At 33.5% G+C, this 72,089-nt stretch overlaps 3 protein-coding genes and 1 long non-coding RNA gene across 9 annotated transcripts in view; 3 read left to right on the top strand and 1 right to left on the bottom strand.

Moving 5' to 3' along the window:
• Window positions 1-2,318, top strand: part of LOC112281508 (uncharacterized) — a 5,239-nt gene extending 2,921 nt beyond the window's left edge. For all 3 annotated transcript variants that reach the window (XM_090250025.1, XM_024518113.3, XM_024518111.3), the window contains 6 exons: window positions 33-196; window positions 352-500; window positions 777-926; window positions 1,158-1,372; window positions 1,591-1,663; window positions 1,902-2,318. In XM_090250025.1, the coding sequence (XP_090106151.1) occupies window positions 33-196; window positions 352-500; window positions 777-926; window positions 1,158-1,372; window positions 1,591-1,600 (688 nt within the window). In that variant the 3' untranslated portion in view covers window positions 1,601-1,663; window positions 1,902-2,318. The remainder of the gene's footprint in view (window positions 1-32; window positions 197-351; window positions 501-776; window positions 927-1,157; window positions 1,373-1,590; window positions 1,664-1,901) is intronic.
• Window positions 2,319-26,853: 24,535 nt separating this feature from the next.
• LOC112281198 (cytochrome c oxidase subunit 6b-2) lies at window positions 26,854-28,377 on the top strand. 2 transcript variants are annotated; one of them, XM_024517451.3, is made up of 5 exons: window positions 26,854-26,987; window positions 27,104-27,139; window positions 27,336-27,427; window positions 27,605-27,686; window positions 28,188-28,377. In XM_024517451.3, the coding sequence occupies exons 1-5, from the start codon at window positions 26,982-26,984 to the stop codon at window positions 28,239-28,241; spliced, it is 270 nt and encodes an 89-aa protein (XP_024373219.1). In that variant the 5' UTR covers window positions 26,854-26,981; the 3' UTR covers window positions 28,242-28,377. The 2 variants fall into 2 exon arrangements, with proteins under 2 accessions (XP_024373219.1, XP_024373220.1); XM_024517452.3 differs by having other exon boundaries at window positions 26,905-26,987; window positions 27,104-27,162.
• A 1,902-nt stretch (window positions 28,378-30,279) lies between these two features.
• On the top strand, window positions 30,280-31,118 carry LOC141045360 (uncharacterized). The gene is made up of 2 exons (XR_012217429.2): window positions 30,280-30,440; window positions 30,914-31,118. It is a non-coding gene; the product is annotated as an uncharacterized LOC141045360 (long non-coding RNA).
• Window positions 31,119-31,148: 30 nt separating this feature from the next.
• Window positions 31,149-35,740, bottom strand: LOC112281937 (uncharacterized). Of its 3 annotated transcripts, none has more exons than XM_024518996.3 (12): window positions 35,620-35,740; window positions 35,184-35,271; window positions 34,867-34,965; window positions 34,420-34,537; window positions 34,173-34,277; window positions 33,753-33,831; window positions 33,412-33,495; window positions 33,081-33,176; window positions 32,873-32,935; window positions 32,576-32,650; window positions 32,372-32,452; window positions 31,149-32,045 (listed from the first exon to the last, which is right to left on the bottom strand). In XM_024518996.3, exons 2-12 carry the CDS (start codon window positions 35,236-35,238, stop codon window positions 31,587-31,589), a joined length of 1,314 nt encoding a protein of 437 aa, XP_024374764.1. In that variant the 5' UTR covers window positions 35,239-35,271; window positions 35,620-35,740; the 3' UTR covers window positions 31,149-31,586. The 3 variants fall into 3 exon arrangements, with proteins under 3 accessions (XP_024374764.1, XP_024374765.1, XP_024374763.1); XM_024518997.3 differs by lacking the exon at window positions 35,620-35,740 and adding an exon at window positions 35,450-35,605; XM_024518995.3 differs by lacking the exon at window positions 35,620-35,740 and adding an exon at window positions 35,442-35,589.
• Between the last annotated feature and the right edge of the window lie 36,349 nt (window positions 35,741-72,089).

Genomic DNA, 72,089 nt, shown 5'->3' on the forward strand with positions numbered 1-72,089 from the left:
TCAGTTTATCAAGAGCTTGGGTTTGTTGCCAGGGTATCAGGAGAGAAACAGGGTAGCTTGGTGAGTGCGATTATAGACAAAGTGATGCCAGCTAGTGTTACGAAAATTTCGAATTTGGCTAAACGATTTTGGCAGAAGGACGAATCGTCTGAATCGAATAGACCACTGGAAGTTAGTCCGCAAACTTTTTCAAGAGGTGAGTCCTTTGGTTTCAGGGTTTTCAGCCTCTACTTGAACCAAGGCATCTTTAACTTCTGCATGATTTTGTTGTTTGTTGTGTACCAAGTATGCTATGTTTCAGAATCTGAAGATATTGCTTTCCTGGATACTGATTGAAATATGAGTGTGCAGCTTCTGTTATTACAAGCCTGAAGGACAACATGAGGAAAGGCGAGAGGCTTGCAGTGGCGCCTGGTGGCTCTTTAGCTGCCATTGCAGACTCACTGGGTCGTGTGCTTCTCGTCGATGTGAATGCTGTTGTAGTTGTTCGCTTATGGAAGGTAAATGCGACAGGAAGTTCTGTTGTCTTCATCTATATATGTGACCAGCACATCGTTAGTCACTCAATTCTAACGGATCTTTGGGTCTACACTTATTGTGTTCATCGAGAATGCTCCCTCAGAATCACAGTTCTATCCTGTTACTATCCTATAATAACACCTGTACGATAAGGCATGTGACGAGGCATATTAAGTAGTTTTGCTAATATGTACACATCACATTTTGACTTTTGAGGGTGAAATTGAACTAAAAGTAGATGATCATTAACCTTGCAGGGCTATCGTGATGCTCATTGTCTCTTCCTGGAGGCGCCTGTGGATGGAAGTGCGGACTATGCAGATCCACAAAAGAAACATCTTTCTCTGAGACGGCAACAATATCGGTTATGCTTAGCCATCCATGCTCCACGGCGAGGTGTAATTGAGGTTGTTGCTCTACTCCAAGTAGTTAAGCTGGTGGCTGTTGAGACTGCTTGTGTTTGTGACAGATGTAACATCATGTCACCATTGAATTTCAGTTGTTATATCATATCTCTATTTACGATGAGTTCCTCCGCACTAGCATGTTGATCATGTGACAAGGAAGTGTTGTATTGATGACAAGGAGTGTTATATTGATCAGTTGGTCATTTTGTATTATTTTTCTCTGATCTTCAGATCTGGCAAATGCGACATGGAGGAAGAGTGGCTGTAATTAGAGATGGTGAGAGCTGTCGATTGTTACAACCAGCTTGTCAGCTTCGATCTGTCGCTTTGGAACTGGACACTAAGGACGATGAGGATGAGACATTTGAGCCAGCACGAGTATATTTTCTACATGGTGATTCTGGAAGTCTTTCTTTGATCAATCCCTTCATGCCTATCAAAAAGAGGTGAGCAATGGGACCATCTTGAAATAATGCAAGTGATTCTTGTGGTTTTTAAGAATTGAGTTTGGATATGTTTGTAAGAAACTGGAGTGTCAATCACATTGGCTGGCCCGAGGTTTTTCGGCACGAGACTTGTATGCGGATTGTAGGTTGTTGGAAGAGCCGATTTCGATATTTTTGTGATGGGCTCGACAATGATTCTTCAATATTGCATACTGCAGGATGAGTTGAACTGAAACTTCAAAGTTTGCTACTGTTTTATTGCACTACACCAGGTTCCTGCGCTTCGACCAGGTTGATTATCATGACGTTTCCAGCAATGTGTTTTTCTGGTTTTAAGACTAAAACATGTATTCATGTGTATACATTTAGAACACATTTTCAATTCTATTATAGTAGCTATCAATAGCTGTAAGATTGGCCTATTTGACCATCGCGTCGAGGATAGGACACATGTAGTTGCGTTTCTGAAGTCTGAAGTTTGAGCTGTCTTATCCTGGCTAGTGACTAATTACTGCCTCAAATTCCGCAGGTGGAAGTCACTTCAACGTGTAATTTATTGAGCATTCATTAGAACTTTTTGCACCATCAGCAAGTCGCATGTTCTGAGTCTGATCCGGTTTCTCTTCGGAATACCACGCTCAATGTGTACCGTCTGTTGGCTTTTTGAAATCTAACCATTAGCATGCATTAGCTCCAATCCACAAGTAAACCTGAGGATTGTGAGACAGCAAAAGTAATATGATGACTGCTCTTTACTTCATATTAGCAGTGTTGTAAAAGATGGTTATCAGGATATCCTATAATTTGACAAGAAACTCTTTCTCCATTTGCACAGTCTAGAACAGTTTAGGAAATACCAGGATTGGGTGATTGAACATTTTACATTTCCACTTCTGTCATTATATTCCTGACTGCCATTACCAATCCAACCAAATGGCTTACTCTACATTTTCTATCTCTGTATTTTACCATACTTCACCTATTTCAAGTCTTTAGAAGACTCTCAACATTACCCATGTGATGTCTACATGTTCTAAATCATTCTGGAAATGATTTGTCTTCAACTTCAATTTTTCATTTTAGAAGATTAACCTAGTAAATGTGTGCATCATATTTTTTTTCATGATTTCATTGTTTTCATTGTTCCTAAACATTTGGACGTATCTTTTTCATTGTGATTAAGATGGAGTTACTTCTGTTTATCAATCAAGATGGGTTTCAATTTGGAAATATTTAAAATTAATAACTAATCAATTTTGCTTTATTACAATTGCAATGTATTATTTTATTGAAATCCATATTGAATAATGATATTTTTCACATTAAAGGTGTTGGACATTACTTGATGTGATTGCATAAATTGATAAAATCACAATTTGATGTTAAGTGAGATTGTACCTAAAATAGCTAATAAAATATACAAGTAACATTCATTTGATCAGAAATAAAACAAACCATCAAGTTGCAATTGCAAACATATTACTATTTTAAAAGAAAATACTCTTTTAATCAAAGTAATTACTAATATAATTAATAGTGAATATATATATATATATATATATATATATATATTTTCTATTCTTATGTACAAATAATAAAGAAGTTTTTTTTTTTTTTTTTTTTTTTGTTTTTTTTTTCTTTCAAGTCTAACAATAATGCAAAAGAAACTTATATATCTTGCAATTGTTGCTTTAAAAAAATCTCTTAGATTTTAATAAAGTCTTCAATTATTACATAATTTTTATTTATAACATCTAATCTAGACCAAGTTTTAATATATATGATTTCATTAATTTTTTATTTCTTATATTATAAAAATTTAATCAAGGTATATACAACTAATAATTATTTTAAAAAATAAAAAGTATTTATTTATTTTATTTTATTATAAACACATTCTAATCAAAGCAAAAAAAATTAAAATAAAAAGTGACAATTATCTAAAGAATAATGGTTTCTCTAAAGAATTGCACTAAAACTTTAGAAGCATATAAAAAAACATATCCTTAGTTGGTTAGTAGTGCATGGCTTTCATATGTGTAATAAAGCTCCTTGAATGTACATTGTGGCCACCTCATTTCTTCCATAGTTATTTAAAATTAATATATTAGATAGTATTTTATCTTTATCTTAAAAAATTAGATAATTTTTAATGGATTTATCATATTAATACAAACAAAATAGGCAAATTATCCAATCTAAAGCAAATATTATAGTGTGATCTTTTGTTAAAAAAGTCTAAGATTGCAAGAGTTAAACATATAAGTACTTATTGTAATCTAATTTTATTTATAATATTATTTGTTTTATTTTAAGTATACAAATGGTATAAATTATCAATAAAAAATAAAAATTTATTTGTATGATTTATAATAAACTTTATTATAAATTTATATTAAATATTAAATAGTATATAAAATTTTAATAATTACATTATAATTCTTGAATAAATATTTTTATTTGAATATGATTTATTAAATATTTTAAATTATAAAAACATTTAATGTATCAACAATATTTTAAAAAATAAATAAATATGCCAAATGAATGTATTCTATTTTGGTTTAGAAGATTATTATCTATTTAGTATTTTATGTTAATTGGCTTTATTAGTATCAACTAGAATTTAAGGATTCTAGGTGAAAAAGCTCCCTTGACTTGACATTCTTATGAAGTCAAGTCATATGAGTATTTTTAAGAGAGAAAGCTCCTTGTTGTAGGATTTTGCTTAAGTATGGTGGTTTAGCCATTGAGTAAAGTTTAGGATTTTCTCTACATACTTGCATTATTAGATTTTCTATTTTTGGCATAAGAAACAACTTGACTAAGTAGCCTTTAGATACCTTATCTTTTACTTGATAAGAATCCTATCTTCTTTAAATTTTGTGGTGTTGCAAATTGAAATGGAGTAGGTGACAAAAAACTTTGTCTTTTTTAATTTTAGTTGATTATTGTATAAAGATTTGTACACCTCTACATTATTATTTTTGTTGCTATAATGCTGTCCTAGTTTGAATTACTGCTTTTGTTGCTTCAACATGGCATTGGAAGATTGGTGTGGCATGATATTCTTGTAGCGTTGAAGGTTGATGCAATACTAGAGGCACATGTACTCAAATCATTTTGTGGCTAGGAAGCTCAGCTTGCACTAAGCTTAGCAAGAGATGAAAGTTAGTTGTTGCAGTAACAACAAAGTTTGTTAAGATTGCCCCTCGCATCCTATCATGTCTTTACACTTTTGTAAGCCATCTTTTTCTTCTTGCAATGTACAATGGCATTTTTTTAGATCCATTGTTTATTATTGCTTTGTGTAATGTAATTAATATATTTATGTATAGTGTAGCTCTTGCCATAGCCTTTATTTGGCTTTGTCAGACCTACATTGCTATTTCTCTATATAAAAATAATTTGTAATTGTAAGAAGGCATTGGATTGTAGTGTTTGTGTATTGAGTGCTTGAAGGAGAGACTTTCTAATAGATTTTATCTCTAAATTTGAGTTGTAAGTATCAATTAGGTGTAGTAAGCTTGGACATATAAAATACTATTAACATGCTTGTACTTGTATAGAAAAGTCTACCTATGGGTCTTATCAACAATCTACAATTTATATGTCGATACCTTATTCTTATGACATTTAATCTTCAATCTTTCAATATTATACATTTGCTCTGTCTCTTGTATTATATGCATTTAGGCATTTATGAATACTTGATGCCATTTATTCATTATATGACTTAAGATAGATGAATTGGTAATTATACTAATATCTTCAATTTCACAAGGTATAAGATAAGCTTTATCATTGAAAGTGTTTTGGATGAATAAGCTACCTAAAGGAAAAATCTAATCAATTTTATTATCATCTAAGCTAAACCTACAACCTTTTTTGAACAAGGTTGTGATTGATAAGAGTGTATCATATGCTCTAAGAATCTAAAGTACGTCTTCTACAACCACAAGAATGTGTTTTAGCTTAGAATTCAAAACTATGATGTATATTTTACTTGAATCTTGTAATTTATTGATTTTACTATTATAGTCTTGGAGTTGGATGGTTGTATTTTCATTGAAGTTAAAAAGCTTATTCCTACTTTTTTGGATGTATACATTTATTGCATTGTCAATACAAATATAAAAGTGTGGTTGAGACAATGATGTAATCATTGTTTATAATTTACATGACGCCTCTTAAATTGAAAAAATAATAACAATATCAATACTTATTGTACCACTGCCATATGTTCTGGGACATTCTACATCACCTTGCAAATTTTTCTTCTATTCACAAGTCCTACAATTGCTTCTATACTTATCAATCTTAGGCTTCTGCTTTTATTGTGGATGGTACTTTTTAAGGATTTTGTATCTCTTGCCTGCATTGCTAAGGTGAAAAATTAAAAAACATGTTTTTTTTTTTTTTTTTTTTTTTTTTTTGCATCTCTTTTTTAAAGAATATAAATTTCACCACTTCTTCCATAATTTCTTCTCATTTATTTGATGCAATTAATTGAATAAACAATTTGCATGACTTAGCAATGTAATAAGTATAAAAAAAAAGTCATACTTTATTTATCCATTTCACCACCCAAGTCAATTTATTGATTTCTAAAATCAAAGATTTTGCATAGAAAACTCTCTATAGGTTCTCTATTACCATACCAAATATTATAGAATTTCTTCATCAATAAGATCTTAGTAATGATCTCCAACGACTTATGCATCATATCTAAAATATCTAATATCTCTTTTTTTAATTTAAATTTGTATATGTGTATCAATTGCAAAGGCTTGATATTAAGGGCAATCAATGCTTGTGATTTTGTCTTGCTTGACTTCTATTTCAATTTTTTATTTGTATTTATAGAATATTATAATATTCTATTTATATGCATATAGAATTTATATATATACATTAAGTAATTCATGACAAATACTAATATATCATATTTTTTTATTAAACCAATTAATATAATGGTTGATTGAAAATGATGTTATTACTAAGATAACAAAAGAAATAGCAATAAATAATAAGTTTTTTTAAAAATAAAAAATCTTATAATAGGAATAGAAAAAAATCAAAAAATATTGTATAAAATAAAATAACAAAGGATGGTGATAAAAGCTATGATGAAGCAAAGAAAAAAAAAAAAAAAAAAATCTTCAAGACTAGTAGCAAACAAAATCGAAAACACCAATATTTAGTAAGAATGCAAAGTTCTAACAGCAATAGAATGACAAAACTTTGCAGCAATAATTTATCCAAGATAATTATTCATTTATATACTTTCATCTACAATTACTATTCATCTATAGCTTTTATTTTTTTACAACTTTGATATGATATTATAAAAACATCATTCATCACATATTACAAATATAAATGTATAACAACAATGGAAGAACAACTCTTTGTCAAACTTTGATTATGTGCTAGATAAGTTTCAACTTGTAATATATCTTAGAATAATATTACCTTAGAATACTATTACCTTAGAATACTATTCAATAAGATTCTTTGCAAGTAATTAGTTCTTTACAAATAATTCTTTGATAATTACCTTGGAATACTATTCAAAAAGATTCTTTGCAAGTAATTAGTTTTTGAAGGACATTGTTGCCTTACTAGAGTTGTAGAAGAATGACAATGTGTTGTAGCATATAACAAAGCAATAATTTTGGACATCCATTAAGTCATCTATTAGAAAGTTTGTCATATATCCACCATTTTTCATTGAAACAGAGTGAACTTGCCTACTATTTAGAGGTTTTTATCAAATATATATATATATATATATATATATATATATATATATATATAGATATATTTATATTCAATATTCTTAAATTTTAATATTTAGAAGTTCACTTTAAGAGCATGTGTAATTAAAAATTAATACTTTTTGAATCATTTTTATATAGAATTTATTGAGAAAAGAACACTATAAGTATAGCACAAGTAAGTAGAAATCAACAAGGTTGCACATAAGAGAAGTGTGGAATGAGATGGTTCTCTCTTCCAACTCTCGTTACTTATAGGTGGTGGTTGCTGCCCTAAAAGGACTTCTTCCACCAATTGACTTTTACACATATGCTCCTTGGATCCTTTGGCTCATACCACGAGGGTATCCAAGGATCCTAGGATCCTACGGCATCTTACATACCACGAAGGTATCCTATGCCATATACTAATTACTCTTACCTAGTTCTTTGGATATTCCCTAGGATACACTTTATCCTCTTGACTTTGACTCTTTGTTCTTGACCGCATCCTATGTCCATAGGATGCTTTTTCTATATGCCAAGAGTCAAGCCTTTGACCATTAGCAACTTATTTAAGGTAATATCCTTTACGAGGTAACTTATTCTACTTTAACTACTATCTATTCATCTTTATCTTTTACCTCAACACTCCTACTTTGCTAATTGTCAAAGCCCTTCAAACCTAATGCCTTTGTCAACATATGATGTCTATCTTTGACCAATGCCTTTGTTAACAAATCAGCAAGCATATCTTCTGTTGCACAATACTTCAAGTCAATCACTCCCATTTCAATCTTCTCTCTTATAAAATGATGTTGAATGTCAATGTGCTTGGTTCTTGAATGATGCTTTGGATTCTTTGTAAAAGCAAGGCATCTTTGATTGTCACAATTCAATGGAGTTGCTTCTAATTGCACAAGTCCAATGTCCTCAAAAACTTGCCTTAACCATGTTGCTTCCATTGCACCCTGGCTTGCTGCCATGTACTCCGCCTCCATTGTGGACCTTACAATTGTGGGTTGCCTCTTACAATTCCATGAAATTGCTCCCATTCCAACAAAGAATACATAGCTTGTTGTTGACCGCCTATCATTTGCATCTCCAGCCCAATCCGCATCACAATAACCATGCAAAGCAATACTTTCACCTCCAAGACACAATTTGAAGTCCAAAGTACCTTTCAAGTACCTCATGATCCTCTTGATGGTTGTCCAATGAATTGGTCCTGCTTTTGACATGTGTTGACTTACGACACTCACCGCATAAGTAAGATCCACCCTTGTGCCAACCATTGCATACATGACTGATCCAACTGTTGCCTTGTATAGAACAACTTGCATTTGGCCTTCAACTTGTGCAAACTCTTCATCCGTGAGCTTCATCAACTTTAAATTGGACTCCAAAGGTGTTCCAATAGGCTTGCAATTCTCCATGTTGAATCGTTTCAACACTCCTTCAATGTACTTCCATTGGCTCATTGTGATGGTCTTGTTAGCATGATCTCTTGCAAATTCTACTCCTAAGCAATAGTGAAGCTCTCCCAAATCACTTATTTCATATTCCTTTTCTAACTTTGCCTTCAAGCAATCCATCATCTTTAAAGTATTGGTTAAGATGATTAAATCATCTACATAAAGGATAACAATCATCAAGAACTCTTTTGCTTGTATCACATACATAGAATGGTCAGCCTCACTTCTTTGGAATCCCTCATTAACAAAAAATGTGTCAATTCTTTGATACCATGCCCTTGGAGATTGCTTGAGTTCATACAAGGATTTCTTCAACTTACAAACAAGATGTTGCTTGCTTTCTTCTACAAATCCTTGAGGTTGATCCATGTAGATGTCTTCTTCCAACTCTCCATTCAAAAAAGCCGTCTTCACATCCATTTGATGCATCTCCAAGTCTATTGCTGCCCCAATTGCCACAATGGTTCTAATGGTGGTAAACTTAGCCACGGGAGCAAATGTCTCATTGAAATCAATACTAGCAACTTATGAGTATCCTTTGGCAACTAGCCTTGCCTTATATCTCACAATATCACCCATTGCATCCCTCTTGGTTCTAAACACCCACTTACAACCAATTGAAGATCGATTTGGTGGAAGTTGAGTCAATTCCCATGTTCCATTGCTCATGAGAGATTTGTACTCTTCTTCCATAGCCTCCTCCCACTTCAACGCATTCGTAGACTTCATAGCATCACATATATTCAATGGATCAGCAAGGAGTGCAACATTGGCATGTTCTTTACTTACTTGAGGAAAGATGTGGTCCTTCCACCATTCACCACGTTGTTTTCTTTCTCTTGTAGGATATCTCCTATCATTTGAAGAAGATTCACCTTGATGCTCTCCAACCTTCTTTTCTTTTGAACCTTGTCTCTTCTCACTCAAAGGTTGGTATTCCTCATCATCATCATCATCTTCAACTTCTTCATTGTTTGTCATCCCAATTGTATACACTTTCTTCTTCTTCTTCTTCATCTTCTTTGGTTCTTCATGTTGATTCAAATCTCCACTATCTTCATTGTCTTCATCTTCTTCTTCTTCTTTCATTGTTAAAATTGAAGATGTATCCACAAATACACCATTACTCCCACTTGGACACATCTCCAAGTGCTCACAAGCACTTTTATGCTCCATAAATTCAACATCACGACTTTTGATGATCTTCTTGGTATCCAAACACATTAGCCTATATGCCTTGGTAGCTTCACAATATCCAAGAAACACACATTTTGTACCTTTTGCATCAAATTTGGACCGCATACAATCTGGTACCTTTGCATAAGCAATGCATCCAAAAGTCCTCATATGTGAAACACAAGGTTTCCTCCCACTCCAAGCTTCTTGTGGAGTCATTGATGTAAGTGCATTTGTAGGACACATATTCCTTGTATACACTGCATTCACCACAGCTTCCGCCCAAAATTCATGCCCAAGGTTTTGAGCATGAATCATACTCCTTGCTATCTCCATAATAGTTCGATTTGCTCTTTCAGCAACTCCATTTTGTTGTGGAGTATAGGGAGTGGAAGTTTGTCTTGCAATACCATGAATCTTCAAATACTCATCAAAATGCTTTGACAAATACTCACCTCCATTATCTATACGCAACATCTTGATCTTGCACTCACATTGCTTCTCCACAAGTGTCTTAAATTCCTTAAACTTTGAAAAGCATTCACTCTTAGATTTAAGGATGAAAATCCACACCTTCTTTGAAAAGTCATCAATAAATGTAACAAAGTACCTTGATCCTGCCATTGATGGTGTCCTCATAGGTCCACAAACATCAGAATGCACAATCTCCAATAATTTGGTTGCACGTGTTGCAACTCCACTTGGAAATGAAGCTCTTTGTTGTTTGCCTTGAATACAACCTTCACAAGTAAGATTTGTGCATGATTGACCAAGATCTAAGCCACTAACCATGGATTGGAGCTCCTTCATACTTTTGGCATTCAAATGACCAAGACGTCGATGCCAAATGCCAAACTTGTCTTGATCTTGTGGAAATTCAGCAAATGCCGCCACTTCAACTCCATTCACCTTCTTACAATTTATGAAGTAGAGATTGCCATCTCTAAAGTCTTTCAAAAGATAATCTCCATCCATTGTCTTCACAAAGCATCCATTCATATCAAATTGCACTTTACAACCATGAGAAATAAGTTTACTCACCGAAAGAAGGTTCTTCTTCATCTTTGGCACATGTAACACTTCTTTCAATCTGATCTTCTTCATTTGATTCTTCACAACAATCTCTACCACAATGGAGCTAATTCCAATAGCTTGCACCATGCCATTATCTCCTAACCATACTTTTGTTGTTAGAATAGTCTCATAAGTGTCAAATGAATATTTGTATAGAGTCATGTGCTTGGTAGCACCCGAATCAATGATCCATTTGGACATGGCAGCCATAGACGTGCCTTCACTTGCCATGAATGCATAATCATCTCCACCAACTTCATCACATGCATTGGTAGCATTTTTTCTATCTCCTTTCTTGGCCCGTGTAGCAATTTCGTGCAAAATGACCCGGTTTTCCACAAATGAAGCAAGTTCTTGCATTTCTTTTCACATTGTCACGTTGGTTGGAATAGGTACCTTTGCCTTGTCTTGAGAAGAGAGCTGAATCTTCACTTTGATGCTCCTTCTCTTTCCTTTTAGTTACTTCATGTGCAAGTCTTGATGTCACATAATCCATTGTAAGCTCCTTCAACCTCAAAGACTCCAATGCCACAATGAGGTAGTTGTAGGACTCGGGAAGACTCATGAGTAGAGTCATGACAATGTCACCATTCTCTAAAGGCTTGTCAACAATTGCTAGTTGATTTGCAAGGGCCTTTACCTTATTAACATGTGCCATGAGGTCTTCACCTTCTTCCATCTTACAAGTGAAGAATTTCCTTCTTATGAAGAGGATGTTGGACAAGTTCTTGCTCTCATATATGTTGCAAAGTGTCTTCCATGCTTCCGCTGGTCCTTTGCAATGGATAATGTGAGAAAAGTTGGCTTCATCCAAATTGGTGGCAATCATACCAAAAGCCTTCTTTTCACGTCTTTTGAAGTCCTTGTGGTCCTTAGGGCTTGCATCTATGCTTGGAAGATCTTCACTCTCATCTACAATATCCCAAAGGTCCAAAGATGCCAACAAAAGCTCCATTTTGACCTTCCAATGGTAGAAATTGTTGCCTCTAAACTTGTCAATCACTCACAAACCTTCACCCTTACTAGAAGCCGTATCTAAGGAGGAGTGTATCAAGAAATATTGAGAAAAGGAGTCTCTAAAAGCTTAAAATCACCAAACGAAGTTTGTACTAGCAGAATCTCAGAATGCCCTGTTATGAACAAAAGAGTGGTATCTCACTGAAAATACTTTCAACTCAACTTGTGAAGCTTTCTACAAATAATTGCACCGTCATGGAACTCACAATCACTCGTCTTAATCACTTTCTCATCAAAAATACTCAAGAATAATGAAGAAACTTCACCAACTCAAAAGACACTATCAAGGTCTTTCTACAAAGTCTTAACTTCACAAAGCAAGGAGATAAGAACCCACAAAGCAATGTTAGAGATGTACAAGCTTAATACCAATAGCCTCCTTATACCAACAAACTTAATATCAACAAATACCATAAGATCTAATCCACACAAAAGCAACAAAGAGAAAATGACTTCAACTTACTTGAATAGCACAACAAAGAGTGTGTGGGCCCATAATCTATTGAGAAAAGAATACTTTAAGCATAGCACAAGTAAGTAGAAATCAGCAAGGTTGCACATAAGAGAAGTGTGGAATGAGATGGTTCTCTCTTCCAACTCTCGTTACTTACAGGTGGTGGTTACTGCCCTAAAAGGACTTCTTCCACCAATTGACTTTTACACATATGCTCCTTGGATCCTTTGGCTCATACCACGAAGGTATCCAAGGATCCTAGGATCCTATGGCATCTTACATACCACGAGGGTATCCTATGCCATATACTAATTACTCTTACCTAGTTCTTTGGATATTCTCTAGGACACACTTTATCCTCTTGACTTTGACTCTTTGTTCTTGACCACATCCTATGTCCATAGGATGCTTTTTCTATATGCCAAGAGTCAAGCCTTTGACCATTAGCAACTTATTTAAGGTAATATCCTTTACGAGGTAACTTATTCTACTTTAACTATTATCTATTCATCTTTATCTTTTACCTCAAGAAAATTAGCCAAAAAACCAATGTTGTTATTGATTTGATAATTGGAAGTCATTTAAAGCATTGAATTTGTATTTATTCAATTTTTTTTTTCTAAAGTTTTTTTTCTAAAGTTTTTTTTTTTTTTTTTTTTTTTTTTGATATTTTATAATTTGGATCTTTGTACAATCTTACTCACTCCAATTTTGTGATTTGTAACCATAAATTGTAGGCAGTTTCTAATTTCTTTGATTTACTTATAAATTTTGTTTATATGTTATTGAAATGAAGATGTAATTTGAATTTTTGACTTTTGTCTCTAATATCTTCCTGTATTTACAAGTATTATTGCCAAATATTTTTGATGTTTCTTTATTTTTTATTGTATGTGGTTTATGTTTACAGATATATTATAGAGATAGGACCAAATTGATAGTTACATAGATCTTTTTGTTTGTATCAAATAGAAGGTGTTTCAGTCACATATATACATACATATTCTAATAAATACCTATATGATTAGATAGGAGTAGATAAAAGTAAATAAAAGTATATTAATTTCATAATATATTCTAGAAAAGCTTCCTAGAAGCTTCATAGATGTTTCTTTGATTTTATATATATTTGTAGTTGATTGATAAGTCAAAAACTTGGTCAACAAGTTAACCACGAATTGGTAGCTTGTGGAATAAGCTTATTATATAGTACACATATAAAAAACTTGCTTTGTAAGTTAAGATACATTTCTTGCAAAGTCAACACATTTTCGAGATTCTATAGGATATTGCCAAGTAGCTTCTAGTTAAGAATATATATGGAGGCAAGAGTAAAGTCTTCTTGTCACGGCCATAATCATGTAAGCTAATAATTACATATAGAAATAGGTAGAAGTAAGTAAAAGTAGATAAAAATAAGTTAATTGTATAATATTTAATATAGAAGCTTCCTAGAAACTTCCTAGACGCTGCTTTGACTTCATAGGTGTCTTTAATTGACTTTTTGGATTAGAAACGTGGTCAACAAGTTGGCCATGTGCCACACATGTTGTTAGCTTGAAGATCAAGCTAACTATGTGGCCCACACCTAGAAAAACTTGCCTTGTAAGTCAAGGCATGTGTCCTACAAAGTCAACACATATTGGAGGTCCTATAGAACGTCGCCACGTAGCCTCTAGTTAGATAGTATATATAGAGACAAGAATGAAGGCTTCTTCACTCTTGTCAACTCCTTTCTTGCTTCTAGTCCAGGTTCAAGAGTCTTTAGTTTCTTGTCTTGTGGCAATAGCCATTCCAGTTTCCTTTTAATATACCTACTTGTTTATATTTTGACTTATTATATCGAGATAGCCTTTTGGTGTATATCTTTCCTCATCGAGTCTTTGTCCTTGACAGATTGACAAGAGTGCACTTACAATATCAGAGCTTTGTTTTTTCTTGAGTAAGAGTGGATTACCCCTTTCTCTTGACAAGACATAAGCGTATTAGAAGTTTGCGGATTACCCACTTCTAAACTGATATTGTTCTTAGTATCTTCTTTGTTATCAAGTCTTTCTTTTCTTTTGTCTTGAGCAATATTAAACAAATTTTTCTTCTTAGTGTCATTATGGCAAAGCTTGTTGAAATGAAGAGTGCAATGGCACAAATGCAAGAGCAAATGAGGGAGTTAATGCTTGCGATGCATCAACTCAATTCACCAACACAGGAAAGAGCAAGAATAGCAGAAAGTGGAGATATAGAGATGATCGGAGCTGCTTCAACATCTACAACAAATCACGTTCCTTCTCCAATTGTACAACATCCTATAAGCACTAGAGAACCAAGAATTGCCTTACCTGAGAAATTTGATGGTACGAGATCAAAGTTTCGAGGGTTCATCAATCAAGTACAATTGGCAATTGAACTTCAACCGCAAAGCTATCCAACTCCAGGATTACAAGTCAGGTTTATTGGCACTCTACTTTCTGGTTCTGCATTATCGTGGTTTTCGTCTTTTCTTGAACAACAAAATCCAATATTGGACAATTTGGAAGCTTTTTTGGCGGAGTTTCGATCTATGTATGGTGAACACGATGCAACTCGTGTTGCAACAAATAAGATCCGAATTCTGCGACAAGAAAATCGCTCAGTAACAGTATATGCTTCACAATTTCGACAACTTGCAATTGACATCAAGTGGGATGATGCTGCACTCATCAGTCAATTTTTTTATGGATTGCAATACGAAGTAAAGAAATTGATGCTCAACTTACCTGATCCTCAAACTTTGAGTCAAGCAATCGATTTTGCGGTAAAATGTGATAATCGACTTTTTGAATTTCGATCTGAGAATCATTCACGGGAACCTCAACGTTATTACTCAATGGCAACATCAACATCTTTGCCAAACGTACATTCGGAAGTAGAAGACATGCAAATTGACGCGGTACGTTTTAAACCTCTAACTGAGCAAAAAAAGATTCGTCGTCGTCAAGAAGGATTATGTTTATATTGCGGAGAACCTAAGCACACTGCTCAACATTGTCCAAAGAAACGACGCAACTATAAAATGAGGGGTACGACGGTCAAAGAAGACAACATGTCGAAAAACGGATCCGTCCAGCTACAATAGGGACCGTGCAGCTGGAACCTTGTACAATTCCTAATGAAGGTCCTATCCTCTCCTCAGAACCCTCTCCTTGTTTTATAATAGACTTATATTTAGGACCTAAGAATTACAAAGCCTCTGCTTTATTAGATTCGGGAGCCTCAGCATGTTTTTTAGATGAACAATTTGTTAAAAGTCGTAAAATACCCTATGTACAGAAACCTAAACCAGTACATGTAGGAGTCATAGATGGTCGTCCCTTGTCTTCTGGAGATGTCACTCATGAAACTCATCCTATAAAAGTAACAATAGATGGTCATGATAGCTACATAGCTTTTAACATAATTAAATCCCCGTCCAATCCAGTTATTTTAGGTTTATCCTGGCTAGAAAAATATAACCCTTGAATAGATTAGAATTCGCATAAACTTGACTTTTCCAAAAGCGTTATTAATAGTTCTACGAACCAAGTAAAAAATTATAAGTCTAGTACAGTAAAACCCGTACTGATAGGTGCAAAAGCATTTATACACGCAGCAAAAGAAGGATCAACTTTTGCTATTTATGCTGCACCTATTTTTGAAAACGTAAAGACTTCAAGTGGCATTCCAAATCAATATCAGGAGTATCAAGACGTTTTTGAGAAAAAGAATGCAGATATTCTTCCTGAGCATCGTCCATATGATTGTTCAATCGACCTCAAGGAAGGAACTCAGCCACCATTTGGACCAATTTACAGTTTATCGTAAGATGAGATGGCTGAACTCAAGACATATATTGACGAGAATTTAGCAAAGAATTTCATACGCCATTCAAAATCTCCAGCAGGAGCTCCAATTCTATTCGTAAAGAAAAAAGATGGATCTTTACGAATGTGTGTTGATTATCGAGGACTCAACAAGATCACAATCAAGAACAGGTATCCATTACCTTTGATATCAGGACTCCTTGACCAGTTGAATCAAGCTAAGATCTATACAAAAATAGATCTAAGAGGAGCATATAATCTAGTACGGATCAAAGAAGGAGATGAATGGAAGACTGCGTTTCGAACCAGGTATGGACATTTCGAATATAATGTCATGCCCTTTGGACTCACGAATGCACCAGCTGCTTTTCAACATCTCATGAATGATGTATTTCGTGAATTCTTAGACAATTTTGTCGTCTGCTATCTAGACGATATCCTGATCTATTCCAAGAACGTCGAAGAACATGAAATACATGTTCGTCAAGTATTACAAAAACTTAGAGATGCAGGATTGTACGCCAAGATGGAAAAGTGTGTATTTCACACTACTCAAGTTGACTTTTTAGGATACATCATTTCAAATGATGGTCTCATGATGGATTCTAAGAAAGTCCAAACAATCGTGGATTGGAAGATTCCAAGGACAGTAAGAGATGTTCAATGTTTCTTGGGATTTGCCAATTACTATCGGATCTTCATCAAAGATTTCTCACGAGTTGCAGCTCCACTTACACGCTTGACTAGTAAAGATAAATTTCAATGGAATCAAGAAGTGGAAGCAGCATTTGAAGCCTTGAAGACATAGTTTGTTTCTGCACGAGTCTTATATCGTGTTGACTTTTCCAAGGCATTTTTTATGGAAACAGATGCATCAGATTTTGCCTTGGGTGCAGTTTTATCACAAATGGGAACAGATGACAAACTCCATCCGATAGCTTTTCATTCAAGAAAATTCTCAACAGTCGAGATCAATTATGAGATCCATGATAAAGAACTTCTTGCGATCGTGGATTCCTTTCAAGAATGGCATCATTATCTAGAAGGCGCTTCTAGTCTAGTCACTGTGTATACAGATCACAAGAACCTCGAGTATTTCATGTCAGCACGCGTGTTGAATCGTCGTCAAGCTCGTTGGAGTATGTCTTTGTCAAGATTCGAGTTCATTATCACTTATCGGCCAGGAAAACAACAAGGTTTATCCGATGCCCTATCTAGACGTTCTTATTTTGCACCAAAAGAAGGAGATGCAGCTTTTGAGCAACAAAGAACGGTCCTCTTGAAACCGGAGCAATTTCATCTCCGAGCAATGAAATCAACATTGACTGTTGATTCAACTTTTCTCAAGCAAATCCAGTCCAGTATGTCCTCAGACCCTCTTGTTTATGATATCGAGAATAATTCTTCCAAGTCTTATGATCCTTCTAAGTTTGAGTTCAAGAATAATCTATTATATTTTGAAGGACGCCTATATGTTCCAGAAGGAGAAGCACGTTTACGTGTTCTTCAAGCACGTCATGACTTTCCAGCAGCAGGGCACTTTGGATATAATAAGACTTTGGAACTCATATCAAGAGATTTTTGGTGGCCACAAATGTGGAAGTCAGTCAAAGACTTTGTACAATCATGTGATATTTGTTCAAGATCAAAAATTCCTCGTCATCGACCTTACGGACTTCTTCAGCCATTACCTATACCAGAACAACCATGGTCTTCTGTTTCTATGGATTTCATCACAGATCTTCCAAGCTCAAGATCTTATGATTCTATATTTGTGATAGTAGATCGTTTCACCAAGATGACACATTTTGTGCCATGTACAAAATCTATCACAGGTGAAGAAACAGCTAAGCTTTTCATTGATAATATCTATCGCTATCATGGATTACCTAAAGATATCATATCGGATAGGGGAACTCAATTTGTGTCAAGATTTTGGAGGACCCTTTTCAAGATTTTAAAAGTGGACATAAAACTATCTTCGGCTTTCCATCCTCAAACTGATGGACAAACAGAGCGCGTAAACCAAGTCTTGGAGCAATATTTAAGGTGTACTATCAATTACCAACAAGATGATTGGACAACCCTTCTGCCATTGGCAGAGTTTGCTTATAATAATACGGTACATTCTTCCACGCAACAAACACCTTTCTTTGCCAATTATGGCTATCATCCACGACTTGATACTTTTGATTTTTCAAAAGTTGATAATCCTGCAGCAGAAGATATGGCAAATCGGTTGTCAGAGTTACATGCAATAATGAAGACACAATTGAAGGAAGCTCAAGAACGACAAAAGATAAACGCAGATCTATATCGTAAGGAGCAACCACAGATCAACGTCGGTGATAAGGTATGGCTACTTCGTCGCAATATCAAGACTACTCGACCTTGTGACAAGTTGGACTATCGTAGGCTTGGCCCCTTTTCTGTTTCTGAACAGATCAACCCAGTTGCATATCGGTTACATCTACCAGAGTCAATGAAGATCCATCCTGTATTCCACGTATCTCTTCTTGAACCATATAATACAGTGGATATACAAGGAAGAAGACAAATGCCACCGCCTCCTATAGAAGTAGATAATAATGAAGAATTTGAGGTGGAAGAGATATTAGACTCAAGGCGGCGCCGAAATAAGCTGGAATATCTTGTTCATTGGCGCGGATATGATATTAGTGAACGCACATGGGAGCCATCTAGGAATCTAGCAAATGCATCAACTAAAGTCAAAGTTTTTCATCAACGACATCCATCAAAACCAAGATGAAAATCTCTCTTATAAAAGAAACAAGATTCAGGCAAGATAACATTCAATTTCATATCCTTGTTTGTAACTTCTTTGCATTTGTGACGCTAATTAGATGGAGAGCCAACAACCAGCAGATTCAACTCAAGAACCTTCGTTTGCTGACCTGCCGGACGAGACATTACGATTGTCACAACCTTCAAGACGACGCAATCGAGATGAAGATCTTCAAGAACGACATGTTCTTCATCGAACAGATGGTGAGATACAACGCGTTTGGTATCACGATTTGGGAAGGGACTCCCGATGTTTGGTGATTTTGCTAGAGGTAGGAACAACTCCTGATGGTGTTCCGAATATTCTATTCGAAGGAAGTTATGAAGGCCTCAATAATGATCAAATAACTGGGTGGTCTTCCCGCCCTGGTATGGGACACTACCGATGGTTGAGAGGCCCTATCAATCATCTTCGAAGAGAACAGAGATCAGAGTATGTGACGAATACAATTCGTCGCATCATAGATTTCCTCAACATATGATGACCGCTCCTCGTGGAACTCGTCTCTAGAAGGGGGGGTAATGTCACGGCCATAATCATGTAAGCTAATAATTACATATAGAAATAGGTAGAAGTAAGTAAAAGTAGATAAAAGTAAGTTAATTGTATAATATTTAATATAGAAGCTTCCTAGAAACTTCCTAGACGCTGCTTTGACTTCATAGGTGTCTTTAATTGACTTTTTGGATTAGAAACGTGGTCAATAAGTTGGCCATGTGCCACACATGTTGTTAGCTTGAAGATCAAGCTAACTATGTGGCCCACACCTAGAAAAACTTGCCTTGTAAGTCAAGGCATGTGTCCTACAAAGTCAACACATATTGGAGGTCCTATAGAACGTCGCCACGTAGCCTCTAGTTAGATAGTATATATAGAGACAAGAATGAAGGCTTCTTCACTCTTGTCAACTCCTTTCTTGCTTCTAGTCCAGGTTCAAGAGTCTTTAGTTTCTTGTCTTGTGGCAATAGCCATTCCAGTTTCCCTTTAATATACCTACTTGTTTATATTTTGACTTATTATATCGAGATAGCCTTTTGGTGTATATCTTTCCTCATCGAGTCTTTGTCCTTGACACTTCTTCACTCTTGTCAATGCCTCTCTAATCCTTAGTCTTGTTTCAAGACTTTGTAATTTTTTTGTTTTTGGCAATACCCTTTCTAATTTAATACTATATCATCTTTAAGTGGCTTTTTAATTCTTTGCAATGATACAAGAGTGTATTGAAGATTCATTTCTTTAAAATTCATGTCCTTGTTAATTTGATAAGAGTACTAACTTACTATTTCTGTCTTGTTTTAGAAGTGAGTGGATTATTCCACTTCTATTGTTGTCTTTTGAAGGTTGTGGACTATCTATTTTTATACAAATAATCTTATTTTCTAACACTGTTTTTTTCCTAAAAGAGATTGGATTATCCTTCTTTTTGTAGAAATTTTTATTTGATATTAGAGGTTACAAATTATCTTCTTCTAATTTAAATTTTTAGTTTATTTGAATTTTCTATAAAAGAAAAGATTATGGATGCTACTGTCAATAGAAGAATACATTTATAACTATTATAGATCTTGATGAGTTTGTCAACACTCTAAGAATAGAAATCTCACATATTTCTAATATGAATTATGGAAGTACTATCTCTATGCCTATAGAAAAAGTTTAGACTCTACAACAAAAAGTTGTACAATTGAAAGAAGCAAGTAGATCGACCTCACAATGAAATCTAAGTTTTTTTTTTTTTTTTTTTTTTTTTTTTTAAATAAGTATGAAGGGACAAGGATTAGTATGCCTGAGAAGTTTGATGGAACAATATCAAAATTTTGAGGATTTTTGCAACAAGTTAAGTTCTATCTAAGGTTGTATTTCTTCGAATACTTTGATGGATTTATTCAAATCAGATTTATAGGCACACTTCTATCAGAAAGTACTTTCTCTTGATTTGCACTTTTAATGGAAAAGGATTCATGATTCTTTTATGATTTGAATTCATTTCCAAAAGTATTTACGACTACATTTAGAAAATGTGATCAAGAAAGAATAGTAGAGATCAAACTCTTATCTTTACGGCAAGGATCATGGTTAGCTATCATATATGTTGCTAAATTTTAAAACCTTGCTTGCAATGTCGATTAGAATGACAAAGTCCTTATCAATCAATTTTGATATGGATTGAAGGATAATATCAAAGATTTATTATTGATAATACCAAAAATAAAATCTTTAAAAAAATTGATTACTCAAGTCATTGCATGCGACAATGGATTATTTAAAAGACGTTAAGAATAAAGACTTGGCTAGAGAAGAATAAGTCAAATAATGATGACAACTCCCAAGCTTTCAAAAACTTATTTATCAAGGCTAAAATCAATGCAAATTGATACAGTACATTTTAAATTCCTTATAGAGCAAGAAAAGATTTGAAAATATCAAGAAGGCTTATGCTTATATTGTAGAAAAGCTAAACAAACTACTCAATATTTTCCAAAGAAACAACACAACCAAAAAATAAGAAGCATGGTTACTAAAGAAGAAAATGTATTAGAAAACAAGTTTCTTTAGCTACAATAGGGACCGTGCTGCTAGAATCTTACATAACTCCTAGTAAAGGTCCTATTCTCTTTTCAAACTCTTCACTTTGTTTTAGAATAGAAGTTTATTTAGGACCAAAAAATCACAAAGTCTTAATTTTGTTAGATTCTAGAGCCTCAACCTATTTTATAGATGAAGATTTTGTCAAAAAATAAGAAATATCGTTAGTCAAGCAAACTAAATTTGTATATATAAAAATAATATGATTTTATTATCTATTATTTAGATAATATTTTAATCTAATTTAAGAATATAAAAGAGCATGAAGTTCATATTCATCATATGTTACAAAAACTTAGAGATGTAAGATTATATGTCAAGTTAGAAAAGTGTGTATTCTACACTATTATTTTCAATGAAAGACTAATGATGGATCCAAAGAAGGTTTAGACTATCATAAACTAGAAGATTCTTAGAATATTAAAAAATATACAATACTTTTTGAACTTTGCCAATTACTATTGGATCTTCATCAAGTATTTTTTTCAAGTTATAAGTCTACTTATATATTTGACTTGTAAAGACAAATTTAAATGGAACAAAGAAATAGAAGTATTTTTTGATGCTTTAAAAAATGAATTTATATTTGCACCAATCTTATATTGTGTCAAATTTTTCAAGGCATTTTTCATGGAAATAGATGCATCAAACTTTGTCTTGAGTATAATATTATCACAAATAGGATTAAATGACTAACTCCATCTAGTAGCTTTCTATTCCAAAAAATTTTTAGTAGCCAAGATTAATTATGACATCGATGACAAAGAGCTCCTTGCAATAAAAGATTCATTTCAAGAATGATGTTATTATTTGGAAGAGGCCTTAAGTCTAATTACCATATATATAAATTATAAGAACCTTGAATATTTTATGTTGGCATGTGTTTTGAATCATTGCTAAGCTTATTAGAACATGTCTTTATTGAGATTTGATTTCATGATCACTTATTGACCTAAAAAATAATAAAGTTTATCAAATACTCTTTCTAAACATTCTTATCTTACACCAAAAGAAAGAGATGCATCTTTTGATCAACAAAGAATGATTTTTTTAAACTCAGAGCATTTCTACCTTCAAGCAATAAAATCAATATTGATTGTTGATTCAACTTTTGTCAAGAAAGTTCAATTAAATATGTCTTCTAATCCTCTTCTCTATGATATCAAGTATAATTCTTCTAAGTTTCATGATACTTCTAAGTTCAAGTTCAAGAACAACCTACTCTATTTTGAAAGATGATTATACATTCCATAAGGTCGGGCATGATTACATGTTCTTCAAACTTGTCATGACTTTCTAGAATTCGGACATTTTGGATACAATAAGACTTTGGAACTAATATCAAGAGATTTTTGGTGGCCTCAAATGTGAAAGGCACTCAAAGCCTTTGCACAATCATGTGATATTTGTTTAACATCCAAAATTCCTTGCTATTGATCTTATGGACTTCTTAAGCCATTACTTATTTGAGAACAACTGTGGTCTTTTGTTTCTATGGATTTTATGATAGATCTTCCAATTTTAGGTTTGTATAATTCTATATTCATGCTAGTAGATTGTTTTACCAAGTTGGCACATTTTCTACCATGTACAAAATCTATCAGAAATAAAAAATAGCTAAGTTTTTTCTTAACAACATCTATTGCTATCAAAGATTGCCTAAAATATTATATTAGATAAAGAAATACAATTTATATCAAGATTTTGAAGGACTCTTTTCAAGATTTTAAAGATGGATATAAAACTCTCTTTGGCTTTTCATCTTTAAACTGGTCTGTAAATAGAAGGGATGAATCAAGTTTTGGAGTAGTACTTAAGGTATACCATCAACTATCATCAAGATGATTGGACAACTCTTTTATCATTGGCAGAGTTTGTGTATAATAATTATATATATTTTTTCATTTAACAAATATATTTTTTTTGCCAATTATGGTATCATCTATAATTTGATACTTTTGACTTTTCAAAAGTTGATAATATTCTTGCAAGAGATTTGAAAAATCATTTACTAGAGCTATATGCAACAATAAAGGCATATTTCAAGGGAGCTCAAGAATGACAAAAGATTGATGTAGATGCCTATCACAAGGAACAACCATAATTTAATATGAATGATAAAATATGGTTACTTCATTGTAATATTAAGATTATTCATCCTTATAACAAGTTGGACTATTGTAGGCTTAGACCTTTTCTTATTAGTAATCAAGTCAATTCTATTGCTTATTGATTATATCTATTAAAGTCTATAAAGATCCACCTCATATTTCATGTATCTCTTCTTGAATTATATAAGATAGTGAATATCTCAAGAAGAAGACAAATGCCACCTACTATAGAAGTGGATAATAATCAAAAATTCAAGGTGAAAGAAGTCTTAGATTTAAGGTAGTGCTGAAATAGGTTAAAATATCTTGTTCATTGGCATAGATATGAAATTAGTAAATGTATATGGAAGCCAACAAAGAATCTTGTAAATGCAAGAAAGAGAATTGAAACTTTTCATTAATGACATCTATCAAAATCAAGATGAAGAATAGGAAATCTTTGCTATAAAAGAAACAAGATCCAAAGAAGATAATTCTCTACTTTCTATCCTTCTTTATAGCTTCTTTATATTTGTAATATTAAAGAAATGGAGAACCAATAATCAATAGATTCAACTAAAGAGCTTTTACTTGTTGACTAATTAGATAAGATATTGTGATTCTCTCAACTTTCAAGATGATGTAATTAAGATGAAGATCTTCAAAAATGATATGTCAAAAATGACAAGTTGGAAGTATTATCTTATCAAATTAGAATCTAAGATTTCAAATCTAGATAAATATAAACTAGTGAATATTTTTTTATTTTTAATGAATTATATATATTTGAACTATTGCTATAATATTTGAAGCATGATGCACTTCAAATATATGGATAATAGATTAATGGGCACTTATTTCAATTGAAAGAGATGAAATACTATTAAAATGATAAAATAGAGCTTATCTCTACTTTCAAAAAGATTGTTGTTTGTAGTTTAATTTCTATGGTGAAGTATAGAAGTTTATTAAAAGAAGGAGATGAAACATTCTTTGAAGATTTTAAAAGAAAGGTTATAGCATTAGAAGTGCTCTTAGATAGCAGTACTCCATCCATCTTATTACAAATGACTTAAGCTATAAAGACTGGTTTGTCTTCAATAAAAGGGCTACCATCTTTAAAGCCACTTCAAATATTCATTAGATATTTAGAGATCAAGTATAAAATATTTATATGTGATCAAATGCAATACATTTAATATTTTTGATGTAAAAAAGAAGAAAAATCTTATATTATATATATCCATTTGGCACAATTTATAATCAATTTAAAAAATATATTTGTTGAAAGTCAACTTATCAAGATCTTTTTATCAAAGATTGACAAGCTATTTTTAGAATTTATTAAATAAATTTTTTATTCTTAACTATGATAGCAAGATAATACTAGCACAAGCATTTGGTAAAGTTGAGAAGTGTGATATAGCTCTTTGTTAATATGATACCATTTATATGATTGTTTGAATTACATATATTTTTAGGCCCTAAAAGGTTGTTATAGCCACAAGCAAATTAATAAAAAAAATTAGCCTCATATGACTATGCTTTATTAAAAATATGGTGAATTTGGCTAAACCAAGAATAATTCTATTTTTTTTTAAAAAAAAAACTCAAAACTCAAAGAAGCCTAAGCAAAAAATAAAAGATGCTAAGATAGAGAAGAAACCTAAAAAGAAGTAATTGAAGTGTATTCATTGTAGTAAATTAAACTATAATAAGGATCATTGATTTATTTTATATTCAAATAAGTATCTTACTTTAAATAAGAAAAAAAGCTTAAAAACCAAGATTGCAAAGCTAGAGGAGAAGTTTACTAGTATGGCTTTATTAGGCCAAGTTAGTAGGTCTCATCTGACATGTTATATTGGAGAAAGTTTTTCTATAATAAATATTTATATATTTAGTACATCATGATAGATGGTAGTTACAATTGCTATATATGCCTAAATAATAGCAAAGACTATGACACTTACTACATGTGAGGTACTAGAAAGCTTACATGGTTGTTATAGTAGTCATATAAATCCTATTATTTAGCTTTGGTTGCCATTATTAATTGACCTTATAGATGTTGGTTTTGCAATATAAAAAAATATATTTGCTATTATATTGACTGCATATTAGATGATAGTTTTTGATACTTGATTTATTTATGTACGATAATTTTTATTTACACTATAACATATATTAACTAATAAAGTCTTGTAAAATCTTCTTAAGGATCACAAGGCTAGTAGCCCAAATATTAAGTTGTAGATTGCTTCTAATGCAATTTTATAAAAATAAAAAGCTTGTAAGATAAGTTTAAATATCTACATAGTGCATATATATATATATATATATATATATATATAATCTATATCTACGGACTTTTTTAAAGTTTCTTAATTTTTTTTTTATCTTCCTAAGATATTTCTACTCACTTCTATTAGCTTTTGTTTAAATAAATAATATGAAAATTTATTAGAATATCTTAATATATTTACATAATATATGTATATATTTTTTGAATATTAATATTTAATATTTTTTATATTTTATTATAATTTTTTATATTATAAATATATATTTATTAAATTTATATATTATTTATCTTATATTTCTAAATCCTCAAAGTATAAAAAATGCAAGTATATTTATATAATAGGTCAAACATGCTTAAAAAGAATAAAAATCTATTATTAATAATCAGTAAAAATTATTTAATATTTTAAATAACTATAAATAGTAATTGATATTTTAAAAGTAATTCTAAGATGTAATAAATTCTTGATTATTATAATACCTAACATTTTAAGACATTCACAATTATTTTAGTTCTTTGATTATATTTATATGTGCTATTTAAACTTTTGCATAAAACTTAATACAATTTTTTAAAAAAATCAATATCTAGTTTTAAATTTTTTATAAAATAGGTAGATTTTTTTCTTTTTCTTTTTATTTTTTTAATTTTATAAAACTCGATATCCATTATTCAATGCAAAATCTATATTTTTTAATTTTTTAATTTAATTAATTAATTAATTAATTAATTAATTAGATAATTAGTTAACCAAGCAAGCAAGCAAGCAATGCTCACCCTCTTCCCCACAAGGCAGCCATCAAGATGCCAAGGGATGGATGCTCTGGAGAGTGCTTGGGACACACTAGGCACCAAAGGATGCTATTCATTCCAGGCCCTCCTTCCAATCTTATCGCCATCCTGCTTACCCATGGCTTCCTCAATCCACCGCCAGTCCTCACAATTCCATCCTCTCCATCTCTCACTCCTTTCCAATATTTCTGCTGCTTTGCCGGGTCTCGCTTCTTCGCAAGAACTGTGTCTTCAGCAATATGAAGGTGAGGACTTTGGAATCTGGCCTAATTCCTTGTTTTTCCTTCAAAGGAGATCAAAATGGTTGAGAATGATGCATGCAGCATGAAGAGCACTAAGTATTTTGCACCGTGCGTTGCAGGATGATGACTGTGCACCGGAGAAGAAAGGCATCACGGTATGAAAACCTCAAAACGAATGGTCTCACTCTCACACAGGCTAACTCCATATTCATTTCCAAACAGATCCAATGACATTGCATTTCTTCATTTTTAAGTAATAAAGCTTCCGAAGAAACTATGAAGCATGGGGTGCAGGATAAGTCCAAACTTGACACAGCACTTGAACAAGCAATTTGCAATGCAAGTGTGCAGGCGGATGATCTAAAGACTGCTCCGATGGATTGGCGCTTCCCCGCTACCAATCAAGCCAAACACTGTTACTACAGCTACAACGAATTCCACAAGTACCCACCTCCTTTACTTCAACGGTTCATTCCCTAGACAGGATGTACGAAGAGGAAGAGCTTCATTGTGAGTTGCAGTGCTAGCGCACTGAAAAGAGCAACCTGGACAGAATGGGATTGGTGGGTGCCCCTGCAGCAACGATGCTGAATGAGGGAAGTTGAATTGATTTTGTGCAGATGTGCAGCAGAGAAGGGAGAACATGACAAGGATTGCCGGAAGTATGCCCGCTACTACCGCTCTTTGTGCCCTGGACATTGGGTACAATGACCGTCCCTCCCCATCTCTTTCTCCTGGTTTCGCAACAGATGCTTCAGAAACACAACCCCAGCGTCCATGATCTAGAATTCCACTCATGGCTCACACTCCGGTATGAGTTCCTTCCAACTCGGGACATCGCCACTGCAATTCTGACTTTCGTTGCTGCTCAGAATCAGGAGCAGTTTCATGTTGGGGGCCTCTCTCCACTCCGATTCAGATTGATTTCTTCATTTCCTCAATAGTTTCCATATTTATGGTTTGAACATTATTTGTTGTCTTTCTTATTGCTCTTTCTTTCATTCTTTCCCTTTCTAGTTATCCGTTGAGTTATCTCTCTTTCACTGTGTGTAAATTTTTCTTAAGTAGTGCATAGTTGATGAGAGGCTTAAATTCTTGATTCAAATCAAAACTCTTGCATTCTAACAAAGTTGAAAGCATTCTGTTGACACAAAACTAAAGTAGCATGCTGTTGACATTTAGACTTATCTTTTGTAATTGCAGATTGAAAAATGGAATGAAGAAAGGGCTAATGGTACATTTCCAGGACGATATTGAGATTATTTTGTGTTTGATTTTAAATTTTGTTTAATTTCAATTAAATGAGTTGTAAAAGGCCTCATTAATCATTATAATGGACATTGAAATGTATTTCTTACTTAAAAGATGTATTTCACAATTTTCATTTGACTCACATGTTCTATCAATCATTCAGTACATGGGTTAATTTTTTTTACTTTTTATTTTGAAATATTTAGTTGGATCATTCTTTTACACAAAAAAATTCAATGACTTTTTTTCTTTTTATAGCTGTGTATATACACATATATGTATGTGATATATGTATACATATATACATAAAAAAAATATCTTTTGAAAAATTTAAATATGATCGATCCTATCTTCAAAGGTTTTATGAAATTAAAATACAAAATAATTTATTACAGAATATAATTCTTCTTTCTTTTAAAGTTATAAATTTTTGTTACTTTTAGATCTGATTCTCTCATATGTAAAACACAGTAAATTAGAGTAAAAAAACGTTCTTTTTCCTTGTATTTTTATCACATTATCATTTATTAAATATGTAAATATATGCAGTCTAGGAAAAATACATTGTAAAAAATGTTAGAAAAATGATTGCTTCTTGAAATTTGATAATAAAGATCTGAATTTTTTAATTGCTTATACTCTTGCTTCTTTAACATAAAAATATTCGCACTCACTAAATATTAACTGCAAAAACATTTTATATCAAAAATTTAATTTAAAACAGAATTACAGCCATGATTTAATTATTAAAAATAATTAAATATATTTAATTTCTAAAGTTTTATCATTTTTTTGAAAGTAGAGCAATTTTGAGGACAAAGAATTATATTTTTGATTGATTGGTTTCTTCATAATTTACATTTAAAATGAAATATATTTGTCATTTGATATAGAAGTATATAAAACTAGATGTAAAGTTCTTGTTATATTAGATTTTAATAATTTTTATTATTATCTTCATCTTTACCAATAATAATTTTTAAAAATAAATTCTTTATTTTGGTGTATATATATATATTAAAATAATTTAAAAGCTACAAAAATAACAATAAACTTTAAAATATTTTGTAAATAGATTTCATAAATAGGATATTTTTAATGCCACCACATTTTTTGTTATTGCCATTACAACTTGCCATCTACCACATATTATTATAGTTTTTGCTAATGCCACCACAAGTTCTCCTAACCTTATATTGCACACCACAATGGACTGTATGAAACACTGTTAATGTACATTACAATGGATAAAGTGCAATATATATATATATATATATATATATATTTAGTGATCCATAAAATATTTTGCAATGTGCAACACAAATTTATGGCACCTTGTGGTGTCATTAGCAAAAAATGTGATAACATATGGTGAATGGCAAGTTGTGGTAATAGGAAAAACTATGGTGTTATTAACACCTTACAAATATAAAACATTGTTTGTTAGATTTTTTGAATATTAAAGTCCCTAAAACTAACACTACTATATCCACCACCACCTAAAATTTCAATATTGGCCTAGAAATAACACCACTATACCCACCACTAACTAGAATATTTACTATGCACTTCTATTTTACCTTATAGATTGTAGAAAATATGCAAAGAAAAATTCATATACAAGGGAAGACTTCATTAACAAAAGGCGCGAGTCCTGCCCCATCTCTTGATTTCTCAAACGCGGACCCGTTTCGAGACCGGTTTTCATCACTAACACACAGTGATGGGATCGACAGTGCAATCAAGTGTTATGATTAAGAATTAATACGCTTAGAGAGCTAGGGTGATAATTGCAGTGCTGTATTACTTGCAACTCTTCCACCAATTCTCTTAATTAGTATAAGTTATGTCAATGTGATCGCAGCACTGGAGTTATTTTGCCTCAGGAGATCATACAAGTGGAGACCTTTGAAGGAAGCGGCAGGTCTGCAAGTTGCTCAGGAAGCAAACACAGTTCTTTCAGCTTCATTTTTTTTTTCAAACAAGCATTGTATTGTTAGGCTAGACCTGAGATTTGGAGCTTGCCCCAGAGCCGGCCTTCTCGCAGTCGACGCAATCCGTCAACGCAATTATGTTACGAAAATTCTTCTGCAACTGTTGCTTCAAATCATCGGCATCTGGTCCTCGCCACATTTTGGCCTCATCGAAAGAGATGGGACACGCAATGGGGAGTCGCTCGCTGCCAACTAATGCTACCATCAACTTGTGAGTATGATGATCTTTGGCGTCGTTGCTGGTAGAGTACTTAGCTTCGGACAAGTATTTCTCGGCCTTCAGCAGGTCTCTCAAAACGAAGAGGTACGTGGAGTAGAGGTTCTACACACGCTCAGGATGTCGAAGCACGCGATCATGCATCAGAGAGGTATTCCTCCCCCACAAATTTGTGGATTCGTCCATCAGGTAATCCGCAGCAATGTGGGTGGAGATGGATGTGCGACGCCCTGAAATGAGCCTGTAAAACACGTCTCTCGGTGCACAAGTTCTTTTCCCCATTCTCGGAACAATTTTGAAAATAAATGGTCTCCCAAATCCGACAAGCAGACTCCCCTTTGTATCTAGTATACTTCTCTGGATTCAAGAGCAGGTTCACGTAGGTCAAGACCCCGTTCTTGGTCTCGTCATTGATAGTCCAAGGGTTGTCCATTTCAACCCACACACACAAGGGTGCCCTTGTCCAGGTGAGGGGAAAGGAAGAGAGGCGGCAGGACTTGCGTCGGGGAAAGGAGGAGAGAGAGGGGGCCGGGACCCGCATCGGAGAAATCAAGAGATGAGGCGGGACCCGCGCCGAGGCAAAGACGAGAGAGAGGAGGGGAACTGGGACCCCCGCACGGAGGGACAAGGGAAAAGAGATCTGGATGTATAGCCATAGTGGGTGTGCTTATAACAACTTGGGGTGCGCTTGTAGCCTGAGCCTTAACAAAACAGTTTAGCACAATATTAAACAGTATGTGATAAACTACATATATCTGCCAGCAGTACTTAGTATCAACGTGCACCCAAAAAATGGTGGTGTCGAAACCCTCATTTGGTGGGAGGGCTGGGCATCAATCAAAGACACTATGACATATGATCTTACATGTAAGAACAGATTACTATACACAAGGACCAGGCAAAAGCTAAATCTGTCCTTCGCTGGTCATAGCCGTGCAGGCCTTCATCACCTACCAAACAGTACACTGCAATTGCCTGCAATGTGTAACACTAACATGTGAATCCTCACTTTGAACTTGATCGCCTTTGTCTCTAATCCATCCTGTCAATATACAGCACTTCATGTACGCGCTCTCGGGCTGTGGCTGGAGGGGAAAAATCATACTATCTGGTGCTTCTTCAATTACTATATTGTATTCTTCAACGAGCATACTTGAAGAAGGAAGTAATAGTCGGGGACCCAGCATTGCCTTTTTTCTTGTTCGGCGAGGGCTTCGCTTTCTTGGGTGGAGGGAAGACTGCATCTTTCTTTGTGAACCCGTGCATTTCAGCCGGTTGTTCAAGTATGCGCTTCTGTGCATCTCCGAGATTTGCATTTGAACACCCAAAATCTGTGTTTTTATTCATTTCCAAAAGAGCTATAGGTGAAACGTCATCCGTGGGAGTAGCAGGTTGCTTGTAGAGTACAGAATCTGATGCAGTTTGCATTGCTGTCTGTGGTGACTTGAACATAGAAAGTAAGCTGCCTTTTGCAGGATTTTGCAGTTGCGCAGCTTTCCAGTTGAAAATCATGCTTTCAGGCAAGAATTGCTTCAGGTTTTGTGCATTGAGGATTGGTTGATCTTCCCAGTCCGTACCCCACATGAAGTATACGGGTCCCTATTCATGAGCATTGACCATTTGGGAAACAATTAGAGTCAAAGACCATAAAAAGACCCAGGATTCACACAGCAGACTTTTGATTTGCACAATACTATTAACATGCGAAGTGTTACACTGCACTCGCGAACTAGCATTAGATTTTCTAGCTAATTATCCTTAGAAAACAAGAAATTTAGGAACTTGGAACAGCCCTAGATACTATCGTAGGAGCTGCTCACAAAACACGACAAATACCATCACTCATGATTGTACAAAAGAAATCTGTCACTAAAAGTCCATCATCACATGAGATCTTCAGAACATAGGTTCTTCTGGAACATCACCTGCAGAGTTTCTGGGAGTTTTGATTGTAAACGAGCTACCCATGTTTGAAGCTCTGAATCTGACAGCATTCGCTTGCAACCCTGCAAAACAAGGAAACATGAACTGAACTAAGAACATCAACTTCACGCTCACGACAAGCAAATTTTCTTCACTAGTGTCAATACAGTGTAGTAATTACAAACTTTGGGTGTTCGTGCACTAACCTCCCGACGGTGCACACGAATGTAATGGAAACTGGGTTTTGTAACAGCCCAAGCAACGGGAAGAACTTCCCGACTCTGAACAGACTCAGAAGCAGAACATTTTGTGATCAGTTACAAAGACACTGATCATCTAACATAGATAGTGTGAGATAATATTTGTTAACAAAGATGAAAAGAATAATTAATTAATCGGTGCGTGCTGGTTATCATCATCAGAGTTGATCACGAAGCAAGACCCTTGGCTCATCAGAATCTACACCTCATGACTGTCTAATATGACATAGCAGGTGACTTCACCTGGCCGTAAGGAAGACCAGTCTGCTCCCGGTCTTTTTGAAATGTTTCATGAGCTAGCTCGTCCTGCGAGTTCACAAAAGACGCTTTCAGACAGAGTTAGAATCACCTGATGAACATGACAACTCTAAAATCCAGCATCACAATGCAGCTCCTTTCACATCAAATAGCACACAGGATTCTGCAAGCAATGCAATGTCAGTAAACTTACAGCTGCAACCAAGGCCATATTGTTAGCCTTCAACCACTCACACGTTGCTTGAAATTGCTCACCGACAAACCAATCTCTGTTTCGGAATTCAACTGCCTGGGTCATAAGCCACGTAAAAATTTGAGTCTTCAAATTCCATGGACCAACGGTACTCAAATCTTAAGGTATACAGGTAGGTCACTGCAAGAGGATAATTGCTTTCCTACCACGGTTTGTATGATGATAAAATAGCTCAAACTTAACAGCTACAACAACTTCAAAATCTTACGCTCCCACCCCTGCCTGAGATTTCTGAGTTCAAATCAATCAATTCTTGAAAACTACGAGTCACCATTTCAAATCGAGGATCCAACTGGCGGCGACACCACAACACATGCGTTCGATTCTCCAAGCTTGGCTTGAATGATAGATGAAACTGCATTGTTACATCTTAGTTAAATAATCGTGCTCCAGTGTCAAAGGAATACTACATCGTAATGCAACATCAAGTAGCGTAACTCTTAATAAGAAAACATGACATATCTGTTGGTAATATTTTCTAATTGCAGTAACAAGTCAATTAATAAAACCAATACAAATGCTAAAAAAACATAAAAGAAAGAATAGAAAGAAAGAAAAACAGCAGTTACTGACACACCTACAAATGCAAAGTTATATTGAAACACAATGCACCTGAAATAGAACCACTCCAAGGGAGCCAGCTGTGAAGACTGGCTCCAAAGTACTATTGAATGATGACCATATTTCATCCCTAGTGTCAACAACATCAGGCCAAACACTCAATACTCCTCTACGAGCGCTAGGTCTTACGTGCACAACTTAGAACAAGGTTAAAACACCTGTTAAGGTCAAACACAATCTACTTCGAGCTTAATATAAGAAGAAGCGATCAAACACACAGAGGCTCAAGCACTCACAATAGATAATTCAAAGCTTCCGGACAAATCTGTGCCTGCTGAAACAAGAATGCTCTCATGTGTTCCTAGATGACAGCATCTTTTGATCTCATGCCGCTATCGTTAAAACACCTTGCCCAATTTCCTCATCATAAACAGCAAGAACAAAATGAAGCAGGCGGGTTGGGGTAAATACTGAATGTCTGTAGATAAGCTCGAGAGTTTTACGTAATCATCACTCCCAGCAAACGACAACTTGGTCCGAATTTCTCCAGGAATTGCTGTAATAGGACAGGATTTGCTACAAGGAAATCACAAAATGTGAGAACTTGAAAACTGCTACCTGCCTTGCTTGTAGATGGTAATCTAACTAATAATGGTGAATCTCATCTCAGGTTGTTTGATGAAAACAAAAGTCCTTTTCTGAAGAGCTTAGCACAAACCTACAAAATAGACCGAAGGCTTTGAAGTGGAAGATAAAGCCAGAAGGTACTGCTTGTAACCACCGCCGAACCGAAACTTTCGATGGAATTGCATAGGTAGAAGTGTCCACCTCAACACCTGCCAAACGAAATACTCTAGGTGCATGACGTTGGAAGCTCTTGCAAACTAACTGCCCTCGAATGTAACTAAGTTTAAAACCATTTCAGTCGTTCACAATTTAACAACCAATTTTTCAACCCTAATGGTGCGCAAATCTCGGGAAACCTACGTTTGGATTTGCAGTTCTCAGATTGCAACTACAATCCCAAAATCTCTTTCTGTTGAATTGAACAGGTTTAAACATAATAATGTGTAACGGCTCTTATTGCATTGAAATTCTATTGAATCCTGTGCCGGACAAGCGGAGACAGAGGACTACATGAAATCATCATAAATTACGAACTTACATGGAAAGTGAGTGCTGTAATGGCGGAGTCGATCTTCAGCTGATCGCACAGATGCTGGGTAAAACCGCCCGCACTTCAAAAGTGTGTGATCACTCCAGCCTGCACGTAAGTCAAGCCTCCACTTTCAAAGATCACGAAAGAGCTTGTTTCGATATCCTCAGCTAAAGTGAGATGTGATAATGAGTATGGTAAAAGAAATTAGCCTAGATCAATTAGAGCATTCACATATATATGTCCTAGATATTCTGTTTTCTCAAGTGCACGAGCACGATAGTCACACAAACAGAGACACTGAGCAACAGCACAGGAAAACGTACCACAAGTGCCCATCAGGACTTTCAGCTTGCGCCCCTCGTCCCGACTTTCCCCCATTTCTTCGGTGCTCAGCAACAATTCAAAGTTATCCTGCTTTATCACACCTCAAGCGCTAATCATCAATTCTAGCTCGAAAAACGCTCCACCAACCAAAGGCTCACAATCAACAGACTGGGAGCAGAGACATGGCACCGCAGGACATCAAAGTCGAAAACTCGACTCGAATTACTCAACATCTACGAGGCAGGAAAAGGAACGACCCAACAACCCCTCAGCATTGCCAGAGACTAGCTCGATCAAAATTGGCCAAATCCCAACTCGGAGCAACGAAGAGCGGCACCACCACTGGTTGAGACCGAAAACTGGCGTCTGTGAAGAATGGGCTACACAGACGACGATTATCAATAGCGTTTTCAGGGATCAGAGAAGCATTCTTACAAGGCAGTGACGTCGTGGGGGGGGGAGGGGGGGAAAGCAACGGCGGCAGAAGCAGAGCAGGCTTCGAGGAGAAGATGCTAATTATTCTGCGCAGTGCCATTCCCGGCGCCGTCTTTTGCACATTCCTCGAAAGGGGTCCGCGCCAAATCCAAGGGCCTCGCGAGGCTTGGAAATGCTTCAGGTCCTCAATTTCGAAACTACCTCTTACCATGACATTGTTGTCGAATATTTGTTTATTGACACTTGTTTCCCTTCATGTTTCTTATTCCTGTGGACTTTCATGGTACTCTTACCCTTCTTCCTTTTCCACACAGTCGGTACTGTTTATAGGTCTTTCCAACCACATTTCTATAATCATTTCTTCTTTCATTTTCTTGATATATATATATATATATATATCCATACACATATATATTGGGTGTTGCTAACTTCAATACAGTTTTCTAATGTCATCGTAACTTGCAATGCACATCACAATTTATTTTATAAAAACATTAAAATAAAAAGCATTTTGATATGGAACACAAACTTATGACAACTTGTAATGACATTGGCAAAAACTTTGATGCAAGTAGTAGATGATACATTGTGATAATAGTGGCAAAAATTGTGGTGGTATTAGCAATATTTATTATTTATATTTATCAGTATATATATATGTATATATATACATTGATAAATATTTTATTTTTATTTATTTATTATATTTAATGCAAATGTAATTTTATGTTATTTTTTTACTTCAATTTGTTATTAAAAAATTATATTGTTTTAAACATTTGACACTTGAAGAGGTATTGTATTAATTCTTTTGTTGATCTATAGATTTTTCATTAATGTCTTTATTTGAAGTGTTTGTTTCGCATTTTAAAAAATTTAAACAAAAGTATCCATTTATATCTTTTTTTGGAATGCCACAAGTTCCTAATGTCACCCTAATATCCTTTTTTCCTCTTTAGTATTTCAAATACTCTATAAGTATATATAAAAAATAATTTTTGTTAAATTACATCTTCATTGTACAATATAATAGCACTCCTATCTCTATATTCTTTTAAATATCAGCACAATACTTCTAAAGTTGTAGAACACTTTTATATACTACAACATATTTAACTATATATTCTTAAAATTTTCATTATAAATACATAATAATGATACCAGATTAAATTGAAGTGATGCATGGATAGAATACAATCAAATATGGACTAAGAATCAACTCAAATTAATTCATGTACTAGCATAGAAACAAACTCAAACAAGTATCAAAATAATGAAGTGTAGACAAGTCAGGTGCTCTGTAAGATTGGTGAGAGTCTAGAGCAAGATATGTCTTTTGAACTTGGCAATATCAAGTTTGAAGTATTCATCTGTATTTATTTATTTATTTTTAACTTTGTTGGAATTTGAAGCTTTTGGACTATCTTGTTCATGTCGGGCATGTTTGCTCTTTGCTAAGATATGCACTTCAAAGCCAACGATATGTCTAGTTGCATTACCTCTAAGTTGTATTTTTTGTAAAAAGTTGAGTCAACAATGTTTGTAATTGCATTTCTTTTATATCTCTTTTTAATTTAAAGGTTCAAAGAGACAAGTATCAATTAATAAAGTTTCTTTTTCTACATTGAAGCCATTCACAAGCATTCATGAAGGAGGTTCTTATGAGATTATGCCAAATTAATTGGTTATCTAGTTGAGAATATAACGTTTGTTTAGATCTGAGCATGCTTATATTGGCATGTCACTTGTAATAATTTACAACAAGACCATCCTAAAGTTAAAGACATCACTCTTGTATGTGAATTGATTTGAGGTGTAGTAACTATCATAGTTTACCAACCACTATCAATCACTACAAAATCACAATTTTTTTTTTTTTTTTTTTTTTTTTTTCTATTCAAACTTGTTATAATTATATACAAATTTTGGATTGTAAGAGCTAATAACTTTTGTAAGAATCAAATATTGAGATGTTCTTTGTCTCTTAGTGACTTATAAATATAATTTCTTAATTAAAATATTTATTAATAATAGATTGTGATAAATCTTATTATAAATCAATTTATTTGATAATTTCCTTGACTATGGTAGAAACATGGATCTAATCTACATGCTTTATGTTTAAATTTACTTTGAATAAGCCAAAATTTGCAACTTTAGCAAGCATGTATTTTGTGAGCAAGATATTATTGCTTTTAATATCATAATGAATAATATTAAACTTACATCTTGTGTCTAGATACTTGAGTCCTATATATCAAAGGTAATACAATAATTGATAAAAATGTGAAGTTTGTTTTTAAAAATATTCTGTTCTGTTTCATTTCATAGAAGTTTTCTATTCCAAAAAAATCTAAAAACTAAAAATAATATAGCATATATATACCACATGCTAAGTTTATAGCAATATGAGATAAATCTTTTAATTTAGGTCATACTTCTGACCTTTTGTTATGCTTACAATTCTTTAAGATCAAATTGAATTTTGAAATCAAAGAGTTCATAATATTAGTGTTTTATAGCATAGATGCTAAATATTAAAGAATGAAGTAAATTTTTGACAATTCATGGAAACTAAAGCCACTTCTTGAAAATTGCATACATTTCTTATTATATAAATACTCTCAAAGAGTCCCTTCTTTTGCATATTTATAAATTAAGAGTTACTCAAGCTCTTAGTAATAACCTAAGATCTTCATCAAATTGCCACAATTCATTTTTGACAAAAGATCTACATATTCTAATACAAATAATCTTAAGAATTATTATCTAGTATTTTGCATTGTAATATAGAAATATCTAGCATATAAACTTTAGTGCAATATAAAACTAGAATAGAATATTCATTGAATATCAATAATTCTAGACTAAATAACATCAACAAAAAATGGCAATGATATACAACAAATTTATTGAAGAACTCATGGATTTCTTGATGAAATGTAGCATTGAAGATCTTCACAACTATTTCTCTTCCATCTATTAGCTTCTCAAGATACATCAAACCAAAGCCATCCTTTTTGAGCTTGATTTTGTTGTCATTAGACATAATTAAGACTTCTTCCTATGTACAATTCTTAATTTCTTATTGGATATTAATCTTCTTTGTAAAGGAATTGTTGTATGAACTTCTTAAGAAGTTGTTACAATCTTCTTTTATACATATTATCAATAATAAATTAGCTTTTTTAGGCTACCATATAAGATACAACGAATATGATATTTGTTCTAATGTGTTATTATTATATATTCTAAAAATGGCTTCCAAAGATTCTTACTCAAAGCCTTCAAATTTGAATTGCTTTCTTAATAAAGTAATCCAATGACAACTTCTAAAGAAATAAACACTATAACTTTTAAGTCCTTTCTTGGTGTATTTATGCTTGTCTATGATTAATTTATTTTTAGTGAATTCTTGAAAGATATCAATTGTATTTTTCTATATACTCTAACAAATGGATTGGTAAAAATTTCTAAAGTCTCTATACAAAAGACGAGTTGTCAATTAATTGATTAATTTTAACTATCTACAATTCAAAAGTATGTTTGAACAAGCATGCTTCAATCATCATAAATAATAATCTGTAAATTTTGAATTTTAAATTTAAAATTATGCCTTATAATAACTCAAAAATTATAAGGTTTCCAATTCATAAGAATATGCTCTCCAACACGTCCATATTTAATAATTGATTGTACATCAACAATATGAGGAAGCATATCAACTAATCTTTTATATAAATTTTTCATTTAAAAAAATATTTTTTCAACTTGTGAAGAGAATAAAATAAAAAATTATAGCATACTGTATTTAATCTTCTAATACTCAAATAATCAATTATAGAGAGAAAATATGATTTTGTCACAAATATAGATTTATTGTGATTGCTACCTATGTAATATAAATAAATAGAAGTAGATAAAAGTAAATTAATTTTATAATATCTTCTAAAGAAGCTTCCTAGAAGCTTTATAGACACTACTTTGACTTTATAGATGTTTGTAGTGGATTAATAGGTTAGAAACCTAGTCAACAAATTAATCACATACTACATGTGTTAGTAGCTTGCAAAACAAGTTAACTATGTGGCATCCACATAGAAAACTTGCCTTGCATGTTAAGATACATGTCGTGCAAAATTAACAAGTTTTAGAAGTCTTATAGAACATTGCTATGTAGCTCGTAAGTAGATAGTATATAAAGAGATAAGAGTAAAAATCTTCTTCATTCTTATTAATTTCTTTTTTGTTTATAGTCTAATTTCAAGAAGTCTCTAATTTTCTTATCTTTTTGCAATAGCCATTCTATTTTTTTTAATATATATGTACTTCTTTATTTTTATTTTGTCATAATTTTTTGAAAAATTCTCACTTATTTATTTTCTTTCATCAAGTTCTTATCCTTAATAAATTGACAAGAGTATACTTATAATATTAGAGTTTTATTTTTTTTATTTTTTATTTTTTATTTTTTTTTATTTTTTCTTTTTCTTAATTAAGAGCAGATTATTCCTTTCTCTTGATAAGTCATAAGAATATTTGAAGTTGTAGTGCCAAGAAGATGAGCCTCCTCAGGAGATTACAAGTTCTTTGATTGCAAGTAGGTTGTAAGAAGTACGATGTTGTCCAAATGAAATCAAATATAAAAATATAGCCAAAGGCTAAGTACAAAATTTAGACTAATTTCTTTCTTGTGCCAAGATGTATCTAATTCCTAATTCAAATTTCAAATCTAAACCTTTTCTTATTAAAATACCTATAACTCACTTATTACTAATCTAATTTAGGCAAAGTTTAGCTTGTTGAGCTTAATTCAAGCTACAAACTTCAAATTCTTAAAGTCCATAGATAAAATCTTATAGAAATGAGAGTCAATCCAAAGAAGAAAAATATTGGTTACTTGCTATAGTTGCTATTTCAAAACCTCCATCTACAAATCAGCTTGGTTTCCATTTATCACAACTCTCCTTTTTGCATTCTAAGGCTTGTTGAAAAGCTAATAACAAATTCTAGCTTCTTCCAAAGTTTCAAAATGAAAAGTGGAAAATCAAGTAAATGGCATAGAAAGTTTCAAATCAATCTTGAATTCCTTTGCCTAAAAACTCTAGCAAATCTCTTCTAACAAATTCGTATGAATCTTCTTCATCACAATTCTTCTTCTTGCATGAAATAGCTTTTTGGAAAGCTAAAAACAAGATCCAGCTTTCTTTAGAATTTCAAAACAAGAAGAAAATAGAAGAAATGGTATAGAAATCCCTAACTAATCTTTGATCTTGCCACTCAAAAATTCCAGCAATCCCTCTTTCACAAATTTGCATGGTTCTCTTTCCTCATAGCTTTGTTTCTTGCGTACTATAGCTTGTTGGAAAGCTAACAATACTATCTAGTTTCTTTGAAAATTTCAATATAGAATGATGAAAATTTTGTAAGTGGCCTTCAAAACTCCGAACTAGATTTGAATCTTGCCCCTTCCCTCCAAATTTCCAGCAACCCTCTCTTTCTCCTCCTTTTGATTCCAACCTCCTCCCCCTCTCCCTCTTTCTACAAAAAAAAAAAAAAAAAAAAAAAAAAACCTTAATGCCAAAAATACCTATTCTTAATCCTCTCCAAATATCCATCTTAAACCATTATAAATTTAGATATTTATCCTCTCCCAATATCCATCTTAAACCATTATAAAGTTAGATATTTATTCTAAAAGATAATACCTTTAAGCTCGAATAATCTATTCATGCCATCAATTTCACATTCTAAACTCTATTCAAATTATAAATGTATTAGTATCATATTTCTTATCTTCTCCTCCTATAATTGAAATTAGTTATTCTCTAAATATCTTTGATGCACTTATATGAAGTACATCATGATAGTAGGTTATCTTATTTTAAATTGATATTATTTTTAATAGTTTTTTTATTTTCAGGTTCTTTCTTTTACTTGTCTTCAATGATATTAGACATCTCTTTTTCTCTAAGTGTTATTATGACAAAGATTGTTAAAATGAAGAATGCAATGGCAAAAATGTAAGAACAATTAAAGAAGTTAATGCTTGCAATACATAAATTTAATTTATCACTACAAAGAAAAATAAGAATGATAGAAAGTAGAGATATAGAGATGATTGGAGTTGCTTCAATATTTGCACCAAATTGTGTTCTATCTTCTACAGTAGAACACCATTCAAGTACTAGAGAATGAAGAATTATCTTATTTGAGAAGTTTGATGGTACAAGATGAAAGTTTTGAGGATTTATTAATCAAGTACAACTAGCAATTGAATCTATGTATAGAAAACATGATATAATTTATATTGCATCAAATAAGATCTATATTTTATAACAAAAAAATCAATACATAACATTATATGTTTTACAATTTAAATAACTTATAATTAATATCAAGTGAAATGATATTGCATTCATTAGTCAATTTTTTTTTAGATTACAATAGTAGGTAAAGAAATTGATGTTCAATTTTATACTACTTAATTCGACTTCTTAAGATATATCATTTCAAATGTTAAATTTATGATAAATCTTTAGAAAGTTCAAACTATTATGGATTCAAAGATTCTAAAAATAATAAAAAATATTCAATTTTTTTTTAAAAAATTTCAATTACTATTGGATCTTTATAAAGGATTTCTTTCAAGTTGTAGCTCCATTTACATGTTTGACTTCTAAAGACAAATTTCAACAGAATCAAGAAGCAAAAGTAATATTTTGTCATGGACATATATATTTATCCTGATAATTATTTAGATAATAAGAAGAAGTAGATAAATATGATAATATCTTATGGAAAGCTTCCTAAAAGCTTCATAGATATTGTTTTGTCTTTATACATATATATAGGTACTTGATAAGTTGAAAACTTGGCCAACAAAGAGGCCACGTGTTAGCATGCTAACCACTCATAGTACAAGTTGGACATATGGTGCACATCTAGGAAACTTGCCTTACAAATTAGACATATATCTTGTAAGTTGGGCACATATTACAGGTCTTATAGCATGTTGCCATGTATTTCTTTAGTTAAGTAGTATATATAGAGGCAAGAGTGACGCCTTCTTCACTCTTGTCAACTCCTTTCTTGCTTTTAGTCTAGTTTCAAGAGTCTTATGTTTTCTAATCTTTGAAAATAGTCATTCTAGTTCTTCTTTGAATATGCATATTTTCTTCTATTTTGTCACTTTTTTTTTGACACAGATTCCAGAAGTTTATACATCTTCTTTTAGTTTGTATCTCTAATATATTTGAAGCTTTGAAGATAGTCTTTGTTACTATACGAATCTTATATTGTATTAATTTTTTTAAGCCATTTTTTTTATAGAAATACATGCATTAGACTTTGATTTAAATGTCATATTGTCACAAATAGGATTTTATTAAATTAAATTATTCTTAAATTCAAAATATAAGAATCTTGAGTATTTTATATCAATATATATTTTTGAATTATTGCGAAGCTTCTTAGAGCATGTTCTTCTTAAGATTCAAATTCAAGATCACTAATCTATCAAAAGAACAATCAGAGTTTTTAGATACAATCTCTAGATGATCTTACCTTATACCAAAAAAATGTGATGCCACTTTTGATCAACAGTAGATAATTTTCTTGAAGCTAAAAAATCTTTGAGTAATAAAATTAATAGTAATTTTTGATTCAACTTTCATTAAGTAAGTTCAATCAAGTATGTCTTTGATTCTCTTATTCGTGATATTAAGAAAAATCTTTTAAAGTCTTATGACACTTCTAAGTTTGAATTCAAGAATAATCTATTATATTTTGAAGTGCACTTATATATTCCAGAAGATAAAGCTTCATTACATGTTCTTTAAGATTGTCATGACTTTCTAGTAGTAGGACATTTTGGATATAATAAGATTTTGAAGTTAATACACAAAGATTTTTTGTAGCTTCAAATATACAAGGCAGTCAAAGTTTTTGTACAATCTTGTGATGTTTGCTCAAGATCAAAAACTCCTTGTCATCAACCTTGTGGACTTCTTCAGCCATTATCTATTAAAAAAAACCATGGTTTTCTATTTCTATGGATTTTATTTTAGATCTTTTAGTCTTAGGTTCTTTTGATTCCATATTTGTGATAGTAGATCATTTTATCAAGATGGTATATTTTATATTATGTATAAATTCTATCATAAGTGAAAAAATAACTAAGTTTTTTTTTTTAACAACATCTATAGCTATCATGGATTGCCTAAAGATATTACATTGGATAGAAGAAGTTAGTTTTGTATTAAGATTTTAAAGGTAGATATAAAACTATCTTTAGCTTTCTACATCCAAAATCATGAACAAAAAAAGTATCTAAATCAAGTTCTATAGTAGTATTTGAGGTATACCATCAATTATCAATAAGATGATTAGACAACTTTTTTGCCATTGGCAAAGTTTGCTTATAATAACACAGTACATTCTTCTATGCAACAAAAATCTTTCTTTGTTAATAATGGCTATTATCTATAACTTGACTCTTTTGACTTTTTAAAAGTTGATAATCTTGCAATGGAAGATTTGGTAAATTATTTATATGAGCTACATACAAAAATAAAGATACAATTAAAAGAAGCTCAAGAATAATAAAGAACAGCATGAATGTCTATTATAAGGAATAATCTCATTTCTATGTTGGTGATAAGGTATGGTTACTTTGTTATAATATTAAAACTATTTGCTATTGTGACAAGTTGGATTATCATAGACTTGCACCATTTCTTATTTGTGAATAAGTTAATCCAATTGCTTATCAATTATATCTATCAAAGTCAATTAAAATCCATCCTCTATTCCATATGTCTCTTTTGGAGCCATATAAGATAGTGAATATTTTGGAAAGAAGATAAATACTAGTACTTCTTATAGAAGTAGGTAATAATCAAGAATTTGAAATAGAAGAAGTCTTAGACTCAAAGTAACACCTACTTAGATTAAAATATCTTATTCATTGGTACGGATAAAATATTAACAAATGCATATGGGAGCTATCATGGACATATATATTTATTTTAATATTTATCCATATGATTAAGTAGAAATAAATAAAAGTAGATTTATTTCATAATATTTTTTAGACATGCTTTCTAAAAGCTTCATAGATGTTTTTTTGACTTTACACATATTTATAATTAATTGATAGGTTAGAAACTTAGTCAACAAGTTAATCATATATTAATAGCTTACAAAATAAGCTAATTATGTGTTGCATATATAGAAATTTTGCCTTGCAAGTTAAGATACAGCTCTTATAAATTCAATACACTTTGGAAGTTTTATAGATCATTGCTATGTAGTTCTTAATTAAGAATATATATAGAGGCAAGAGTGAAGTTGTTTTCACTCTTATCAATGCTTTTCTAGTTCTTAGTCTTGTTTCAAGACTTTCTAATCTTCTTGTCTTTAGCAATAGCTATTTTAATTCAATACTACATCATCTTTGAATGATTTTTTAGTCTTTTTGAGTAATACAAGAGTATATTAATATTTTAGTTCTTTAAAGTTCATGTCTTTGACAATTTGATAAGAGTGCTAACTTATTATTTTTATCTTATTTTAAAAGTGAATAGATTATCTCACTTCTATTATTATATTTTAAAGGTTGCAAATTATACACCTTTAAATAAATTCTTTAATTTTTTCATACCAATTTTTTTTTAAAGTGAGCAAATTATTCCAGTTTGTAGAACTTTTCATTCAATATTAGAGATTGCGTATTATTCTCCTCTAATTTGACTTGTAGATTTATCAAGTTATTCAAAATGGAAGGAAAAATTATGGATGTTATATTTAATGGAAGTAAGAATAGATTTGCAACTATTACAAATCTTTCCAAACTTGCAAACACTGTTAGAATAGAAATTTCATACATCACCAATGCCAACTATGGAAATACTAATCCAAGTCATATTGAACAAGTTTAGAATCTTAGGCAAGAAATTGTGCAATTAAACAAAGTAAGTAAATTGACCTCACAACCAAATCTAAGAAGTTTTTTTTCTATAAGTACAACAAGGATATGGATTAGTATGCTTGATAAGTTTGATGGAACAAGATCAAAATTTTGAAGATTTTTACAACAAGTCAAGTTCTATCTAAGGTTGCATCCCTTCTAATATCTTGATGGATTTACTCAAGTTGGATTCATAGACATACTTCTATCTGGAAGTACTTTCTCTTAATTTGTACCTTTAATAGAAAAAGATTTATAATTCTTTTATGATTTAAATTTATTATTAAAAGTATTTATGGCTATATTTAGAAATAATAATCAAAAAATAATAACAAAGACTAAGTTCTTATCTTTACAACAAGAATCACAATTAGCTACCATATATATATATTGCTAAATTCTAAAAACTCACTTACAACATGGACTAAAATCACAAAGCCTTTATCAATCAATTTTAATATGGATTGAAGAATAACATCAAAGATTTATTATTGAAAATGCTAAAAGTAAAATCTTTGGAATAATTTATTGCTCAAGCCATTCTATGCAATAATTAATTATTTGAAAGACATAAAGAACAAAGACTTGGTTAGAGAAAAATAAGCCAAGTAATGACAACACCTTTCAATTTTTTAAAATTTATTTATTAATGCCAAAATCAATTCAAATTGATATGATATATTTTAAATTCTTTACTAAATGAAAAGAGACTCAATGTCATCAAGAAGATTTGTACTTATATTATAGAGAAGCCAAGCATATTATTCAATATTTTCCAAAGAAATAGCACAATCACAAAATGAAGAGTAGGATTGCCAAAGAAGACAATATATCATAAAATAAGGTTTTTTTAGCTACAATAAAGACCGTGCGGCTAGAATCATATGCAATACTAAATAATGGTCCTATTCTCTCTTCAAATCTCTAACTTTGTTTTACAATAGATATGTGTTTAAGACCTAAAAATTATAAAGTCTTTGCATTATTAGATTAAGAAGCCTTAGCTTGTTTTATAGATAAAGGCTTTGTCAAAAAAGAAGAAATATCTTTAATCAAGAAACCTAAATTTGTACATATAGAAGTCATAGATGGTTGTTCATTAACTTTTAGAGATATTACTCATGAAATTATTCTTTTAGATGTAACAATTAAAGATCATAATAGTATAGTAATATTTAATGTCATAAGATCTTCTTCTAATTTAATTATTTTAGGATTATTATAGTAAAAAAAATTTAACCTTCAAATAGATTGGAATTTCTTATAACTTTGATTTTTTTTAATAATTTAATCTAAAATTTGAATAGTACAGTAGAAATAAATAAGCTTAGTACATCTAAATCCTTACTAGTAGGTGCAAAATCTTTTATTCATATAACAAAAAAAGGACCATCTTTTGCTTTATATGCCATATCCATTTTTAAAGGTGAAAAGACATCAAGTGATATTTCTAGCTAATATCAAGATTTTTAGGACGTTTTTTTTAAAAAAATATAGATATTCTTTCAAGGTATTCATCCTATGATTCTTCAATTGATCTATAACAAGGAGATCAACTACCATTCAAACTGAACTACAGCTTATTATAAAATAAATTGGCTAGAATAAAAAATACATTAATAAGAACTTTCCTAAGAAATTTATACACCATTCAAAATCTCTAATAATAGCTCTTATCTTATTTGTGAAGAAAAAAGATGAATCTTTATAGATATACATAAATTAATAAGACTTAACAAGATCACCATCAGTAATAGGTATTCCTTAGTTTTGATTTTAGAACTTCTTGACTAATTCAATGAAGCAAAGATCTATACAAAAATAGATCTATGAGGAGTATATAACTTGATCTTCATTAAAGAAGGAGATGAATAAATGACTAATTTTCAAACTAGGTATAGACATTTCAAATATAATGTCATGCCTTTGAGACTTACAAATGTACCAGTTGCTTTTCAATATCTTATGAACAATATCTTTTGTGAATTTCTTGATGATTATATTGATTGTTATTTAGACAACATTCTAATTTATTCTAAGAATATAGAAGAACATGAATTTTTTATTTGTCATATGTTACAAAAACTTAGAGATGCAAGATTATATATAAAGATGAAAAAGTGTCTATTCTATACTACTCAAGTTGATTTCTTAGGATATATTATTTTCAAAAAAAGATTAATGATGGATCCTAAGAAGGTCCAACCTATTATGAATTGGAAGGTCTCAAAAATAATCAGAGATGTACAATATTATTTGAGATTTAAAAATTATTATCAAATCTTTATTATTTTTTTAAAAAAAATTGAAATTCTTCTTATATTTCTAACATATAAAAACAAACTTGAGTAAATCAAAGAAGCTAAAATATCTTTTCAAGCCTCAAAGACAACATTTATTTCTGTACCAATTTTATATTGCATTGATTTTTCTAAGGCATTTTTCATAGAAACAGATCCATTAGACTTTGCTATAAGTATTGCTTTATCATAAATGGGAGTAGATGATAAGCTCCATTTGATAGTTTTTTATTCCAAGAAATTTTTAGCAGACAAGTTTAATTAGAAGGTCTACAAGAAAGAGCTTCTTGTAATTACAGATTCATTTCAAGAATAGCATCATTATCTAGAAGATGCTTTTAATCTAGTTATTTTGTAAATAGATCATAAGAATCTTAAGTATTTTATATCAATACATGTTTTGAATTGTTGCTGAGTCTATTAGAATATGTCTTTATCAAGATTTGATTTCAAGATCACTTATAGACCTAAAAAATAAGAAGATTTATTAAATACTTTTTTTAGATATTTTTATCTTGTACCAAAAGAAAAAGATGTAACTTTTGATCAACAAAGAATAATTCTCTTGAAGCCAAAGCATTTTTATCTTCAAGCAATAAAATCAACATTGATTCTTGATTCAACCTTTGTCAAATAAATTCAATCAAGTATGTCTTTTGATTCTCTTATTCATGATATCAAGAATAATTCTTCTAAATTTTATGATTATATTAAATTTGAGTTCAAAAATAATCTATTCTATTTTGAGAGATAATTATATATTCTAAAAGATCAAGTATGATTATGTATTCTTCAAGTTTGTTATAATATTCCAATAATTAGACATTTTGGATACAATAAGACTTTGGAGCTAATAGCTAGAGATTTTTAATAGCTTCAAATATAGAAGGTAATCAAAAGCTTTGTACACTCATGTAATATTTGTTTAAGATCTAAAAATCCTCACCATTTATCTTATAAACTTTTTTAGCCATTACCAATATCAGAACAATCATAGTCTCTTGTTTCTATGGATTTTATCACAAATCTTTCAATTTTAAATTTGTATGATTTTATATTTGTGATAGTAGATTATTTTACTAAAATAATATATTTTATATCATATATAAAATCTATCATACGTGAAAAAATGACTAAGCTTTTGTTTGACAATATTTATCACTATCATGGATTGCTCAAAGATAATATATTGCATAAAAGGACTCAATTCATATCAAGATTTTAGAAAATCCATTTTAAGATATTAGAGGTGCATGTAATGCTATCTTTGGCTTTTTATCATCAAATTAATTGACAAATAAAATAGGTAAATCAAGTTTTGGAGCAATATTTGAGATGTACTATCAATTATCATCAAAATGATTTGATAATTTTTTTGCCATTAGCAGAGTTTGTATATAATAATTTGGTAAATTTTTAACCTGAATAAATACCTTTTTTTTACCAAATTTGGTTATTAACCATGGCTTGATATTTTTGATTTTTTAAAAATTCATAATCCTTTGGCAGAAGATTTAGCAAATTGTTTGGCAGAACTATAACTACAATTAAGGCATAGTTAAAAGAAGATCAAGCATAATAAAAGATCAATACAGATACCTATTATAAGAAAAAATTACAATTCAATGTAGGTGACAAGATATAGCTATTTTATTGTAATATAAAGACTACTCATTTTTGTGACAAGTTGGAGTATTATAAGCTTGGACTTTTTCTTATTAGTGAATAAGTCAATCTTATTACTTATTGATTATATCTATTGAAGTCTATGAAAATCTATCTTATATTCTATATATCTATTTTTGAGCCATATAAGACAATAAATATCTCAAAGAGAAGACAAATGCCACATCTTCCTATAGAAGTGGATGATAATCAAGAATTCAAGGTGGAAGAAGTCTTGGATTCAAAGTAGCATTGAAATAGATTAAAATATCTTGTTTATTGATACAAATATGATATTAGTGAATGTACATGGAAGCCAATAAAGAATCTTATAAATACAACAAAAAAAGTTGAATTTTTTCATCAACAACATCCTTCATAATCAAGATGAAGAATAGCAAATCTTTGCTATAAAATAAACAAGATCTAAAAAAGATAGTATTTTATCTTTTATTCTTATTTATAACTTTTATATATTTGTAATACTAAAGAGATGGAAAACCAACAACCAATAGATTCAACTCAAGAACTATCACTTATTGACTTATTGGTTCTAGAAACTTGTTCTCTAGAAGGTTCTAGAAACTTGTCTCTAGAAGGTTCTAAGGACTATGTCCCTAACATCTTCTACTAACTAAGAAGCTTCTAGAAGGTTCCACAGACTTACTTCTAGAAGGTTCTAGAAACTTGTCTCTACAAGGTTCTAAGGACTATGTCCCTAACATCATTCCCTCCTTTAGCTTCGAGGTCTTTGAGAAGCAATGTTGTTGTTAATCAATACCAACGCAAGAAAATAAAGATCTGTCACATAACGTCTGCTATGAATTCCAACTATTATTCATGAGGCAAGTGGTTCATCGGTCCTTGAAGCCAACGATGTCGTGTTGTAACACGAGTATACTATGAAAATATAAAAAAAGAGGACTTTTATTAATGTTCAGTTACCTCGAATATTGGGAGCAACGACCAATTCTAGTGCAAATACTGAGAGGTTAGGTTCAGTCACCCCGTTACAGTCAACCGGGGCTTACTGAAATGCTCCGTTTGATTCCAATAACGGAAGTCAGCAGAAAGAAAAAGGACCAGTTCAACGACGAGTGAGTTTGGTTCGAAGAGCCAATTGGATCCAATTTCAAGACATCCAATCCAGGTCTTACCCAATATGAGACCTGAATTGGTCGGGCAACCCAATGCGGTCCAATTGCAGGAACATCCAAGTCTTACTACGGGCCTCTTAGCCAATATGAGACCTGAATTGGTCGGGCGACTCAATGTGGTCCTGATTACGGGGTTTTGATTTTGTTTCAGGCTATCCTGTTCTTTGTGCCATTCCAGGAACGTCCTTTCGGTAAAAGGATCTCTTAAAGGTAAAAATGGAGGAGAAAGCTCTGACGATGAGAGCCAATTTTAGATCCAAGCTTTGACGGCGGGAGCCAATTTCGGATCCAAGACGGAAGATTGAAGAAATTCAGAATTAAGGTTAAGAAATGAGAGGGGGGAGAGAGTAAGTTTTTTGGGGATTTTGAAGGATCGGGGAGCTAGCTTCATGCTTCAGGAAGGGAAAAAAAGACAGAGATTGGGATTTTTTTTCTTCATAGGGTTTTGGAAAGACTGAGGCAATCGTTGCTGAAGTTAGTGTTGTAATGGTGAATTGGGATTTTTAATGAAGTGGGTGTGATTACTCTTGACTGTTTTGTGAAATCGAAGTTACGTCTGTGATTGAAGAATTAAAAGGGTGTCTATAGGATTGAGTATGCGAAGTGAATGAAAATTGTTGGGTTAATCTAACGAGACAGTCAGTGGATATAAGATCGTGAATATAAAGCGGTATCGAAGATTAGTAGTTTGGGTTGTTTGGGGTTCTCTGTAATGTCTAGAGACCTACCGGCTGGGGCAAAAAGGACTTCGACAAGCAGTCGAAGGGCATCCGTATAGATTTATGATATATTCTTATAGTCGTTTATATTCCAACAGTCAATAACCGATAGACTGCTTGAATATTGGTGAATCTCCATACTACCTTCTACAGCCAGACGCCCAGCGCATTCTCGAGCAGAAAAGCACGTAATACGACATAAAAGTGGTGAACCCAACGTGAAAGCTTGAGGTGGAAGGTATTGGATTTTGTTTGATTTTATTTTTATTTTTATTTTATGGAAAACAAAAATAAAAATTTTGAAGGATTTTTGGGAGGAGTTTCTGGTGGAGGTTCTTTTAAAGGACAAGGTATGCACATGGATCTGTCTATTGCTAGTATGTTTCAAGCCTTCTCATTATCAATGCAGCAATAGCAAAGCAATGATCGAAAGGAAGCTTTGGCAACCAAAGCATTGCAAGCAGTGATCAATAAAATTGATCAATTTGATGGAAGGAATATTTCAAGGTATTTAAGATGTTATGTTCGTGAAATGGAATTAAATCGGGTTTCTGAGAAGAAAATGGTTGAATTATTTGGACTTGCCATGATACCGGACATAAGAGACCATATTACATCGATTACGGATCATTATGGGAATTCATGGGAGGTTTTTTCACATGCATTGAAAGACGAATATTTCTTGAAAGATGCTGATCGTATTACTAAGAAGCTGTTTCTAGAATGGATTGAATGGCCCAATAAGAATTTGCAAGCAATAGAGCTACTAAGGGAATTTGAGATGCAGTACTCTCAATTGTCAAAGGTAGAAAAATTGACATTGGAGCCGAACAAAGTTGATCTATTTCTTCAAGCTGCTAATGCAGAATTGCAAGGAAAATTAGAACTCCTTCTTGAAGACAAAGAAGAAGATGAAGGATTGACAATAAAGTGGAAGAACGTTGAAGATGCGGTGGGGTTGCTTACAAAAAGAGAAAGGAGGAAGGATAGGAGCAATATTCCGAAAACAGTACAAGCACCCAAAGCTCCAGTACGTACAACACCACCAACAATGCCTACAGTTCAACCTTCGACATCCTTATCAAAGAAAGCAGATATGGGGATGGAAGAAATTATACAAGGAGTGTGAGATCTTTAAATCAAATTAGGAAGACTTAAAGAGAATACTTCTACAAACAATTCGAAGAATGTTTCAAAACAAGGATATGTACAAAGATGCATTTGGTGTGATGACGCTTCACATACTAGAAAAGATTGCAATGAATTTAATAATATGATATGGCAAGAAATTATTTGCTAGAAAGATGGGAAGATAGCATTAAAAGATAGGGATGATCTTCTTTAAATCAATTTTGGCAAGGGAGGAATGAGAGCATTGGCTCAAGATTACTTAAAAGAGCATGAAACAGCAGCACGAGAAAGTGCAAGTTATGGTGCTAGAGTAGATGATGACCTTGGTGGAAGTACAAAAACTAATGAGTTTTGGGCTTTTGCCATTTCTACAATACAAGAAGGGAAATTACCTTGAGAAGCATTATTGAGGACTGCAACTACAATACGAGGTGCAACAGGTTGGGAGGATCCTGTTGAGTCTCTTTCAATTCATGTATATATTGCTAAGAGCCAACATGAAGCTTTGATGGAAGAAAAGAGACGAGGAAATTTTGATGATACAAGAGAAGGAAATTCTTCTAAGAAGCAAACTCGAGGAGACAAGGCTCGGGAGGTAGCTTCACAAGAATTACCTGTAAAGGATACCTCAGCATCATTGGAAGAAAAAGCAAGGGAGACAAAAGATAAGGACAAATCAATTGCTTATAAGCTACTTTCTGATATTGAAGCGGCAACAAATTTGAAAGGGGTGTTGGAAGAACGTATATTAAACGCTAAGGTGGAATTCACATTGAAAGAAGTTTTGGGAATTGCAAAGAAGGAGTTTCATGATGTTATCATTGACAGCATTAAGCAAAAGAGGCAATTAATGGGCGAAACTGGAATGAGTCATGCTATTGATGCAAGAATATATAAAGATGAAGAAGAGGTTGATATTGGTTTCAAGCAACCAACAAATGAAAAGAATGGATATAATCAACGAGTACGTTTCGAAGATTATAGTGACAAGGAAATGGAAACTTTGAGCCATTATACTTGAAAGTATTGGGCAAGGGCAACTACTGAGGTATTAGTGAAAGTAGGAGATATAGAAGAACCAATTGTTGCTTTAGTCGACCATGGTTTTGAAATAAATCTCATGTCTAAAGATCTTTATAAGAAGCAAAAATGGCCAATTGATATGGAACATGGATGGGTAATACGAGCAGCTAATAACACACGGGGCGAATTTTATAGAGCTTGTCCAGATGTCAAAATTCGGATTGGGAATGTTGCGACGGATCAACATTTCTTTGTTTAAGATACAACGTCTTATCCGTTGATTTTAGGACAACCTTATATTACGGCAACACGGATGGAAACAAAAGTACTTGATGATGGTTTTGCTTATGCAAGGATACGTAGCAAAGATGGGAGGAAAGCTGTACAATTTCTAACAGTACCTCCTAACCATGAACGGAATCGAGATAGGTTGAGGGAGAAACCATTGCCAAAGATTGTTGAAAGATTTAAGGATTTTGGGGAGGTACCACTTTAAAGCGAGATTATGGAGGTACAAAAGAGGAGGTACTCTCGCGAGATGAAGGTGCCTTTGATGCGAGTTTTATTGGTATTTTGGAGAATGGAAATATTATGTATAAGAAAATTGATGATTTTAAAAGAAAAGAAAGAAAAAGATTATATGATATTGAAGGAGAATTACATAAGTTAGGTATGCAGCAAGCAGATGAAAGTGATTTGGATAATGAAGGTGACGAAGACGAACTGGACAAAGACATAAAAAATATATTCTAAATCAAACAGCAATTGGATAAATTGGTACATACCGGAGGATGCACAGGTTCAGAGGGGGTGGATGTCGTGTTGTAATACGAGTATACTATGAAAATATAAAAAAAGAGGACTTTTATTAATTTTCAGTTACCTCGAATATTGGGAGCAATGACCAATTCCAGTGCAAATACTGAGAGGCTAGGTTCAGTCACCCCGTTACAGTCAACCAGGGCTTACTAAAATGCTCCGTTCGATTCTAATAATGGAAGTCAACAGAAAGAAAAAGGACCAGTTCAACGACGAGTGAGCTTGGTTCGAAGAGCCAATTAGATCCAATTTCAAGACATCCAATCCAGGTCTTACCCAATATGAGACCTGAATTGGTCGGGCAACCCAATGCGGTCCAATTGCAGGAACATCCAAGTCTTACTACGGGCCTCTTAGCCAATATGAGACCTGAATTGGTTGGGCGACTCAATGTGGTCCCGATTACGGGGTTTTGATTTTGTTTCAGGCTGTCCTGTTCTTTGTGCCGTTCCAGGAACGTCCTTTCGGTAAAAGGATCTCTTAAAGGTAAAAACGGAGGAGAAAGCTCTGACGGCAAGAGCCAATTTCAGATCCAAGCTCTGACGGCGGGAGCCAATTTCGGATCCAAGATGGAAGATTGAAGAAATTCAGAATTAAGGTTAAGAGGGGGGAGAGAATAAGTTTTTTTGAGGATTTTGAAGGATCAGGGAGCTAGCTTCATGCTTCGGGAAGGGGAAAAAAGTCAGAGATTGGGATTTTTTTTCTTCATAGGATTTTGGAAAGACTGAGGCAATCGTTGCTGAAGTTAGTGTTGTAATGGTGAATTGGGATTTTTAATGAAGTGGGTGTGATTACTCTTGACTGTTTTGTGAAATCGAAGTTACGTCTGTGATTGAAGAATTAAAAGGGTGTCTATAGGATTGAATATGCGGAGTGAATGAAAATTGTTGGGTTAATCTAACGAGACAGTCAGTGGATACAAGATCGTGAGTATAAAGCGGTATCGAAGATTAGTAGTTTGGGTTGTTTGGGGTTCTCTGTAACGTCTAGAGACCTATCGGCTGGGATAAAAAGGACTTCGACAAGCAGTCAAAGGGCATCCGTATAGATTTATGGTGTATTTTTATAGTCGTTTATATTCCAACAGTCAATAACCGATAGACTGCTTGAATATTCGTGAATCTCCATACTACTTTCTACAGCCAGACGCCAGATGCGTTCTCGAGCAGGAAAGCACGTAATACGACAACGGTAGTGGCCCACTCCTTCAACTTTTGACCAAGCATGAACTTTCGTATCCTCATTGTGAAATTGTCTTGCAAATACGCCTTCAGGCTTACTATCATAAGCAGACTCGAACTCGAATACAATCACCATTGATCGGTTACTCGGTATCCTCCTTCGTTGTCATGGTGTAGGTAGTTCTTCATCTCGGAGTCGCCTTCATGAGCTAGTCAATTGAGATAATCTGACTGGCTTAGTATCTATCTCTTGGCTATCCATATCAAAAGACCAAACTATAGCTACTGAAAAAAATTTACTTTATCTTGGAGAAAATAACTACATCAACTCCGAATTTTGGTGGTGCTCTCCCTCTTTCTTATATTCTTAGGTGAGCAAGCTTTAGAAGGAAGCTATTGTCGAACCGACTTAGGTTTATGAGGATGTTATTGATGAAATTCTTGTACCTTTTGCAGCGCATTGGCAAGATTTTCAGCTGGCTCCCACATTCGCTCATTAATGTCGTAGCCGCACCAATGAACAAGATACTCCATCTTGCCCCACCTTCGCCGTGAATCCAGCACCTTTTCAACCTCGTATTCCTCGTGGTTCTCGATCTCAATACTAGGTAGTGGACATTGCACTCTCCAGGAAAAGACGACTCTCAATAAGGCTCCAACAAAGAATCATGAAAGACTGGATGTACCTTCATAGAAGCCAATAATTCGAGACGGTATGCCACTGGATTGATTTGCTTCTGGATGGTAAATAGTCCCAATCTTCGATAGTCCAACTTATCACATGGTCGCTTGGTCTTGATATTCCATCGAAGAAGCTATGCTTTATCTCTAATTTTGAAAGTAAGTGCTTGATTCCAAAATCTATCTTCAGACGCCTTGTAGGATTCTTGAGCGGATTGTAATTGAAGCTTCAACATATTTTGAAGCTCTGGTAGTTGTTTCACAAATCCTTCAACTGCTAGATTGTTATTTGTTGACGGACTCAATAAATCAAGCTTCGGATGATATCCATAGTTGAAAAAGAATGGTGTGTATTGAGTCGACGCATGGAGGGTGTTGTTATATACAAACTCGGCTAGTGGCAGATATGTGGTCCAATCGTCTTACTGATAGTTGATGCTGTATCGCAAGTATTATTCCAAGACTTGGTTCACCCGTTCCGTTTGGCCATCAGTTTGAGGATGAAAAGCCAAAAAAAGCTTGATATCCACCTTCAGTATCTCAAAGAGAGATCTCCAAAACTTTGATACAAACTGGGTTCCTCGATCTGATATGATATCATCTGGTAGTCCATGATATCGATACACATTATCGAGAAAGAGCCTTACTGTGACTTCACTGGATGATGTCTTCTTGTAAGGAACAAAGTGTGCCATCTTTGTAAGCCGATCTACCATGACAAAGATGTTGTCAAATGAGTTCGATGATGGCAGGTCCATGATGGAGTCCATAGAAACTGAATACCATGATCGACGTGGAATCGACAATGGCTGTAGGAGTCTATAAGGGTGATGCCGAGGATTCTTGGATCTTGAATAGATGTCGCAGGAGAGGACAAAATCTTTCACATCCTTCCATATTTGACGCCACCAAAAATCTCAAGAAATAAGCTCCAAGGTCTTGTTGAATCCAAAATATCCCACAGCTGGAAAATCGTGGCAAGATTGAAGAACTCGGAGTCCTGCTAGTCCTTTTGGAATATACAACCGCTCCTCAAAGTATAAAAGATCTTTCTCCACCTTGAACTTGTCGTCATTGGTATATTGCTTAATATCAATGACTACTGAATCTTCAATGGTCACGGCACGTACCTGATTTAGGAAGTCAGCATCAATTGACACAATAGTAGTACAAAGCTAAAATTGCTCTGGCTTCAACAATGTCGTACATTGTTGATCAAACGCTGCTTCTCCAGCCTTTGGTACAAGATACAATTTCCTCGATAAGGCATCAGATAGTCCTTGCTGCTTTCCAGGTCGATAAGTGATAACAAAATCAAACCTAGATAGCAACATACTCCACTGAGCTTGACGTCGATTTAGAACTCGAGCTGACATGAAATACTCCAAATTCTTGTGATCTATATATATGGTCATTGGATGTGCAGCTCCTTCAAGAAAGTGATGCCATTCTTGGAAAGAATCTACTACAGCAAGAAGTTCCTTATCGTGGATCTCATAATTGATTTCAGCAGCAGAGAACTTTCGAGAATAGAATGCAACTGGATGGAGCTTCTTGTCTTCTCCCATTTGTGAAAGTACAACTCTCAAAGCAAAATCCAGAGCATCAGTTTCCAAATAAAAGGCCTTTGTAAAGTCTGGATGTACCAAGATTGGAGCCATAGTAAATGCGATCTTCAGGTCTTGAAACGCCTTCTCTGCTAGAGGTCTCCATTCCAGCTCATCTTTGTACGTCAACCGAGTGAGAGTAGCAGCAACTTGAGAGTAATTCTTGATGAAGATCCGATAGAAATTAGCAAAACCAAGAAAGCATTGTACATCTCTCACCATCTTCGGAACCTCTCAAGACACGATTGCTTCCACCTTCTTGGGGTCCATCTTCAAGCCTTCCGTAGTCGCAATGAACCCTAGAAACTCCATCTCTATTTGGTGAAATAAACACTTCTCCAACTTGGGATATAGTCTTCACTCGCGTAATTTCTCCAAGACCAAAGGAACGTGCTTTTCATGCTCTTCTTCGTTTCTGGAGAATATCAAAATATCATACAAATAGATGACAACAAAATCGTCAAGGTACTCTCGGAAAATATCATTCATCATATGTTGAAAGACCGCTGGAGCATTGATAAGACCAAAGGGCATGATATTATACTCAAAATAGCCATACCTTGTACGGAACGTTGTCTTCCACTCATCTCCTTCCTTGATTTGTACGAGGTTGTAAGCTCTCCTTAGATCAATTTTTGTAAAGATCCTTGCACGTCCAAGTTGTTCTGAGAGACTAAAAATCAAGGATAACAGATAATGATTCTTCTTTGTTACCTTGTTGAGGCCTCGATAGTCTACGCACATCCGCAACGAGCCATCTTTCTTCTTCACAAATAAGATGGATGCTCCAGCTGACGATTTTGAATGACGGATGAAGTTCTTGGCTAGATTCTCGTCGATGTACTTCCACAACTCTGCCAACTTCGTCTGCGATAGATTGTAGATTGGGCCAAAAGGCAGTTATGCTCCTTCTTGCAAGTCTATGGCGCAATCATATGGTCGGTGTTCCGGTAGCATGTCGGCATTCTTCTTTTGAAACACATCTTTAAAATCCTTATATTGCTCAGGTATACTTGCTGTTGAGATCTTCTTCCCGGTAGTTGAAGCCGCATAAATGACAAACGGTGTGCCTTCTTTAGACGATCTTATAAACACTCTTGCTCCAATGAATAAAGATTTCTCTATTCGGGGTTTTTTACTAGGCTTGCTCTTGGGTAGTTTTGTGGGAAAGGTCATCTTCCGCAACCTCCAATCTATAGATGGGTTATGCTTTTCCAACCAGGAAAGACCAAGAATAACAGGATTTGATGAGGTTCTAATAATATTGAAAATAATATGACTATTATGGCCCTTAAACGTCACTTCTATAGGTTTTGATTCATAGGTGACACTACCAGACAATAAAGGTCACCCATCTATGACCTCAACGTGAACAGGTTTGGATTTTTGTACTAAAGGGATCTTATGACGCTTCATAAATTCTTCGTCTAAGAAACAAGCAGATGCTCCTGAATCTAATAATGCTAAGGTTCTCAGTTTTTGACGGCTAATAACCAAAGGGATTGTAAGGCAAATGGCAGGTTGAGCGGAAAGAAAAGAACCTGGTTGTTGTTGCGATATTTCACTGTCCAGCCGCACAGTTCCTATTGTGGCTGGGCATCCTTGTTTTCCTAAACAAACATGCCCCTAGTCCTGACAATACGTGGATTTTGCTTCTTGGGACAGTTTCCAACTTTGTGGCCTTCTTCACCACAATACAAGCAAAGATCTTCCTCCATGCATCGCTTTTTTTTTTTCTAGAGTAAGGGATTTGACACGTACCGCATCAATTTGCATGTTTTCTACCTCTGAATGTGAATTCACACTACTAACCGACATAGTTGGGACGTGGCGAATCATATGTTATCTTGAACGTTGGTCTTGGCAGCATTAGAATAGGTGATTATCGTACTTCACAGCTTGGCTAATAGCTTCGTTGAGCGTTTGCGGATCAGGAAGAGTTAATAGCAAATCCTTCACATCGTCCCTTAAATTCCAATAGAATTGACTCATCAACGCTTCTTTGTCCCAATTGATATCGCATGCTAATTGCCTGAAGTCCGATGCATAGACTGATGTAGAGCGCATCCCTTGTTGTAGTGACCAGATCTTTATTGTAGCCCATCGAACCTTGTCATGTTCACCAAATGCTTCTACAAACGCCTCCAAAAAGGTTTCAAAGTTGTTTAGTATGGACGATCGTTTCTCAAACAAAGGAGCAAACCATGATAGATCTTGCCTTGTAAGTAAGGTTCCAACAAGTCCAACACGTGACTCCTCCATTGGATAGCGTTCGGGCTGTAAAACTGTTATCAACCTGATTTGATTGACGAATCCTCGAAACTTGGAATGTGTACTATCAAACTTGTTCGGAAGGCTAACTCAGGACTCCTTATGTTGTAGAACCAGTGGTGCTTATCGAACCTGAGGCAAAGTTGCTTCTCCAAGTGCAGAAGTTTGAGGTTGGTGCAACCTAGATTGTGCCATCCCAGATGCTCCATCATTATGAAGCCTTGCCACGACTCCTTCAATCTTTGTAGTTCTTTGTGATAACATAGCGAGGGCATTGATGATAGCATCTAACTTGGACTCCGAACTTTCCGTCATACTAATGTCTTAGCTTTTGGCCATTCTTGTCAAGGACAAGAACTCGATGAAAAAACAATTCAAATAAGTGAGCCTTCACTCAAAGAGAGGTAACAAAATATATATAAACAAGTATATATATTGAAAGAGAAAATGGAATGGCTATTGCCAAAAGACAAGAAAACTAGAGACCCTTGAAACTAGACTAGAAGCAAGAAAAGAGTTGGCAAGAATGAAGAAGCCTTCACTCTTGTCTCTATATATACTATCTAACTACGGGCTACGTGGCGATATTCTGTAGGACCTCCAATATATGTTGACTTTATAGGACACATGCCTTGACTTACAAGGCAAGTTCTTCTATGTGTGGGCCACATAGTTAGCTTGATCTTCAAGCTAACAACATGTGTGGCACATGGCCAACTTGTTGACCACGTTTCTAATCCAAAAAATCAATTAAAGACACCTATGAAGTCAAAGCAGCATCTATGAAGCTTCTCAGAAGCTTTCATATTAAATACTATAGAATTAACTTACTTTTATCTATTTTTATTTATTTCTACCTATTTGTATATGTAATTACTAGCTTACATGATTATGTTCGTGACATTATCCCCTCTTCTAGGGACGAGTTCCACGAGGAGCGATCATCATATGTTGAGGAAATCTATGATGCGACGAATTGTATTTGCCACATACTCTGATCTTTGTTCTCTTCGAAGATGATTGATAGGGCTTCTCAACCATCGGTAGTGTCCCATACTAGGGCGGGAAGACCACCCAGTTATTTGATCATTGTTGAGGCCTTCATAACTTCCTTCGAATAAAATATTTGGAACACCATCAGGAGTTGTTCCTACTTCTAGCACAATCACCACACATCGGGAGTCCCTTCCCAAATCGTGATACCAAACATGTTGTATCTCACCATCTATTCGAGGAAGAACATGTCGTTCTTGAAGATCTTCATCTCGATTGTGTCGTCTTGAAGGTTGTGACAATCATAATGTCTCATCCGACAAGTCAACAAATAAAGGCTCTTGAGTCGAATCTGCTGGTTGTTGGTTCTCCATCTCTTGAGCGTCACTACTACAAAGAAGCTATGAACAAGAATTGAAAGTAGAATGTTATCTTGCCTAGATGTTATTTCTTTTATAAAGAAGGTTTTTATCTTGATTTTAATGGATGTCGTCGATGAAAAGCCTTCACTGCCTTTGTTGCATTTGTAAGATTCTTTATTGGCTCCCATGTGTGTTCACTAATACCATATCCGCGCTAATGGACAAGATATTCTAATTTATTTTGGTGCCGCCTTGAATCTAAGACTTCTTCTACTTCAAACGCTTCATTATTGTCCACTTCTATAGGATGAGGTGGAGCTTGTCGACTTCTTGGTATGTCCACTGTCTTGTATGGTTCAAGAAGAGACACGTGGAATATTGGATGGATTTTCATTGACTCTGGTAGATCTAAACGATATGCAACTGGATTGATTTGTGCAGAAATAGAAAATGGTTCTAGCCTTCGATAGTGTAACTTGTCACAAGGACGAGTGGTCTTGATATTGTGACGAAGTAGCCATACCTTATCACCCAAGATGAATGATGGTTGTTTCTTTTGATAGACATCCGCATTGACCTTTTGTTGTTCTTAAGCCTCTTTTAACTGTGCCTTCATCGTTGTATGTAGCTCTGATAAATGAATTGTCAAATCTTTCGTAGCAAGATTATTAACTTTTGAAAAGTCAAAAGTATCAAGTCGTGGATGATAACCATAATTAGCAAAGAAAGGTGTTTGTTTTGTAGAAGAATGTACCGTGTTACTATAAGCAAACTCTGCCAATAGCAAAAGAGTTGTCCAATCATCTTGTTGGTAATTAATGGTACATCTTAAATATTGCTCCAAAACTTGATTAACACGCTCCGTTTGTCCATCAGTTTGAGGATGGAATGCCGAAGATAGTTTTATATCCACTTTAAGAATCTTAAAAAGAGTCCGCCAAAATCTTGATACAAATTGAGTTCCCCTATCTGATGTAATATCCTTGGGTAATCCATGATAGTGATAGATATTGTTAAGAAAGAGCTTAGCTGTTTCTTCACCTATGATAGATTTTGTACATAGTACAAAATGTGCCATCTTGATAAAACGATCTACTATCACGAATATAGAGTCATAAGAACCTGAGATTGGAAGATCCGTGATGAAATCCATAGAAATAAAAGACCATGGTTGTTTTAGAATGGATAATGGTTGAAGAAGTTCAAAAGGTTGATGACGAGGAGTTTTTGATCTTGAGCAAACATCACATGATTGTACAAAATCTTTAACTGCCTTTCACATCTGAGGCCACCAAAAATCCCTAGATATCAGTTCCAAAGTCTTATTATATCCAAAATATCCTGCTGTTGGGAAGTCGTGACGAGCTTGAAGAACACATAAACATGCTTCTCTTTCTGGAACATATAGGTGTCCTTCGAAATAGAGTAGGTTGTTCTTGAATTCAAATTTAGAAGGATCATGAGATTTAGAAGAATTATTCTTGATATCATGAACAAGAGGGTCTAAAGACATACTTAACTGGACTTGCTTAAGAAAAGTTAAATCAACAGTCAATGTTGATTTTATTGCTCAAAGATGAAATTGCTCCAACTTCAAGAGAACCGTTCTTTGTTGCTCAAAAGCTACATCTCCTTCTTTTGGTGCAAGATAAGAATGTCTAGACAAGGCATCGGACAAACCTTGTTGTTTTCCTGATTGATAAGTGATGATGAACTCGAATCTTGATAAAGACATGCTCCAATGAGCTTGGCGATGATTTAATACGTGTGTTGTCATAAAATATTTGAGGTACTTGTGATCTATATACACGGTGACTGGATTGGAAGCGCCTTCTAGATAATGATGCCATTCTTGAAAAGAATCCACAATTGCAAGAAGTTCTTTGTCATGGATCTTATAATTGATTTCTGCTTCTGAGAATTTTCTTGAATGAAAGGCTATTGAATGAAGTTTGTCATCTGTTCCCATTTGTGGTAAAACCGCACCCAGAGCAAAGTCTGATGCATCTATTTCCATAAAGAATGCTTTAGAAAAATCAACACGATATAAGATTTGTGTAGAAACAAACGCTGTCTTCAAAGATTCAAAAGCAACTTCCACTTCTTGATTCCATTGGAGTTTGTCTTTACAAGTCAAACGTGTAAGTGGAGCTGCAACTTGAGAGAAGTCTTTGATGAAGATCCGATAGTAGTTGGAAAATCCCTAAAAACATTAGACATCTCTTACCATTTTTGAGATCTTCCAGTCTATAATAGTTTGAACTTTCTTAGGATCCATTATAAGTCCATCATTTGAAATGATGTAACCTAACAAATCGACTTGAGTAGTGTGGAACACACACTTTTCTATCTTGGCATAGAGTCTTGTATCTCTTAATTTTTGTAACACATGACGAACATGAAGTTCATGTTCTTCTGGATTCTTAGAATAGATCAAGATGTCGTCTAGATAACAGACCACAAAATCGTCCAAAAACTCTTGAAAAACATCATTCATTAGATGATGAAAAGTTGTTGGTGCATTTGTAAGTCCAAAAGGCATGACGTTGTATTCAAAATGTCCATACCTGGTTCGAAACGCAGTCTTCCATTCATCTCCTTCTTTCATGCATACTAGATTGTATGCTCCCTGAAGATCTATTTTTATATAGATCTTAGCTTGATTCAGCTGATCAAGAAGTCCACATATTAAAGGTAGTGGATACCTGTTCTTGATGGTAATCTTGTTGAGTCCTCAATAATCAACACACATCCGCAATGATTCATCTTTTTTCTTCACAAATAGAATTGGAGCTCTTGCCAGAGATTTAGAATGGCGTATGAAATTCTTGGCTAGATTTTCTTCAATATACTCCTTGAGTTCAGCCAACTCATTTTGTGATAAATTGTAGATTGGTCCAAATGGCGGTTGTGCTCCTTCTTGAAGGTTAATTGAGTAATTATAGGGACGATGTTTCGGGAGTGTATCTGCATTCTTTTTTTCAAATACATCTTAAAATTCTTGATATTGGCTTGGAATGCCACTTGAAGTCTTTTCACCAGTAGAAACGGGTGTGGCATAAATAATATATGGTGATTCTTTCATAGCAGCATGCAAGAAAGTTTTTGCACCTATAAATACGGATTTAATTGAACTGGACTTATAACTCTCTATTTGATTAACTACACTGTTAGTTATACTTTTAGAAAAAGTAAGAGTTCGAGAAATCCAATCTATTTGAGAGTTGTATTTTTCTAACCTTGATAAACCTAAAATGACTGGATTAGAGGAACATCTAATGATATTAAATACTACAAAACTATTATGACCATTGATTATTACTTCAATAGGAAGGGTTTCGTGAGTAATATCTCGAGAAGATAATAGACGACCATCTATGACTTCTACATGAACTGGTTTAGTTTTCTTTACTAAAGATATGCTATGTCTTTTAGTAAATTCTTCATCTAAAAAACACGTTGAGGTTCCTGAATCTAACAAGGCAGAGACTTTGTAATGTTTAGGTCCTAAAATAACATTTAATATAAAACAAAGAGAAGGCTCTGAGGAGAGAATAGGACCTTTACTAGATGTTGTGCAAGGTTCCAGCCGCACGGTCCCTATTGTAGTTGGACAAACTTGTTTTCCGACATATTGTCTTCTTTCACAGCCATACTCCTCATTTTGTGATTACGTCATTTCTTTGGACAATGTTGAGCAGTGTACTTTGGTTCTCCACAATATAAACATAATCTTTCTTGGCGACGACGAGTCTTTTCTTGCTCAGTAAGAGGTTTGAAATGTATTGCATCAATTTGCATATCTTCTACTTTCGAATGTATGTGTTCAAGAGGTGTTGGTGTTGCCATTGAATTATAGTAACATTGAGGTCGACTTGTACGATTCTCAGATCGAAATTCAAAAAGGCGATTGTTGCACTTCACAGCAAAGTCAATTGCTTGACTCAATGTTTGAGGATCAGGTAAGTTGAGCATTAATTTTTTTATCTCATATGGTAATCCGTAGAGAAATTGGCTAATAAGTGCAGCATCATCCCACTTGATATCAGTTGCAAGTTGTCAAAATTGTGAAGCATATAACGTTATTAATCGATTGCCTTGTCATAAAATATGGATCTTATTAGTTGCAACACGAATTGCATCATGTTCTCCATACATGGATCGAAACTTTGCCAAAAAAGCCTCTAGATTATCTAATATTGGATCTCGTCATTCAAGAAAAGATGAAAACTATGATAGTGCTGAACCTGAAAGAAGCGTACCAATGAATCTAATTTGCGATCCTGGAGTTGGATAGCTTTGGGGTTGAAGTTCAATCACAAGTTGTACTTGATTAATAAATCCTCGAAACTTGGATCTGGTGCCATCAAACTTCTCGGGTAGGGCAATTCTTGGTCCTCTAACATTTGAAGGGCGTTCCACCATAGGAGAAAGGACATGGCTTGGTGCAGATATTGAAGCAGCCCCAGCCATTTCTATATCTTCACTTCCTGCCAATCTTGTTGCTCCTTGTCGTGGTAAATTGAGTTGATGCATCGCAAGCATTAACTCCCTCAATTGCTCTTGCATTTGTGCCATTGCACTCTTCATTTCAAGAAGTTCTGTCATGATAACACTTAGAAGAGAGAAGATGTTTAATATTGCTCAAGACAAATAGAAGAGAGGACTTGAGAACAAAAAAAATACTAAGGACAATATCAGTTTAGAAGAGGGTAATCCGCAACTTCTAATATGCTTATATCTTATCAAGAAAAAGGGGTAATCCACTCTTAATCAAGATTAGACAAAGCTCTGATATTGTAGGTGTACTCTTGTCAATCTGTCAAGGACAAGAACTCGATGAAAAAGCAATTCAGACAAGTGAGCCTTTACTCAAAGAGAGGTAACAAAATATATATAAACAAGTATATATATTGAAAGAGAAACTGGAATGGCTATTGCCAAAAGACAAGAAAACTAGAGACCCTTGAAACTAGACTAGAAGCAAGAAAAGAGTTGACAAGAGTGAAGAAGCCTTCACTCTTGTCTCTATATATACTATCTAACTATGAGCTACGTGGCGACGTTCTATAGGACCTCCAATATATGTTGACTTTGTAGGACACATGCCTTGACTTACAAGGCAAGTTCTTCTATGTGTGGGCCACATAGTTAGCTTGATCTTCAAGCTAACAACATGTGTGGCACATGGCCAACTTGTTGACCACGTTTCTAATCCAAAAAATCAATTAAAGACACCTATGAAGTCAAAGCAGCATCTATGAAGCTTCTAAGAAGCTTTCATATTAAATACTATAGAATTAACTTATTTTTATCTACTTTTACTTACTTCTATCTATTTTTATATGTAATTATTGGCTTACATGATTATGTCCGTGATAATTCTAAGAGAAGGACAGAAATGACTCTACAAGAAGACAATTTTGGTTTAGAGGAGGATACTCCGCAACCTCTAAAATACCTTAAGAGCTTCAAGAAAAGGGATAATACACTCTCTCCAAGAAGAATAAGACTCCAATATTGTAACAAAAGAAGTATCACTTTAGAGGAGGGTAATCCACAACCTCTAAAATGCTAGTACACTTCAAAGCAGAGGGGTAATCCGTACTCTAATGAAGAAGAAACTAGCTCTGATATTTGAGATGAGTGAAGTCTCGACAAACTGTCACGGACACAGAAATATAGGCTCGAGATCTAACAAGAAGTTCAAGAAGAACTGGCAAGAACTAGATTAATCAGATGAATACAAGAACGACACTAGAGAGGTGAGCTAGAGCTCCAAGAGATGTGTTGTCGAAACTGAAGAACTCTTCAGCCTCGATTCCAATATATACTCCTATTTAGGAAGCTTCTCAAGCAACTTCTACCAACTAGGAAGCTTCTAAAAGGTTCCAAAGACTTGCTTCTAGAAGGTTCTAGAAACTTGTCTCTAGAAGGTTCTAAGGACTATGTTCCTAACATCTTCTATCAACTAAGAAGCTTCTAGAAGGTTTCATAGACTTGCTTCTGAAAGGTTCTAGAAACTTATCTCTAGAAGGTTCTAAGGACTATATCCTTAACATCTTCTACTAACTAAGAAGCTTCTAGAAGGTTCCAGAGACTTGCTTCTAGAAGGTTCTAAAAACTTGTCTCTAGAAGTTTCTAAGGACTATGTCCCTAACAAATATTTATCTATATGATTAAGTAGAAATAAGTAAAAATAGATTTATTTCATAATATTTTCTAGTGAAGCTTCTTAGAAGCTTTATAGATGCTACTTTGACTTTTCATATATTTATAGTTGATTAGTAGGTTAGAAATTTGGTCAATAAATTAATCATGTATTGATAGCTAACAAAACAAGCTAAAAATATGGTATACATATAAAAAAACTTACCTTGTAAGTTAAGATATGTATCTTGTAAAGTCAACGTATTTTGGAGGTCCTATAAGACATTGTCATATAACTCCTAGTTAAGAGTATATATAGAGGCAAGAGTGAAGCCTTCTTCACTCTTATTAATATTTTTTTAGTCCTTAGTTTTAATTCAAGACTTTCTAGTTTTTTTATCTTTGGCAATAGCCATTCTAATTTAATATTATATCATCTTTAAATAATATTTTAATCTTTTTGAGTGATACAAGATTATATTATTATTTAATTCTTTGATATTCATGTCTTTGATAAGAGCCAAAAAAAAGCTTACAAATATAATAGAGAAGATCAAAGCTTTTCATCAGCGATATCCATTAAAACCAAGATAAAAAATAGCAAACCTTTGCTATAAAAAATATATAATTTTGAAAAGATTATATTCTATCTTCTATCCTTGTAATAATTAAAATTGGCATTAAAGAAATAGAGAACTAACAGCCAACTTGTTCAACTCAAGAACCATAATTTGTTGATTTATTAAATAAGATATTACAATTATTATAGCCTTCAAAACAACATACCAAAGGTAAAGGTCTTTAAGAACAACATATTTTTCTTCTAATAGATGGCAAGATACAACGTGTTGGATATCACTACTTTGAAAGAGAGTCCCAATATTTGGTGATTTTATTGAAGGTAGAAAGAACTCCTGATAGTGTTATAAATGTTTTATTTAAAAAAAGATACGAAGGTTTCAACAATGATCAAATAACATGATAATCTTTTTGCCATGGAATAGAACATTACCAATGGATGAGAGGACCTATCAACTATCTTTAAAGAAAAAAAATAGAATATTTATCAAATATAATTTGTCGCATCTTAGACTTCTTCAATATGTGATTATTACTCTTTGTAGAATTTTTTTTCTAGAAGAGGGGAATAATGTCTCAAATACATATTTATTGTAATTATTAACTAAATAATATGAATATATAGAAGTAAATAAAAATAAATTAATTTCATAATATCTCCTAGAGAAGCTTCCTAAAAGCTTCAAAAACATTATTTATAATTTATTGGTACATTAGAAACTTGATTAAAAAATTAATCACATGCTACATATTTTAGTAGCTTATGAAACAAGTTATATGGCATCTATATAGAAAACTTGCCTTATAAGTTAAGATATGTGTCGTACAAAGTCAATAGGTTTTGGAAGTCTTATAGAATATTACTACATAGCTATTAGATAGATAGTATATATAAAAATAAGAATGAAACTTTCTTCACTTTTATTAATTCCTTTCTTATTCATAATCTAGTTTCAAAAAGTCTCTAATTTTTTTATCTTTTGGCAATAGCCATTCTAATTTCTTTTTAATATACATACTTTCTTATTTTTATTTTGTCATACTTCTTTAAAAAGGTCCTACTTCTTTATTTATTTTCATCAAGTTCTTGTCCTTGACAAATTTACACTTTAACAACAAGAGTTGCATATTATCTAATTATAAGGAATTAGGAATATATGGATTGTTTGTCCAATTTTCCAATCTAAATGCTTTCTTGATACTTTCTAATTCCAAGATTTCAAATCACTAGAAGGAGGAAAAAAAAAAAAGAGGTCAAAGCAACTCAAACTTTTTAATATTCAGCTAAGTACATATTATGGTTTCTTCTAAGGTTCATAGATTTGACTTACCATCTCAATCAAGTGTTCTCAAAGCCTCAAACTTGCTACACTCCCAAATCTCTATAGCATTGATAAGCTGCTCTTGCACCAAATCCGCACTTTTGAATAAAGATATAATAAATGAGGGTACAAAGGATTTGATTAACATAATCAATTATATGCTCTTTTACATGGCTCCTAACGCATTTGCAAGAATATCAAAATTCTTGATCAAGGGAAATTATTCACCAAGATATTAAAAACCCTTGATCCAATCATAGTCTTGTTAAGGATTTTAGCAAATAAAGGTAAAGCACATAACTATTCGACAAGGTGTTAAGTCTATTAAATCTGTCGTTACCACCAGGCTTGGCTGTTTGCATGACCCTTGATGGCGGTTGATTGTAAGCTGCAGCATTTTTAACAATTTGGTCTCTACAAACAGCAAATGTTGTATTCACCAAACCATCGTTGCACCAATTGCAATCATACGGGTCATATAGATACTTGAGCATCAATGCATAAGTTTGATTGATAAGCCACACTTAGCATTGTTCATGCAGCTAAAATGCAAATAAATATAGCTCCAGTTAATAAACAGACAAAACAAAATGAACTTCAAGGAACTTTAGGACTTAGAGTAGAAGACTACTGAGCAAGAAACACTAACCTGAATGCTCTTGTTCCGACAGTGCCATTACTCATGCGGGCCACAAGTGACAAATATTGTAGCCCTACTGCATCTTGTACTTTAGGATACATCCCAGGGGCAAGAGTCACGCATTGAAGTGGTGATATAAAGGGATGTCCACTCTCAATTAGAGAATTTTGAACAAGACAAACAACGAGTGTTCTTCGTAGTTTGCACAATGTGCACAAATTTGTAAATGGAAGTGACATTAAATATGTTAACTTCAAATATTGCAGTTGCCCTTGATGGATACGTTGAAGCTCAAGCCAGATGGTACCGTATTTCTATCGTAACCACCTGTAGAAGCACCCACAAATGAAGTATTGTCCGCCAATTGTTGCCAGCATTACGTAGCTGCTCTTGTTGCGTGATTCTGGAAAGTAGCGGAGATTGCTCAATTCCCTCATGTCTAATATATTCAGCTGCTTCTTCACCCCGGTGACAACATAAGGAGCGTTCAACACCCAAGTATGATTATATCTAGTTTCAAGATACTAGGTGGAGATGCTGCAAACCATATTCACCATTGAACATGCAACAAGAAAATCTCCATTTAGTGGCATGTTCCTTAGATTGCCCTTAAATTCCAATCATCACAAATTTTAGAGTTGGAACTCAAAGCAAGGTCGGGATCCCGACCTGGTTGGAATTGAGCCCAAGTTAAAGAGCAGAGAACACTGAAGTACAAGCTAATCGACAATGCACAAGCAATCTGATGTTGAGAATTGCTTGTATCCGCAACTCTGGTGATACAGTCCATTTTCCACCCCGAGGCCTTTGTGTCATAGTGCAATGAACTTTCTTGCATACTCTTATTTCCGTTTCCCGCCATGCATGAGAACATCTACAGCTGCACTGTATCACCTAGATAGTTCCTGGTGAAATGAATTCTGGTTGGTGTCTGCAAATCTTAACCTTGCAAACGCCTCATTAGCCATGGTTGCAAAGTGTTTATACCTCTGAGTATCAATTTGGCTACTTTTCTTCCTCCTGGTAAGCTATTCGAGGGAAGTGAAAAGTCTCAGAAGTGCCATCACGCATTTTTTACCTGCATTTATGTATGTTGCTAACATTCAACTTCGATTCCGAAGGTTATTCATTTTCCCCTGATGTTTCTGCCTCATTCAAACAACAGGGCAGCCAAAAATAACAATCATGTTCAGGACATAAAAACTTTGATTGGATTAAATCCAACGGATTGTGGACACATACAAATCCACATTCATGTCAAGATGAAAGCAGGTCAAAGGTATTACAAAGCCTACTATGTGACTTTCTGTTTTGTTTGGTAGCAGACAAAGTTTAATTTCCTATCTGTTATTTGTTCCAAAAGCGACTAAATATATACCTCATACAAATTTCTCACCTCCACCTTCAACTGATCTGACCTTGGAGGATTTTTGTTATAATGGTGCTCTGATTGCTCTATCAACTTCACATTCTGTTTCTCTACCTTCATCAACAAATCAAATGATTTGAGAGCATTATCCAACCACTGGGCGTTTTTGACGTCACATTCAATGAATTTTTGAAAGAGTCACGTATAAATATCCATCAAGCAAACCTGAATACTAACAGGAACCAATCTTCATAAGAAATATTCTTTATTCTAACGATCTACAGGACGTGTCTGTGGGTGAAGTAATGTAGAATATATATTGTAAGTGAGGTGATATATTGTAGGTGAATTGATATGGAATATGTTATATAAGCGAAGTGATGTAGGGCATTCCAAGATGGTGTCATTCAAATGAAGTGTTTGGAAGTTTTATCAACATATTTAGCGACCCAATGCGCTTCACCAAAACAAACGTAATGTGAGAACGCTATTGCAAGAGCAACAATCTGAGACTTGATACGCGGACCATGT

Source organism: Physcomitrium patens, chromosome 4 (assembly GCF_059467195.1).
Source record: "Physcomitrium patens ecotype Gransden chromosome 4, ASM5946719v1, whole genome shotgun sequence".
NCBI lineage: Eukaryota > Viridiplantae > Streptophyta > Bryopsida > Funariales > Funariaceae > Physcomitrium > Physcomitrium patens.

What these genes read in the sequence shown, in the direction of transcription:
- LOC112281198 (XM_024517451.3), top strand. An exon ending in CGGAGAAGAAAGGCATCACG is followed by an intron (nt 27,140 to 27,335) that starts GTATGAAAACCT and finishes GCAAGTGTGCAG; the next exon opens with GCGGATGATCTAAAGACTGC. An exon ending in CTTTGTGCCCTGGACATTGG is followed by an intron (nt 27,687 to 28,187) that starts GTACAATGACCG and finishes TTGTAATTGCAG; the next exon opens with ATTGAAAAATGGAATGAAGA.
- LOC112281937 (XM_024518995.3), bottom strand. An exon ending in AGCTTATCTACAGACATTCA is followed by an intron (nt 33,832 to 34,172) that starts GTATTTACCCCA and finishes TGTTGACACTAG; the next exon opens with GGATGAAATATGGTCATCAT. An exon ending in CTGGTCTTCCTTACGGCCAG is followed by an intron (nt 32,651 to 32,872) that starts GTGAAGTCACCT and finishes GAGTCTGTTCAG; the next exon opens with AGTCGGGAAGTTCTTCCCGT.